Source organism: Nicotiana tomentosiformis, chromosome 1, assembly GCF_000390325.3.
Source record: "Nicotiana tomentosiformis chromosome 1, ASM39032v3, whole genome shotgun sequence".
Taxonomy (NCBI): domain Eukaryota; kingdom Viridiplantae; phylum Streptophyta; class Magnoliopsida; order Solanales; family Solanaceae; genus Nicotiana; species Nicotiana tomentosiformis.
In genome coordinates this window covers 146093293-146165381 of record NC_090812.1, presented here as the reverse complement: position 1 = coordinate 146165381, position 72089 = coordinate 146093293, and the positions used below count along the sequence as shown (strand labels likewise).

The 72089-nt window shown below is 38.6% G+C and overlaps 2 protein-coding genes across 3 annotated transcripts; one reads left to right on the top strand and one right to left on the bottom strand.

Annotated features, from left to right (window-relative positions):
- Positions 1-5053: 5053 nt before the first annotated feature.
- Positions 5054-6171, bottom strand: LOC138891468 (uncharacterized). The gene is made up of 3 exons (XM_070174759.1): positions 6054-6171; positions 5650-5807; positions 5054-5476 (listed from the first exon to the last, which is right to left on the bottom strand). The coding sequence occupies exons 1-3, from the start codon at positions 6169-6171 to the stop codon at positions 5054-5056; spliced, it is 699 nt and encodes a 232-aa protein (XP_070030860.1).
- Positions 6172-47778: 41607 nt separating this feature from the next.
- Positions 47779-49966, top strand: LOC104092389 (uncharacterized). Of its 2 annotated transcripts, none has more exons than XM_009597985.3 (3): positions 47779-47916; positions 48083-48223; positions 48314-49966. In XM_009597985.3, exons 2-3 carry the CDS (start codon positions 48107-48109, stop codon positions 49739-49741), a joined length of 1545 nt encoding a protein of 514 aa, XP_009596280.1. In that variant the 5' UTR covers positions 47779-47916; positions 48083-48106; the 3' UTR covers positions 49742-49966. The 2 variants fall into 2 exon arrangements, with proteins under 2 accessions (XP_009596280.1, XP_009596279.1); XM_009597984.4 differs by having other exon boundaries at positions 48311-49966.
- Positions 49967-72089: the final 22123 nt, after the last annotated feature.

Sequence of the window (72089 nt, the reverse complement as noted above, 5' to 3'; positions counted from 1 at the left end):
GTCCAATGAGGGTATTCATGTGGATCCGAAGAAGATAGCGGCGGTTCAGAGTTGGCCCAGACCGTCTTCAGCTACGGAGATTCGGAGCTTTCTTGGCTTGGCCTGTTATTATCGTCGCTTTGTGGAGGGTTTATCGTCTATTGCATTTCCCTTGACCAACTGAGCTAGAAGGGTGCTTCTTTCAGGTGGTCGGATGAGTGTGAGGAGAGTTTTCAGAAGCTCAAGACTGCCTTGACCACAACTCCAGTTCTAGTTTTGCCATCAGCTTCGGGCTCTTATACAGTATATTGTGATGCTTCTCGGATCGACATTGGGTGTGTGTTGATGCAGGAGGGTAGAGTGATTGCTTATGCTTCGCGCCAGTTGAAGCCTCGTGAGAAGAACTACCATGTTTATGATTTGGAGTTGGCTGCCATTGTTCATGTGTTGAAAATTTGGAGGCACTATCTCTATGGTGTGTCTTATGAGGTGTCTACGGATCATCGGAGTCTCCAGCATTTGTTCAAACAAAAGGATCTAAATTTGAGGCAGCAGAGATGGTTGGAGATACTAAAAGACTACGATATGACCATTTTGTACCATCCCAGGAAGACCAATATGGTGGCCGATGCATTGAGTAGAAAGGCGGTGAGTAAGGGTAGTCTTGCATTCACTCCCGTTGGGGAGACACCTCTTGCAGTCGTTGTTCAGGCTTTGGCCAACCAGTCTGTGAGATTGGATATTTCGGAGCCCAGTCGGGTACTAGCTTGTGTGGTTTATTGGTCTTCCTTATATGATCGCATCAGAGAGCGCTAATATGATGATCCCCATTTGCTTGTCCTTAAGGACACGGTTCAGCACGGTGATGCCAGAGATGTGACTATTGGGGATGATGGAGTATTGAGGATGCAGGTTGAGATTTGTGTGCCCAATATGGATGGGCTATGTGAGTTGATTCTTGAGGAGGCCCACAGTTCGCGGTATTCCATTTATCTGGGTGCCATGAAGATGTATCAGGACTTGAGGCAGCACTATTGGTGAAGGAGGATGAAGAAGGATGCAGGGGGATTTGTAGCTCGGTGCCTTAACTATCAGCAGGTGAAGTATGAGCATCAGAGACCGGGTGGATTGCTTCAGAGGTTAGAGATTCCAGAGTAGAAGTGGGAGCGGATCACCATGGACTTTTTAGTTGGACTCCCACGGACTTCGAGAAATTTTGATGCTATTTGGGTGATTGTGGATCAGCTGACCAAGTCTGTGCACTTCATTCCAGTTGGCACTACCTATTCTTCGGAGCGGTTGGCTGAGATTTATGTCCGAGAGATTGTTTGCCTTCACGGTGTGCCAATTTCCATCATTTCATATAGAGGCACGCAATTGACATCATAGTTTTGGAGAGTCGTGCAGCGAGAGTTGGGCACCCAGGTTGAGTTGAGCACAGCATTTCACCCCTCGGATGGACGGACAGTCGGAGCACACTATTCAGATATTGGAGGACATGCTACACGCTTGCGTCATTAATTTTGGGGGTTCTTGGGATCATTTTCTGCCACTCGCGGAGTTTTCTTACAACGATTATTAGTCGAGCATCCAGATGGCTCCGTATGAGGCTTTGTATGGGAGGCGGTGTAGATCTCCGGTGGGTTGGTTTGAGATCGGTAAGGCTAGGCTTTTGGGTATAGACTTGGTTCAGGATGAATTGGACACGGTTAAATTAATTCAGGAGCGGCTTCACACGGTGTAGTCCAGACAGAAAAGCTATCCCGACAGGAAGGTCCGTGATGTGTCTTACATGGTTGGGGAGAAGGTTCTGCTGAAGGTTTCACCCATGAAGGGTGTTATGAGGTTTGGCAAGAAGGGCAAGTTGAGCCCTCGGTTCATTAGGCCTTTTGAGGTACTTCAGAGGATTGGGGAGGTGGCTTATAAGCTTCCCTTGCGACCTAGCTTGTCGAGTGTGCATCCAGAATTTCACGTTTCTATGCTCCGGAAGTATATCGAGGATCCGTCTCATGTTTTGGATTTCAGCACGGTTCAGTTGGATGGTGATTTGACTTATGATGTGGAGCCGGTGGCCATTTTGGATCTGCAGGTTCGGAAGTTGAGGTCAAAGGATATAGCTTCAGTGAAGGTGCAATGGAGAGGTCAGCCCGTGGAGGAGGCTACTTGGGAGACCGAGCGGGAGATGCGGAGCAGTTATCCACACCTATTTGAGACTCCAGGTATGTTTCTAGACCCGTTCGAGGACGAACATTTGTTTAAAAGGGGGAAGATGTAACGACCCAGCCGGTCGTTTCGAGAGTTGTAGCCCCGTTCCCCCATTTATTGCTTCATTTGTGCTTTATAACTGTTATATGACTTATCGGGTTAGTTGGTTCGGGTCCGGAGAGTATTCAGAGTGAATTGAGACACTTAGTCTCTTAAATAGAAAGCTTAAGTTGGAAAAGTTGACCGGATGTCGATCTATGTGTAAACGACCTTGGATTTGAATTATGATGATTCCAGTAGCTCCGTATGGTGATTTTGGACTTAGCAGCGTGTCCGGAAAAATATTTGGAGGTTCGTAGTGGGATTAGGCTTGAAATGGCGAAAGTCAAATATTTGGGAAGTTTGAGCGGGGGGTTGACTTTTTTATATCAGGGTTGGATTTCGATTCAGGAAGTTGCAGTAGGTTCGTGGGGTCATTTATGACTTGTGTGAAAAATTTGAGATCAATCGGACGTGATTTGATAGGTTTTGGCATCGTTTGTAGAATTTTAAAATTTCAAAGTTCATTAGGCTTGAATCCGTGTGTAATTCATGTTTTCGATATTGTTGGAGGTGATTTGAAGATTCGACCAAGTTCGTATGATGTTATAAGACTTGTTGGTATGTTTGGTTGAGGTCCTAGGGTCTCGGGTTGATTTCGGGTGGTTAACGGATCAAGATTCTAAGTTGTAAGGCTGCTGAAGTTTGGACTCAGCTAGTGTAATCGCACTTGCGGAAGTCTCATCGCAGGTGCGTGTCCAGGGATGCTTGGGTCAGGAGCCGCAGATGCAGCCATTCACTCGCAGAGGTGACTTGCGCAGAAGCACACACAGGCGCAGATGCGGGGGGTTTTCCGCACATGCGGTTGGCGTAGAAGAGGGCAAGGGGAGCACGCGCGAGACCGCAGAAGCAGCCAAGTTGCCGCATGTGCGGAAGGCCTGGGCAGAGTCCTAAAATGCGAGATTTTGCGATTTATTACTCATTTCAACATTTTTGAGCTCGGATTTTGGAGGTTTTGAGAGGATTGTTCAAGGGGATTCTTGAGGTAAATTCCTTGTGTTCATTTTTCTTCAATAATTATGTTTCCACACTAATTTTTCCACCTAGATAGTGTGTTTTTTAGGTGTAATTTAGGGATTTGAGGCTAGGGATTTGGAGAGTTGGTTTTGAGGATTTGAATGACCAATTGGGATCGGATATTGATGAATTTGGTATGGTTAGACTCGTGAGTGAATGAGCTTTCGGATTTTGTGACTCTTGTAGGATTTCGAGACGTGGGCTCGGGGGCCGAATTTTGGCTATAATTTCGTATTGTGGGTATAATTTTGTATTGTTATTGTGGAATTGATTCCTTTAGCCTATATGGATTGTATTGTACTGCTTGTGGCTAGATTTGGGACGTTTTGGAGACCAATTTGAGGGGCAAGGGCATTTTGGAGAAACGTTTAGCCCGGATTGAGGTAAGTAACACTTTCAAACTTGATTCTGAGGGTGCGAAATATTGAATTATATGTTATGTGATTGGTATTAAGGTGACGCACATATCAAGTGACGGGCGTGCGGGCGTGCACCGTGAGAATTGTGACCTGGTTGACTCCATGTCACCGTATAATGGTTCTATCTTGTTGATATCCGTGTTTTCAGTATGTGATAAAGTAATTGAGCTGTCACTCATGCTAGATATCATGTTTAGGCTTCATGCCAGTACTGTTGGGACCCATAGTGGTCATTTCTTGCAGATATCTTACTGATTTCATTGATATTTCATACTCAGTCATATTCATTCATTTCATATCTCATCTCAGTCTCTGTTGTTATTTATTGATGCATCATATCATTATTTCCGGGCTAGTATCATGATATTATGAGCCCGTGAGAGAGAGACTGGAGAGATTGATGACTGAGTGAGGCCGAGTGCCTGATTATGAGTGACATTTATGGGATCGGGTTGCACATCGTAGTGGTTATACTTATTTATCATAGCGCTTGGGCTGAAGGAGCCCCTCCGGAGTCTGCACACACACCCAGTGAGCGCGCTTGATATTATTGAGGGATGGATCTTCCCTGGACATGGATCTTGTCCGAAACATTTTATACCTTGAGATGGATCTTCTCCACGGGCTGGATTTGCCCTATTCGGTACTGGGTAACTGATGGTCAGTGATGTATATATTCCGGGATGGAGCTTCCCTGGGCCGTTTGGGCCATATACAGTACCGAGTGATTGAGCATTTGAGAGTGTGAGCACATGAGGCTGCCAACATGGTGCATCACATACAACATGTGCATTGGCATGGTAGAGGTAAATGAGTTATATTTTTCATATCTTTCAGATTGATCCATTTTACTGTTTTAAGATATCTATCGAACTTGAAAGCATGTCTACATTTTTGCAATGTTATTTTCTGTATTGAATTGTGCCGGTTGAGTTCGTCACTACTTTCAGCCCACAATTTGGGTTTGTTACTTACTGAGTTGGTTGTACTCACACTACACCCTGCACCTCGTGTGCAGATCCAGGTACTTCTGTTTACGGCGACTGCTGATTGAGGAGACAGGATCTCAGAGACTATCGAGGTAGCTGCATGGCGTTCGCATGCCTTGACTCTCCTTCATTATCTTTATATGTACTTCAGTTTTTACTCCTTAGATATTGTAGTAGACTATATTCTGACATAGATACTCATATACTCGATGACACCCCGATTTTGGGATAGATTGTATTGTGTTGCGAGTTTATTTCGGTTCCAAAAATAGTTTTTTAAAAATATTTATTGCTTCCACCTACACTTTTAAAGCTTTTACTGTGTTAATATAGTTGAGTAGTGGCTTACCTAGTTCCACGATAGGCGCTATCACGACTGCTGGTTTTTAGGTCGTGACATGTCTGTAGACCAGATGCAGCAGAAAACCTTTGAAAGGTTTCCTGAAGTATGATGAGTGAATTAATATCTGCCATGCAAAATATAAGTAAGTCATCAGAAAAACAGATATGTGTCACTCCTAGCTTCTTGCATCTTGGGTGGTACTTGAACTCTTTGATCATGGGCAGCTGGTTCATCTCCCTTTGCAGGTATTCCGTTGCAATTACAAAGAGATAGGGTGACATTGGGTCCCCTTGACTGATTTCTCTCTTAGCCTGGAATGGTTTGTAAGACCTCCATTGAATACCAATGAATAAGAAACTGTGGTTACACATTCCATGACCCAATTGATAAACTTTTGAGGAAATCCAAGGCCTGCTAACATGCACCTGAGAAAATGCCAATCTAATGAGTCATATGCCTTTCTAATATCCACTTTCAGCACACATCTGGGAGATATACCTTTCCTATTATAGTCTTTAAATAGTTCATGGCTAAATAGGATGTTGTCAATAATACTTCTTCCTTCTATGCATTTTGATTGTGATTTCCCAATAATCACCTTTATCACTTTCTTGAGTATGTTGGTCAGTATCTTAGCAATAATCTTGTACAATGTAGTGCAACATGCTATTGGTCTGTAATCTTTCACCTGAGTTGGTGCTGGAATCTTAGGGATCAATGTAATAGCAATGCAGTTCCATGATGTCATCATTTTCCCTGTATGAAATAAATGCTTCACTACACCATAGATGTCCTTCTTCACATTCTCCTATTGCTTAGTGAAAAATTCTATAGGGAACCCATCCACTCCAGGAGCTTTATCATTTGGCATGTCCTTGATGGCTGCATCAACCTCCTCCAGTGATATGTCCTGTATTAATTCCTACTGGTGATTTAAGGTGAGTCAATTTCCACTTTTGATGATGCTTGAGTTTGGGCAGGGCATCAATCCATTTGCGTCACCCATAAGCTTTGTAAAGAATGTAAGGAATTCTTTTTCCACAGCCTTTGGACCACTGATCTCTATTCCCACATCATTATATAAAGAAGTGATGGCATTCTTGCTGGCCCTGATCTTCATCTGTGCATAGAAGTATTTTGAGTTGGAGTCCCCATGTTCAATCCAGATCGCTCTAGATTTCTGCCTCAGTATTTTCTCTTCTATTGTGCTCCACTTTCCCAGCTCACTAATACTTTGCTTCTACTGTTCAATCAAAATATGATCAAAGGGAGTAATGGCAAGTGCTGCTTGTATACATTCTAGACTTTGTCTGGCTTGATTCAACTTCTGCGCATAGGCTGCCATGGAATTGTTCAGTCCCTTTGTTTCATCTTTTAGTGTTTTGAGCTTTTGCCATATGTTTTTCATTGGATCCCCTCTCCCCTGTATTTACCATACTCTATTCACCAGTGGTGAGAAATCTTGATATTCCATTGTCACCATGTAAATCTTGAATGGCTTGGGGTGAGTAACTATTCTTTTCCATAACTAGATCATAACTGGTGAGTGATCAGATACTCCAGGGGCTAGGTAGTCTGCTTCTATGTGCCCATACATCTGAGTCCAGCTAAAGTTCCCAAAGGCCAGTCAATTTTACTGTACACTCTACTACTTGCTTGTTGTTTATTGCACCAGGTGAAGAAGCATCCCTTTGTTCTGAGTGATGTTAACTGCAAGGAGTCAATACATTGCTTGAAATTCTGAACTTCATCTAATGTAACTGGTTGTCCTATTCTATCATCAGTGCTCGGTATATTATTGAATTCTCCACTAATAAGCCATGATATTTGTATATGATTTCCTAGTATTTGTAGATCATGCCATAGAACATCCCTTTCCTGGGGTTTGTTCCTAGCATAGACTGCTGTCAACAAAATCTGAAAGTTTGCTGCTGAATCCTCCACTAAGCAGTGTATAAATTGTTCATGAGTTTTGAGGACCTTGACTATTATATGGGATCTCCATAATAGCTATATCCTACCATTTACTGCTTGGACATAATTGCAGCAATAGCCCCAGTCTTTGGCTACCTTGTTCAAGAACTTTTTTGCCTTCCTTTCCTTTACTCTAGTTTCTAGCCATCCAATGATATCTATTTTATTCTTATTCAGAAAAAGCCTCAGCTCCTGTTTATAGGGATTGTTGAGCCCTCTAATGTTCCAAGTACACACGATCATGGGGGTTTGAATGCAGGATCATTTCCAGCCTCTTCCACTCTAGAAGTACTCGGCACACATTCTGCTAGGATCATAAATCTATTTGAACTGATGCCTCCTTTATGATGAGTCTGCTGTCCTATTTCAGTACTTTGCCTTTGTTGAATTCTGCATTCACCATTCCTCCTGAGTAGTTGCCTTGGAGAATCTGCAGCAACTATTTTTTGTTTGCCATTTCCAGCTTCTTCCTATGGAGCTCACACCTTTATTGCATCTTCTTCATTTCCATGCTCTATAGGTTCCTTTGGTTTCCATTCCTGCATTACTTTTTTCTTATTTGCCCCTTTCCTTCTTTTTGGTACCTGGAATTCTGCCTCATCAGTTTTCTGTTGGTTGTTCATCCAGCACTCAAACTTATCATAGCCAAAGTGATTGCAATCTATGCAGAACTTTGGTTTCCAATCATAGGCAATTTGTTGCTGAATAGTTCAGAAGGAGTGATAATTTCTACACTCTCCAGCAGTGATTTTGTGATATTAACCTTCACTAGGATTCGAGCTATGAAGTTTTGTTGAGATCAGCTGTATATCTATCAGTGTACATAGGGGATCCAATAGCACTAGCCACTTTGCTAAGTGCATCTGCAGTCTAGTACCCAATAGGCAAACCTGGGAAATTCACCCATAGAGGGATGGTAGTGATGCATTTAGGATCAAAATAGAAGTTTCTTTCCTAGTTTTTTTAAAATAAACGTCTTATTGTGGTACGTATATGGGCCTGCTTGCATCACTAGATCTCTATCCTCAATTGTTGAGAATCAAAATACATAGTAACCATCACTGTGATATAGAATTTGTGACTTTGAAACAAAATCCGAGACAAACATAATAAAGTTCTCCATAGATTTTTCATACGGAGTATCTCCTAGTACATACCCAATTAATACAGTAGCCCAATGGTCATTTAGCACTTGGATATCTTCCTCGACAATTTGAACTACAATCTTACCATCTCGATGACTAGGAGGCACATAATCCAGTCGCATTCCCATCTGAGAGCTGCGATTTAGCTTCCTTGGGTCTTTTGCATGTTGCTTCGTTGAGTTTTCTCCTTGAGCTACTGGTACTTGTTCTTCTAGGGTTGGGGAAGGCTGCACAGAAGATCCTGCCTCTGAGAATTGTAGCCTCCGAGGTATTGCTGGCACTTGGATTTTACTCTTCTGATTCTCCTCCACCGCAATTTGATATGCACTGTTCCATTCGTTTTCACTGTTACATTCCTTTTCAGAGCTTCTTTCACTTCCCTCTCTAATTGGTTGAAATTGAGCAGGGAGAAAGCTTCCAAGCATTAACGGAGTGAATGCATATTGTCAAGTAGTTGTCGAAGTTACGGTTGAGCTCGTCGTTGCAGTTTGTTTCCGCCGCCTTGCCATCGTTGGTGCAAGTTAGCCTTCCTTGGCTAAACGTGCGCCGAGAGAGAAGTCATGCGGAAATATTGATTTATATTATCTATAATGTATTGTTGTTGTTGTTGTTGTTCTTCTTCTTCTTCTTCTTCTTCTTCTTCTTTCAACCGAAAGTGAGCATACTTCTTCCCCTAAAAATTCATTTGAAACTAGTTAAGGTCTGAAAAAATGAAAATCCATACAATCTAGATCAGAAGCTTGTGATCATTTTTAAAAATTTAAAGATGGAAATGGAGCTGATAGAGCGAAGTGTAAATATTATAGTCGTGATTATAATGTTGATACACTATTTAATGGAACAACATCCTTGAATACTCATTTAAAGAAGTATCCAAAAATGCCATAGAATGTTGTTACACTGATTCATCAGATTTTAGGAATTATTCTTCTTCTTCTTCTTCTTCTTCTTTTTCTTCTTCTTCTTCTTCTTCTTCTTCTTCTTCTTATTCTTTCAACTGAAAGTGAGCCTACTTCTTCCCCTAAAAATTCAGTTGAAACTAATTAAGGCCCGAAAAAATAAAAATCTATACAATCTAGATCAGAAGCTTAGGATTATTTTTAAAAATTTAAAGATGCAAATGGAGCTGATAGAGCGAAGTGTAAATATTGTGGTCGTGATTATAATGTTGATAAACTATTTAATGTAACAATATCCTTGAATACTCATTTAAAGAAGTGTCCAAAAATACCATAGAATGTTGTTACACCGATTCATCAGATTTTAGGAATTTACTTCTTCTTCTTCTTCTTCTTCTTCTTCTTCTTCTTCTTCTTCTTCTTCTTCTTCTTCTTCTTTCAATCGAAAGTGAGCCTACTTCTTCCCCTAAAAATTCAGTTGAAATTAGTTATGGTCCGAAAAAATTAAAATCTATACAATCTAGATCAGAAGCTTGGGATCATTTTAAAAAATTTAAAGTTAGAAATGGAGATGATAGAGCGAAGTGTAAATATTGTGGTCATGATTATAATGTTAATACACTATTTAATGGAACAACATCCTTGAATACTCATTTAAATAAGTGTCCAAAAATGCCATAGAATGTTGTTGATAGTACTCAAACACAGTTGTCTTTCAAAATAGATGGGAAAACAGAGGGAGGAAGTGCTATGGAAATTTGATCTAGAACTAGTTAGGAGGGCTTTAGTTGAGATGATAATTACATAGGAACTACCTTTTAGTTTTGTTGAAAAGAAAGGCTTTAAAAAGTTTATGAGTACCGCCCAACCTTTGTTTCACGTTCTTTCTCGTAGAACAACTACGAGGGATTATTTTTAAGTTTATGGTGAAGAAAGACTAAAACTATTGAAGAATTTTAGGGATGTAAAACCAAAAATGTGCCTTACTACCGATACATGGACTTCATTACAACGAATAAATTATATGTGTTTTACTAGTTACTTTATTGATACAGATTGGTTGTTGCATAAAAGAATACAAAATTTTATACATTATCTCTAGTCATATGGCTGAGCAGATGGAGAAAGTTATAAGTAATTGTTTGCTTGAATGAAAAATTAGACAAGGTATTCACTATTACGGTTGATAACGCTTCTTCCAATGATGTTGTAACGACCCGGCCGATTATTTTATGTAATTACACCCTTTATCCCCTTTTGATACTTCACATATGTGTGTTTATGGTTTTATGACTTACGAGGTTGATTGGTTTCGTTTCAGGAAGATTTCGGGTTGAATTGGACACTTTGATTTTTGGCTTAGAAGCCTGAGTTGTTTATGTTGACCAATGATTGATTTTTTGTGAAAACGACCCCGGAACAGTATTTTGATGGCTCTTATAGCTTCGTATTTTGAATTTAGACTTGGAAATATGCCCAGAATCGAATTCGGGAGTCCGTAGGTTGATTAGTATTATTTTGCCAAAATTTGGCAATTTGAAGTTTAGAAGTTTGACCTAGGTTGACTTTTAGCTATCGGGTTCGGAACTTGATTTTGGGACTTGGAATAGGTTCGTTATGTTATTTAAAACTTGTATAAAACATTTGGTATCATTTGGAATTGAATTGCTAGGATTTAGACGCATAATTGCAATACTATAACTTCTTGAAATTTACTTTGAAAAATTCATGCGCTTTGGTGTACGATTTGTAATTCTAGATGTTATTTTTGTTGTACGTGTGAGTTTGTATGATATTTTTAGACTTGTGTGGATGTTTGGTTTGGAGCCCCGAAGGCTCGGATGGATTTCGATCATGTTTCGGAATGGTTTGAACTAAAAATGGAACTGCTGGTGTGCTGGTGCTCAGTTATCGCAATTCCGAGCACCATCCTCGCAATTGCGAAGGGGACAGGGGGGTGGTCAGATGTCGCAAATGTGACTTGCGACTTTACTTTCACATTTGTGAAGTCAGCATGCCTGAGGGTTGGTTCTCAATTGCGAGCATTTGGTCGCATTTGCGATCGTTGACAGCTTTGTAATTGCGAAGCCTTTGTCGCAATTGCAACTTTTGTTAAGGCTGTCAGGGTTCAAAAATGTGATCCCTGATTCGCAATTGCGAGGGTTCGCAAATGCAAACCTTGTGTCTCAACTGCGACATCTGCTGCTGGTGATAGGGGTTAGGAAGTCGAAATTTCATCTCATTTCTCACATATTTGAACCCTAGACTCGGTAAGAGACCATTTGAAGAGGGGGTTTTTATATAAAAACTTAGGGTAAGTGATTTTAATCAATTTTCAACTATATTTCATTAATATATATTAGATTTAACATCAAATTTATGTGAATCAAAGAGCAAAAATTGGAAAACTTTGTCAAGTTTTTGAAAAATAAATATTTGAGTTTTGAGAGTCGATTTGGACTCGAATTTTGAAACTAACCACATATATGAACTCGTGGGGTTATGGGTACACGGAATCTACCCCTGGACCCGAGTTTTGACCGGGCGAGCCTTGTGTTGACTTTTGTTGACTTTTTGAAAAAGTGCAAATATCATAACTTTATCTATGGTAAATGTCTTCCCTTGCATTTTTTGATGATACTAAGTCAAATTTAGTTTGATTTGAGCTGTGTGGAGGCAAATTTTAGGGGGAAAGCTATTTCCGAGGGTTGAATTGGCCTAGTTGAGGTAAGTATCTTGCCTAACTTTGTGCGGGGAACTACCCTTAGGAATTGGTTTGTTTGTGCTAATTGTGTTATGTGAAAGCCGTGTACGCAAGGTAACAAGTGGGTACACATGCTATATTTTGTATTTGACTGACTTAGGCTATTTAGACTCTTATTATACTTTTAATTGAATTTTCTTAACATGTTATATCTTTCATTATTAATTCACCATTTTATGTGCTAATCTATCCTTACATGCTTTAGTTGACATTGTTAACACTTGTTTCACCTCTTACTTACTAATTTGTTCTTGTATGCTTTAGTTGAAGTTATTGCCTTCCTTATCTTTTGTTACAACCTTAAATTGTTGAATTACTTGTAATTGAAGTTGTTATTTCATGAAATATCTTATTGTTGAGTTATCAGTGTTGAAGTTAAGAAAAGTCGTTACCATATTGAGGCGAAGTTGTTAATTGTTGAGATACCCTTCTTGTTGAGCTATTTAATTTTATTTTGTTATTGTTAAGATTATTGCACACATTGTGGTTGAGCCATGGCTATTTGTTGTGAAAATATTGATATTGTTGATTCTTTTGGCAAGTTGTGGCATATGGGCACTTGTTGTGCGAGTTGTGATTATGTTGTGATATTGATACGCATGTGTTACTGTAAGGCTTGGGGTTGATACACATGCGCTGAGATAAGGTGGGCTTGATACGTGTGTTGATAGTATGGGAACTACTTGAAGCCACGCAGTGTGATAAGGTAGGCTAAAACGCGGGTTGTTATTTATGAAAAAATAATTTTCAACACTAAATGTAAGGCTCCCACGGTGATATAAGGAAAGATTGTGATTGAAATTGAGAAATGTGAAATCGAGGAGGTACCTCGGTTGTGAATATTGTTGTAAAGAAGATGAATCCTGATGTTTTAACCATTTACACGTACTCATATGTACTTGCCTTATGTGTGAGAGTTATCCTGTTGGCACATGAGTGGTCCGTGCAGATATTAGATATTGTCACTCCCTGAGCACATGAGTCATCTGTGCTATTAAGAATTATAATGTGGGCACACGATGCCAAGTGATTAGGGTTCACGAATTGGGACCCGTGATTTATGATTTTTGTTTTTTGAGGTTTGGTACCTCGTGGAAATTCTTGGATAAACCTGGTGTGAAAATGGTTTTTCCTATTGAGTTGTCACTTGTTTTCCTTTATTTGGTTTCACCGGATTTGAACTGCGTTCATCTTAATCTACAGTGTATTATTATTCTCATCATGCCTGGCTTTATATTGAATATTGTTCCCTGTTAGTTCTGCATTTATACTTGTTCAGGTTGTTTAGTCCAGTGGGTGTCTTGACTGATCCTCGTCACTACTCCACCGAGGTTAGTCTCGATACTTATTGGGTGCCGATGTGGTGTACGCATACTACACTTCTACATATTTTTGTACAGATCCACGTGCATTGTTGATTATTAGCTAGCTGGTCGAGCATTGATGTGGAGACTCAAGGTAAACCTATCGTCGCGTTCGCAGGCCTCAGAGTCACCTTATGATATTATACTTGTACTGTTTAATTTCTATTCCGAACAGTTGTATTTAAGGATTTTTCTAGTAAACTCAGTAAAGCTTATAACTTGTACTACCGGTTTTGGGATGTTATTTCATGTTGTAAATCTTGAGTTCATTTAGAAATATCCGGTTTCTACTTAATAGTTCTGTTGGTTAATTTCTATCAATTTATTTAGTAAGTGTTAGGCTTACCTAGTTGGAGAGACTAGGTGTCGTCACGACATCCTACGAAGGGAAATTGGGGCCGTGACAAGTTGGTATCAGAGATCTGGGATCATAGGTGCTATGAGTTATAAGCGAGTTTACTAGAGTCTTGCAGATTGGTACGGAGACATCTGTACTTATCTTTGAGAGTTTACGAAACTATTAGGACAGTTTCACTTCTTTCATTCCTATCATGCGAGTTTATTAATCTCAGAGTTTGAACCTTTGTCATTTTATTCTCTCATAAATGGTGATGACATGAGTTGCAATTACTAACGATGCTACCCCCAGAGCCAGTATTGCTAAGGGTCGGGGCAGAGGCTGAGGCTGAGGTCGAGGAGGAGCACATACCGCAGCTAGAGCACCTATCAGAACAGCAGTTGAGGAGTCGCCAGTAGCTCTAGTTGAGGGACAGCCACCTGAGGCGCCTGTTTCTACCCTGGGACTTCAGGAGATTTTGGAACTGTTCCTGAGCATGTTTGGTACATTGGCTCAGGCGGGATTGATTCGGGTTGCACCAACTACTTCACAGATTTGGGGAGGAGCTTAGAACCCCGCCGCCCGTACTCCGGAGCAGCGAGTCCATGTTGGTCAGGTTCTAGGTGTCATGCCGACATAGCCTCTTATCCCAGTTCCGCCCGTGGTTAGGGCAGTAGTACCTAAGGAAAAACTGCTCAGACTTGCGAGGTTTAAGAATTATTACCCTCCTACTTTCAGTGGTTTGGCTTCGGAGGATGAACATGGGTTCCTAGGGGAGTGCTACCGTATTCTCTGGACTATGGGTATTGTCGAGACGATTGGGGTTGCTTTTACTACGTTCCAACTTAAGGGAAAGGCATATCAGTGGTGGCGAGCGTGTGAGTTGGGTAGTCTGACCGATGCAACTTCACTTTCATGGACTCAGTTTTCAGAGGTGTTCTTAAGCGAGCTTGTTCCCCAGACCCTTCGGGAAGCATGGCGCGTAGAGTTTGACCAGCTGCGCCAAGGAACTATGTCAGTGTCAGAGTATGCCGTGAGATTCAATGATTTGTCCAGACATGCACCTACTTTAGGTTCTACAGTTAGAGAGTGAGTCTGTAGATTCATTGAGGGGCTCAGTCATGGTATCCGATTCAGCATGGCTCGGGAGTTAGAGACAGATATTCCTTTCCAGCAAGTGGTAGAGATCGCTTGAAGATTAGAGGGCATGTGGGATCAGGAGAGAGAGAGAGAGAGAGAGAGAGAGAGAGAGAGAGAGAGAGAGAGAGAGAGAAGGGAGGCTAAGAGGCTTCGTAGGCCGGGAGGACCTATTGGTCCCTTATTTGGAGGTAGGGTACACCATGGTAGAGGTTTTGTGGATCAGCCAGTTCAGTTTGCACTTCATCTTCCCACGGTATTCCAGGTGCCCATGGGTCTCAGGGTACCCGTGCCGGACAACTTCCACAACCACGTCAGTAGAGAGGTTGCTTTGAGTGTGGAGATACCATCCACATGGTGAGGGATTGTCCCAGACTCCTGACAAATGCGTCACAGCAGGGTATTCAGGCTATGAGTTCTACTCCAGTTGCTGATATCCCTGTACCACCAGCTTAGGGTGTAGATAAGGTAAGTAGAGGGCGCCCGAGAGGGGGAGAACCAGCCCGTTGATGTGCATTCTGCGGTAGGGCTGAGGCCGCTGCACCAGATGATGTTGTACATGTATGGTTTTAATTTTTTATAGAGGAGCATCATTAATATTTTGTTTCGGTTTTGCTTATCGGGGTAGGTCCTTTGATTTTACTTCACATATCGGTGAGCTTCGTGATTTTGTACTCCGCTTATGTGTTCACCCTTGTTGGGACATTCTATAGTGGTAGCCCATGTCTATCATTTTATTTCTTTTCATTATTGAGAGCTATGAGACTAGAGATGGTCTTTTGTTACTCGTTTTGGTAGTTTTGATGTGATTTCCAGATGATTGGTTATGATTTGTGGTGTAGATGCTCTACCGGTGTCGGAGTTCAGTATGTGTTGTGATTTTGTTGGCGGAATTGAATGAGAGGAAGGTTTCGATTGGTATGATGTGTAAACTACTTATGATTCAGAGCTGAGGATGGAATCCTCACGTTTTCGTATGGTTGATATGTTGAACCGGGCTACGTGTCGCGGCGAAAGTTAAATTAGGATGAGATCCGCGTGATTAGTTCATGTGTTTTAATTCCCCCTTGTGAAATTTATTCGTAGTATGGTATTGATAGGTATTTGTGCTTGTCGGGCTTGTTTAATAGTTCTCTTATGTGTCTCTGCTTGCATATTTAGTTGTATTCGCGTTGTGCTTATCGTGTTTTAGCTTGCGCAGTGTGTGCCCAGGTGGCATTACATGTGACTTATTAATTCGAGTGAATATTTATGAGGTCTTCATGTTTCTTGCATCGTTGTTAGTGTTGTGAAAGTTTGGAACATGGTTCTAGCGGCCACGAGATTAACTATCAGTGCTGGGTTTGATTATGGACAACTATTGTGATTAGAAATGTTATTATGGACATATGTGTAGTGCATTACGTCGTGTGGTTGTACCTTGTGGGTGTGGACATAAGTTGTTGCAGTTGGTTGAGGTTGGTACCGTGTGTTGATGTAGAAATCGGGTCTTTTGGGAAATAATCAGATGGAGAGAAATTTGGTTCTAAGGCCTATTAGTGTGGGTGGAAGAGATAATCTTCAGTTAAGTTGGTGTTGTCGGACCTATGTGGATTGGGGTGACGTGGGATCACCTGCGACTATATGTATGGTGAGTACACCGGTGATTTGATGACATCGAAATGGTTCTTGGCACGTTCGAGGACGAACATTTGTTTAAGAGGGAGAGAATGTAATGACCCGACCGGTTGTTTTGAGAATTAGCGTCTCGTTCAGCGATGTAAGGTCTCGAGCAGCTTCGTATTATGTGTTATGACTTGCGTGTGTGGTCGAGTTCGGATTTCAAATGATTTGGGAATTAATTGGAAGAAGGATTTTTTATTTTAGAAGTTTAAGCGGTAAGAGTTGACCGGAGTTTTGACTTGTTTGTAGACGACTCCAAAACGGGATTTTGATGATTCCAATAGCTTCGTATGGTGATTTTGGACTTAAGCGTGCGTTCGGATTTGGATTTGGAGGTCCATAGGGTAATTTGATGCATTTTGGCAAAATTGGAAAGTTAAAGTTTTGGAAGGGTAAGAGGTTTGATCGGGGGTTGACTTTGTTGATATCGGGCTCGGATTGCTATTCCGAGAGTTGGATTAGCTCCGTTATGTCATTTGGTATTTGCATGCAAAATTTGACGTCATTCAGGGTTAATTTGATATGTTTTGGCACGAGTTTTGGAAGTTAGAAGATTTGAAAGTTCATAAGTTTGATTCGAGGTGCGATTCATAGGTTCAACATTGTTTGATGTGATTTGAGGCATCGAGTAAGTTCGCATTGTGTTATGGAACATGCTGGTATGTTCGGATGGGGTCCCTGGGGCCCAGGATGTATTTTAGACGGGTTTCAGATCATTTGGATCATGCTGAGAGAAGCTGGTATGGGCGGGGGTCTGGTGTGGTTGCACCTGCGGACCCCTGGGCGCAGGTGTGTTGATCGCAAGTGCGGAGAAGGAGGGGCGCAAATGCGGAGCAAGGCTAGAAGGGGGAAGACCACAGAAGCGGATGTTTGGGTGCACCTGCGCATTCACAGGTGCGAGATGTTGAGCGCAGAAGCACACGCGCAGAAGCACATATGCTGTCGTAGAAGCTATTTTGGTTCAGGCACGGCATTTCCGCATAAGCGGATAAATTTCCACAGAAGCGACCTACTGACCGCAAAAATGGGATCCCTGGGCAGAATCATATATGTCGAAGGGGTTGAGAATTTTATCATTTTTGGAGTTGTAGACCTCGGCTTTGGGAGGTTTTTTGTGGGGTTTTCAAGTAATTCATTGAGGTAAGTGTTCTTTATCCAGTTCTTATTATATTTCATGAATCCATCAATCTTCATCATTTAATTAATAAATTAAGTTGGAAATTTGGGAAAATTTGTAAAAATCTTTCAAAATGTAAAATGAGGATTTGAGGGGCAATTCGATATCGGAATTTGATAATTTTGGTATGGTGGAACTCGTATCAGAATGGGTGTTCGGCTTTTGTGAATTTTATTAGGTTCCGAGGTGCGGGACTAGGGGTTGACTTTTTAGTTTTTGTTAAAGATTGAAGCTTTATTATTCAGAATTGTTTCATACGAGTTTTATTTATGATTTGAAGTTATTTTGGCTAGATTTGAGCCGTCTGGAGGTCGTTTCACTCGAGAAGGTCATTTTAGAGTATCGGTCTAGCTTCTTTGAGGTAAGTATCTTGCCTAACTTTATGTGGGGGAACTACCCCTTAGGATTTGAGTCATTTATGCTAATTGTGTCATGTGAAGGCCGTGTACGCAAGGTGAAAAGTATGAGCTCGGGCTTATTTGTGGAAATTTGACCGTTTAGGACTCTTAGGTTCTTATGTTCATTAGATGTGAAGTTGTTTTTTCATGTTAAATCCCCCATTTACTAAATTCTCTTTTACATGTCTTATTTGAAATTAATTGCTTCATGTTCTACTCTTATTGCTAATTAACTCTTATATGCCTTAACTGAAGTTGTTGACTCTTTTAATACTATGTTGTCCTTTCTGTAATTAAAGTTATTACTATCTTTTTTGTAATTGTCTATCCTTAATTGAAGTTATTATTATTTTTTTCGTAATTGTTTATCCTTAATTGAATTTGTTGTATCTTTTCCGTAATTGCGCAACCTTAAATGAAGTTTTGTTATCCCTTTTCATTGTTGACTTATCCTCATTTGGAATCATTGATTCATGTTATCTCTCTTATCGTTGAATTGTACTTTTGTGTAATCATTGCTACACATTATCTCTTCCTTGTTGAGCTATTCTTGTTCAGATCATTAATCCCTGTTGTGTCTTTCTTTGTGAGCTCGTGCTACCATTTTTTTGTGTTCTGAAGTTCCTGAGTTGATTTACTTGTCGTATCCTAGTGTTATTGTTGTTGTTGCTGTTGTATTTAGTGTTGTTGAACCGAGGGCTATGTGGTTGTGATATTGAAATTGTTTTGAAGAAATATTGTGGCATATGGGCACATATTGTGAAAGTCATTTTATTAAGTTGTTATGTTTTGGCACACGTGTTCTTGTTGAGATGATTGTTCGGGTATTTGCACTAGGTTTCTGTCGTACTGCTGTTACTATTGATACGCATGCGGTGGTATAAGGTCTGGGTGTTGAAACGCATGCGGTGAGATAAGGTGGGCTTGATACGCGTGGCTAGTATGTGAACTTCTAGAAGCCATGCAGTGTGATAAGGTGGGTTAAACGCGGGATGCTATTTCGGGAAAAATGATTTTCAAAACTAAATGTAAAGGCTCCCGCGGTGATATAAGGAAAGATTGTGATTCATTTAGTGATTTGAGACTACGAGGCGGTACCTCGGTAGTGACTCTTGTTTACATTTTCCCATTGTTTTGTACTTGTCTTTGATTGTTGTTTTTCTTAGCATACTATTAATTGTTTTTCCTACGTGTTGCACTATTTTCTTAGTTCTGTGTAGCTAATCTTGTTTTACTATTCGTTGTTTCAACTTCATTATTGTCTTTATTACATAGTACATTTTGTGGTGATCGTTTCCTATGTGCCATTCATTGTCTCTACTCTTACTTGTGACTTGAGTTGTGGTAGAACACTTACACAAGCATACACGTAAATAAACCACCCATATCGGTCTAAGAAGATGAATCCTGATATTTTAACCATTTACATGCACTCATGTGTTCTTGCCTTATGTGTGAGAGTTATCCATTTGGCACGTGTGTGGTTCATGGGGATATTAGATATTGTTACTCCCTTGGCACGTGAGTCATCCGTACTGTTATAAATTATAATATGGGCACAAGATGCCAAGTGATTAGGGTTCACGAATTGGGACCCATGATTTGTGTTTGTTTTAAAGTTTGGTACCTCATTAAAATTCTTGGATAAACCTGGTGTGAAAACGGTTGTTCCTATTGAGTTGTCACTTGTTTTTCTTTATTTGGTTTTACCGGATTTGAACAGTGTTCAGCTTACTCTACAGTGTATTATTATTGTCATCATGCCTATCTTTATATTGATATTGTTCCCTGTTAGTTCTACATTTATACTTGTTCAAGTTGTTTAGTCCGGTGGGTGTCTTGACTGTTCTTCATCACTACTCCACCGAGGTTAGTCTCGATACTTACCGGGTACTGCTGTGGTGTACTCATACTACACTTTTGTATATTTTTTTGTGCAGATTCAGGTGCCTCACTTATTATTGATTATTAGCTAGCTAGTCGAGCATTGTTGTGGAGACTCAAGGTAAACCTGTCGTCGCGTTCGCAGGCCTTCTGATATTGTACTTATACTGTTTAATTTTTATTCCGAACAGTTGTATTTAAGGATTTTTCTAGTAAACTCAGTAGAGCTTATGACTTGTACTACAAATTTTGGGATGTTATTTCATGTTGTAAATGTTGAGTTCATTTAGAAATATCGGTTTCATATTAATAGTTCTGTTGGTTAATTTCTGTCAATTTATTCAGTAAGTGTTAGGCTTACCTAGTCATAGAGACTAGGTGCCGTCAAGACATCCTACGGAGGAAAACTGGGGTCGTGACGGATGATATCCCTAAACCTCATACCAAACCTGAATCATCTCAATCCCACATACATAGCCCATCAGCAAAAACAGAACTAGCTATTTCTACCACTAACACGCTTCTACATACACAAACGCCATCACCACCTACACATACGAACTCACTTCCATAATAAGAGCAATACTCAGAGACCAGTAAATCAAAGAATCACATACTCTATTCCTCCTCCACAACTAATAATGGAACCAAATACCAGAATATTTACTGCCCAAACACCCCATGCAACGATCAACCCAACCTCTTGGTTAGAGGTGGGACTCCAAAACCAAGACCTCACCTTCACCATGGAGGTAAACAATCAAGAAGTGACAATCCTCATCAACAACCCGATGGACCTTGCTCAAATAATAACAGAGGGGATACGACTAGGGGCGGACATCTATGGCAGGTACCATTGGTCTATGATGCAAACCCCATATCAAGCACCATACCAGCCTCTACCTACACCAACGTCGGGTTGGGAGACAACACACCTATACCCCAATCTCATTCAAATGCCTTTCTAACTGCCACCACAACCAATCCCCTCAACACCTTGGATATAACCATACACTCTACCAGCCCCAGCAGTTGCACAAATAGAGCTACTGACCCCGCCTCCCCAATCACCACCACTCACCCCACCACCCATTCACAACCTTGCCGAACAAAACAAAAACTTTCAATAAGAAGTGGCAACAATGATGGCCTACAACAGGGAAACCTACCCAGTGTTAGGTTGGCTAGACGGAATCAAAGTCTTTGTCCAGAAGAAGGAGTACGCAAGAAAAATACACCTAAATTGCCATCCAAATCTCCTACTATACTCCTTCCGCATACGACCTCCCACAAATCCAGACGTGGGAAAGTATGCAATACTAATGATTCCAACACTCTAACTACGCCCAGGGGAACACAACAACCCCCGGGAGGAGATGCAGGGCAACCCACTACCTACTCAACACAATAATTATATGAATTTCATCATATGGAACTGTAGAGGAGCTCAGTCTCCTAAATTTAGATGTAACTTCCGTTCCCTACTTGATTATCATCGTCTGTCTTTAGTTGCATTACTTGAAACACACCATGCTAAGCACCAAAACTTGAAAGAGGACTTCAACTTTACGGGCATAGCTAATGTGCCCGCTATAGGACAATCTGAAGGAATTGCAATTGTGTGGCATTGTGACGCCCTAACAGTGGAACCATTGGCAACAGCCCAACAAGAGATTCATTGTACGATCCAGGTACACCCACTCCCTTACAAATGGTTATTTACTTCCATATATGCTAGCACTGATTCTTTAAATAAACAACTTTTATGAAAAAATCTCATGTGCCTATATGATAACTATAAGGAGCCATGGCTAATAGGAGGAGACTTTAATGAAATAATCCATGCATCAGACAAGTTTGGGGGGCGAACAATTAATATTTTTCGCTATAATAAATTCCTTGACTGCATAAATTATTGCCACCTAAGTGATCTGGGTTACAAAGGCAGCCGTTACGCTTGGACTAATAGTCGTTGCATTAGTCATAACATTCTAGAACATATAGATCGATTTCTAGCAAATTATAATTGGATAAATCACTATCCCGATGCACTAGTCACACACCTCCTTCGTACACACTATGACCATTGCCCATTTTTACTTCAATTGAACTACCGATCTTTACCTCATCAAAAACTCTTTAGATTTAAAACAATTTGGGCCTCTCACCCAGCAATTCCTGCAATAGTCCAACATGCTTGGCAAGCCCATCCACATCTATTGCCCGCTCTTGCACAATTTACTGAAACAATTCAAGTATGGAACAAAACCACTTTTGAAAACATATTCAAACGTAAGAAGAAAATCTTAGCTCGTTTTGCGGGAAGCCAATCCTCCATAAATTACCCCTCTAGCATATTCCTCCAGGATTTAGAACGTCAACTCCTAATTGATACTTAAGCAAGAAGAAGACTTTTAAAAATTAAGATCGCGTATAAACTAGTTAAACAATGGAGATGCAAACACAAATTTTTTTCATCTCTCCACTATAAATCGTAGACGCCATAATCGTATTACGGATCTACAAGACTTAGGTGAAAATTGGATAACTGATCCTCACTCAATTAAAACTCATATTATACATTATTATCAAACTCTTTTTACCACAAACTCAATTACTTCCTATAGACAAAACCATATGCACCCTTCTAATGTTTTATCTACTACCATCAAATTTCTCTGGATAGTCTACTTCAAGACCGAGAGATTTTAGATGCACTCCACTCATTCATACCCTTAAAAGCTCCGGGACCAGATGGGCTACACCCATACTTCTACCAAAAATATTGGAACACTATTGGCACTTCAATAAAATATATTTGCTACAAAATCTGTAATGATTATCAAATCGACCCTTCTATCAACAATACTCTCATTTTTTCAATTCCCCAAAACAAACATGCTTCTTCTATTTCACAATTTTGTCCTATTAGCCTTTGTAATACTATTTATAAGATTATTATAAAAATTATTGTCAATAGACTAAAATCGGTTCTGCAAAATCTTATAAATCCCACACAATCCAGTTTTTAGAAAAATAGACGAGCTGCAGATAATGCAATCATTGTTCAAGAATTAATGTCTCGCTTCCGTAAAATGAAAGGGAAAACTTCTCATATGCTTCTTAAACTAGACCTTGAATTTATACAACATACTTTAGTTTCACTAAATTTTTCACCATTTTTTATCAAGCTCATTATGTCTTGTGTCACCACCACCTTCACATTGATTCTTATCAATGGCAATCCTGACTATTTTAAACCATCGCGAGACATCCGTCAAGGGGATCCACTATCACCTTATCTATTTATCCTCAATTTGGAAATGCTATCACGGAGTATAAATACGGAGGTGGACTATCGCTCTTCGCTACCCATAGAGGCCCCTTAATGTCCCACTTATTCTTTGCAGATAATATTATTCTCACCACAAAAATTACTCCTACTACTTGCAACTCAATAATAGACACTCTTAACCACTTCACAGCTCACTCAGGACAAAAATTTTATTTTGACAAGTCCAAAATTTTTTTCTCAAAAAATTGCTCAACAAACACAAAAAAATCCGTTTAACATCTTTTTCATATGCACGAAGGAAAACTTTTGGGAAATACTTAGGATTCCCTATATTTTTAAAAGCAACCTTCAAAATCAGATTTCCAATTCCTATTAGATAATTTCAAAAATAGGCTTGTAGGGTGGAAAACAAAATTCTTGACTAAGGCAGGACGTACTACTCTAATCCGCTCTACCCTAAACCACCTACCAAACTATGTAATGCAGTATATTACAATCCCAAAAAATATTCTATCACAACTTAACTGCTACCAACCAATTTTTTTCTGGGACACAACACCTCAAAAGAAAAGACTACACCTCTTAAAATGGAAAACGATTACACTACCGAGAGAACAAGGAGGTCTGGGTATCCAAAATCTTTCCATAAAAAATAAGGCTTTACATCCGAGCCTTGCTTGGTGACTTTTTCATAATCCCATTGCGTTATGGGCACAATGCCTCCTGACCTCATATATTAGATCAAATCATCTTTTCAGGCGTAATGTATTCTTTATTTGGCGTAATATCATCAAAGGTTGGTCCTACTGCTGCCTAGGTTACAAATGGAATATTGCTAATGGCCATAGCGTGAAATTTGGACAGACCCTTGGCTAAAAGAAAACAAGCCCATTCGCTCCCTCATATATGGTCCACTAATTCAACATGAGGAGAATCAAGTAATCTCCAAGTTTTACTCCAATAAAAAAATGGCAACTCACAAGCCTATCTTTTGACCTTCCAAATGAATTCAACACCTTGATCAACAGTATCTATTCGCCTTTTAATACAATAAAATTTGACCAAATTTTCTGAAGCCTCACTCATAACGGATGTTTTTTTTAGTCAAATCCAGCTATCAATCACTTACACCCCTTGACATGTCAACCCCCTCTTTCAACTGGATTTGGAAGCTCCCGATACCACCAAAAACATCCTTCTTCCTCTGGTTGCTTGCCCACAACAGGCTCCCAACCGCTGAATATCTTTCAAAATTAGGCATCACCCACTACAATATTTGTGCTATTTGTAATGCAGCACCTGAAATAGCAAAACACACTTTCCTTGAATGTATTCAAGCTACCAAGTTGCAGGCTTTTTTTAATTTAACACGCCCGCTCAACTGCCTTGCTTCCCATCACATAGACCATAGGACATGGGTATCCAAGCTTCTACACACGCCACTTCACTCTCCTCCACATGGCATTCCCACAAATATCATTCTTTCTTTTTCCCTATGGCACCTGTGGCATACACGCAATAAAAATACACTGGAACACAAAAAATTAAACATCAACATTCCTATGTTAGTCACCAAAGCAGCTGAACACTACTTCCTAACGAGCAACAACCACAAAAAAAATACCAAACACTCCATTATACATTAAATGACACCCTCCACATGCATCTTTCTATAAACTAAACATTGACGGATCTGCTTCAACCACGCTATATAACTATGGCACGGGAGGTATTTTTCGAGACTATCAGGGTCACTGGGTAATGTGATTCGCTGGTAAATTACCTACAACTAGCAGTGTTCATACATAACTCTTTGCACTACTCATGGGACTACAAATTGCTCGGCGCAAAAGACTCACACCTCTCAACATTGAGATAAAATGCCACGGAGGTAATTAGCATGCTCACACAAACTAATCCTCATTATACTAATATTGTTGATAACGGCAGGTTGTTGCTCCTACAGCTGGGTAGCCCACCTATCCATCATATTTACAAGGAGCAAAATAGAATGGCAGATAGTTTAGCTAAATATGGCGCTAAGCAAGCAGATGGTAGCAGCTGTCTTCTTTTTGTCCGGGAGCTATACCATCAAGATCAAGTAGGAACTAATCAATTGAGGCTCGTCAAATCCTGTTCTTTCGGAAGATCTACTACAACTACACTTGCAGTTCCATCACAGGATACAACAACCTCATCTTTAAATAGTTTTCCTTTTAATGTTTTGGCTTGTAACGCACCTTATGAAGATGTACAAATAGTAAATACTCTGATGATTACAGTGCATCCTGTTCCCTGTAATTCTATCAACTTTTAGTTTATTAATATAAGTACTTCCTTTATGACCAAAAAAAAGCTAATAGGAAGCTATAATTCGCGAAATCGTACTTGAATTTTGTAACGATTGTTGTCGTCTCTTGTGATATGTTTTTTTTTACTATCTTACATTAAATTCCTATAGGATCTGTTTTGCTCTAGCAATAGGAAGGAGATAAATTAAATAACTGAAAAAGAAAAAGATAGAGAAACAGAGATGGGAAGATCAAACAGCGACGGAAATTTTGCAATGCACATGGCTTATGCGAATTCGAAAATAGGCAATGGAGTGACGGATTAGATGGCTTACCCAAAATTTGAACTGACCGAATACAGAAATTTTTGGGTTTTTCGAATGCCAAACTTTTCCTATAGGATCTGTTTTACTCTAGCAATAGAAATTTGAACTGACCGATATGGCTATAGAAAGCCAAACTTTTTGTCAAAAATTTATCAATTTCTATTATGTATTGTTGTCTGGTGTCAATTTCTCAAAAATTAATGTGTCATATTTTCTTATAAATTATTTAATTATCAACTAAGATTTTTTTCCCCTTTTATTATGGTCATATAAAACATATCAAACAAAAAGAATTATTTTAAAGATATTTAACAAAGTTACTCATGGATCAATTTGGGTAAAAAATCAGCTCAACATTAGATGAGCTGAGATGGACTGAATTCAACAAATAGGAATCAAGCGCACAGATAGTCATTCTCAAGAATGATATTTAGAAATTAGCCGGTATTTATTTTATCCTGAAATTTTAAACTAAAAATATTAACTTCACGACAACTCGTGACATTTTTGTCCCAAAAATTTGAACTGAAAAACTGAAATTCAAGACGGACTAGCTAATTCCTAAATAGCAGACCATTTAAAGTGGCTACCTAGTGTCAAATTATCGCCCCAATTTGTAACCCCTAAATATTTTAACATAATTGAAGTAATAAAAGAAGTAGCTCAGAAATAAAACGTTCAGCTCGTTCACAGTTCCAGAAAAATAGGCCTACTTTTCAAGTATATCAGTGAAAACCCAAATATTTTACCGAAATCACCAAAATATGAGTATGATTTGTAAAAACTGTGATTTTTTCCAAAAACTTTTCAACAACAAATAAGATGTTTCATTTTCAAATGGCATGAGGAAAATATATCTCCATGCCTACATATCAATGAGTATGAGAAGTCATGAATGATGCAATATCGTACAACATGAGGAAAATGCATCTTTATGCGTCTATGTCAAGTGTGCATGTCAATATGATGCAACTCGGTGATAAAACCATATGCATACTCTCAGAGTATCAATTCACTCAGTCCTCCCAGTCACTCAGTCCTCACAATCACTCAACCCTCCCAATCGCTCGGCACTCGCACTCAATAGGTACATGCGCTCATTGTGATGTATACAGACTCCGGAGGGGCTCCTTCAATCCAAGCACTATAACAAGCCAATAGGGGCATAAATCAATAAAAATATGTTGTGGCGTGCAGCCCAATCCCAATAATATCCTCACCATCAGGCCCTCGGCCTCACTCAGTCATCAATCTCTTCAGTCTCTCGGGCTCACAATGTCATGAAAATCATCCCATCATGATGATGTGATGTATCAATGAATGGTAGCAGAGGCTGAGATATTACATGCAAATAAGTGCATATGACTGAGTATGTAATTGCAATGTAAGCAAATAACTCAACAACAGAAATGACCTCAGTGGGTCCTAACAGGATAAGCATATAGCCTAGACATGGTTTCTATCATGAATCATAGCTCAAAAGCTCTAGTACGTAGAGATTTCATGGTTACATATAAGATCAGGTAACTACACAGTACTACAGAAATAATGGAGTCACATTTCACACGGTGCACACCCACATGCCTGTCATCTAGCATGTGCGTCACCTCAACACCAAACACATAACAGGTATAATCAGGGTTCATACCCTCATCTCCAAGTTTAGAAGTATTACTTGCCTCGAACAAGCCAAATCCAATACTGGACGAGCCAAACGATGCTCCAAAAATGCCATTCCGTGCGTACCGACCTATGAACGGCTCGAAACTAGCCAAAAGCAACTAAAATACATCGAATAATGCTAAAGGAAACAAACTCAATCGATAAAGGTCGAATCTTTAATCAAAAATCCAAAATCAACCCAAAAGTCCAACCCGGGACTGCGCCTCAGAACTCAACGAAACTTACAAAATCCAAAAATTCATTCAATTAAGAGTCCAACCATACTAGTTTCACTCAAATCCGACTCCAAATCGACATTCAAAACTCAAAAACTCACTATATGAGGCTTTAGGCTAAAATCCCCAATTTTCTCTTTAAAACTCAAAAACCTAGCAGTGGTCTTCGCTTCTGCGCTCATGGACTCGCTTTTACGACCATCACACCTGCGCAATATCAGTTGCAGGTGCGGAACACCAGAACCAACAACCCAGCCAAAATTCAACATGCGACGAAATGGTCCGAACCTCGTCCGAAACTCACCCGAGCCCCTTGGGTTCCCCGTGCGAATATACCAACAAGTCCCATAACATAACGCGGACCAACTCGAGGCCTCAAATCACGCATAACAACATCAAAATGATGAATCGCACATCAATTCAAACTCAATGAACTTTAAACTTTCAACTTCCAAAACCCATGCCGAAACATATCCAATCAACTCGGAATGAACCCAAATTTTTCACACAAGTCCCAAATGATATAACGAAGCTATTCTAATTCCCGAAACCACAATCCGAATCTGATATCATCAAGGTCAACTTCCGGTCAAACCTGTGAACTTTCCAAACCTTCAAATCTCCAACTTTCGCCAATTTGTGCCGAAACCTTCTAGGAACATCCAAATGCAACTCCGAGCATACGCCCGAGTCCAAAATCACCATCCGGACCTAACAGAACCATCAAAACTCCGTTCCGGGGTTAAATTCACAGAAGTCGGACTTGGTCAACTCTTCTTACTTAAACCGACGATTCACACAAGTCATAGTACATCATACGATGCTGCTCAAGACTTCAAATAGCTGAACGAAATGCAAATGCTCAAAATGACTGACCGGGTCGTTACATCCTCCCCCACTTAAACATACGTTCGTCCTCGAACGTGCCAAGAGTTGTTCCAAAGCTATCAAACTGCCGTGTAACCTTACCATGCACATACCCGGAGGTGATCCCACGTCACCCTAATTCATATAAGCCTGATTACACAACCTAACTGAAGATCCTTAATTCAACTTTAGCCCATAAACCTTGAAACCCAATTTCTAACATCCGGAATTCCCTACGAGACCCGAATCTCGCATCTATACGTTGTATAAGTCTGAATAAGTTGTATCAAGTCATAACCATAACCCAGGACAAAATCACATGATATACCACATAACTCAAATACTCGTAGCAATAACTTCCGATCACAGTAGCTGCTCAAAATAACCCATTACCGGTAATAACCTCATATTAAACGAAACCTCATTTTAAAACCTTTGTACACTGCCGATGATGAAAGAAACACATAGAAACTCATAACCATTCATCTGATCAACAAGTCATGGAGCTCCCTCTCCTTCGACAATAACTAAAGCCAATTCCCAAGCCGATCAACGACATTATCCTTACAAATATACCGCAAATAAATCCGATAGCACCCATCCTAAGTCCAATGACCTTACTTTATCAAGCCCATCTATCCTATTGACGTGTCGTACCAAATCATAACTTGTGCAATCCATGCACCAATAAGCAACAACTCAAATGTGCCCAATCATGGAAAATGACTCAAACGAGAAAATCATCCCGCAAGTTCAACAAGTACCACCACAATCGCAATGCTACGAACCCATCATACATAGTAGAACCAAGACACACAAATCTAACACCAAGGATCATATCTCAACATAACTCTGTTGCAATGCCCCCATCCAAACACTGGTCCATATGAAATCCCTCAAGCACCATTCCCGAAATCAAAAACACACGCAATTCGACATCAAGTACCTAAGATGCATGACCATAACCATGGAGAAACAAATAACACAATACCATAGTCCGGAAAGAACATAACCAATGTGCAATCACTCATTCAACACCCTAATACCCATCTCGCTCTAATTCTGCTATAAGGCCCAAATAGAACCGCACCATGTGTGCATATAACCATCGAATCACAACCTCTTGTGGCATAGAAGGGTAACTCATAGAACATATCAGAACACGAGTAAGCTCAACTCTAATCGAATGGCACATCCCTCAATAATAGCAGTACGGAGTCAACCAATCCGACCCGGTATAGAATGAACATCCTCATTGGGCCTACCAATGAACCCCAAATCAACACTGGTCACCCACAAATAGATAAATAACCATTCGAAAGTCTACAATGACTTAATAATGACACATACTCTCATATGGATAGCTTTGGCCACACCTTCACAGTCCACAACCACGAAACACTCTGCTTATGAGAACTCCCAGTCTCCAAATTCATAGAACTCACAAATCACCATATCTGCTCCCAACTCCACTGCCCGAACTCCCAGTCTCCAAATTCATAGAACACGCGAATCACCATATCATTCCACGAGGAATGCTTTGATAATTCTTCCGTGCCACATAGCAAAAATTTGAATACCAATAGTCAATCACAGAGGCGAGTACAACAATACCAATGAAGCATCCGTAAGTCAACACATAATGCGCCTACTGAAGTGTAACTCTTCTCAAGCAATACCAAAAAGTAACATCATTCACCTAGTCATCTGAAATAATCCATGTTGCCTAAGAATTCATGACCTTCCTATCAAAACTGAAATGTGACCTTGCACATGCAAATCTTAATCTCACACAACACAAATCATCTATTATGCCATCATATGAAAAGTAAGAGGATCTCATAATAAACTTTGAGTCACCAGCAGAACACATACCCGATCAGTCAGAAACCCTTCCATTCGATCCCATCCAGGAGAAAATCACAATACGCAACATGTTCCTCACGTCAATAGGAAAAATCCATCTCAAACTATGGTAGAAACCATCGAGAGCTCTTCAAAACCTATTTTCACATAACCAAGCCATCAGAACTGAATCCCTTTAATTTAACCAAGCTACGCAGGTCACCAAAAACCCAAGAGCATTGCCACAAAACACCTGTAGAGACTCACCACATCATAAGTACCCAAAGAACCGATCATACTCATTACCGTGCTGATCCAACCTACTATTAAATTGTCTTATTTCTCTGAGTTTCTTCTGAATTGCCTTCCACTTGATACTTCTCCTTGCCAGAACCCCACGATCCTTAACCAAAACTCACCTCACGAGATCCTAGAATAAAACCACACCGCCCTAAGGCCCATAAGCCGTTGTATTCCCTCTCAAGCACCCCAAAAGTACCACAACCGAGACACCCACTCTGAAGAAACCTCCCATGAATCTAAAGTCATTTCCTTCACCTTCCTGATGCTGAAATGTAAAATCCATAGCGATATAGAAATGACACAAGTTTCGACACCATCCAACTTAAATCCTAGATGCTAAGTTTCAAACTAACATCTCTCTATAAACTTTCACAGCCACAACTACTATGCTATCACTTAACCTTCCTGAGTCTGAACTCACCAACAAGACATGAAAATCTGCGTCGTTCCATAATTAAACAATATAAAAAATCTATCAACACTCACAACTCGAGACCATACGTCACATCAAGACAGGTCGGGGATCCAACACCAATAGCCAACAACAGTTCATAATAACATAATGGAAGTAATAAAAGAAGTAGCTTAGAGACAAAATGCTCAGCTCGTTCACAGTTCCAGAAAAATAGGCTTGCTTTTCAGGTATATCAATGAAAACCCAAATCTTTTACCAAAATCACCAAAATATGAGTACGTTTTGTAAAACTTGTGGTTTTTCTCAAAAACTTTTCAACAAAAGATAAGATGTTTCATTTTCAAATGGCATGAGGAAAATACATCTCTATGCCTACATGTCAATCAGTATGTGAAGTCATGAATGGCACAATATCGTACAACATGATAAAAATGCATCTCTATGCCTGTATGTCAAGTGTGCATGTCAATGCGATGCAACTCAGTGATAAAACCATATGCATACTCTCAGAGTATCAATTCACCCAGTCCTCCCAGTCACTCAGTCCTCACAGTCAGTCAATCCTCCCAATCGCTCGGCACTCGCACTCAGTAGGTACATGCGCTCACTACGGGTATGTACAGACTCCTGAGGGGATCCTTCAGCCAAAGTACTATAACAGGCCAATCATGGCATAAATCAATAAAAACATGATGCGGCGTGCAGTACGATTCCAACAATATTCTCACCATCAGGCCCTCGGTCTCACTCAGTCATCAATGTCATAAAAATCAGCCCAGCATGATGATGTGATGTATCCATGAATGGTAGCAGAGTCTAAGATATGATAGGCAAATGAATACGTATGAATGAGTATGTAATTGCAATGTAAGAAAATAACTCAATAGCAGAAATGACCTCAGTGGGTCCCAACAAGATAGGCATATAGCCTAGACATGGTTTCTAGCATGAATCATAGCTCAAAAGCTCTAGTAAATAGAGATTTTATGGTTACAGATAAGATCAGGTAACTACACAGTACCACAGAAATAACGGAGTCATATTTCACACGGTGCACGCCCACATGCTTGTCACCTAGCATGTGCATCACCTCAATACCAAATACACAACACGTATAATCAAGGTTCGTACCCTCAGCTCCAAGTTTAGAAGTATTACTTGCCTCAAACAACCCAAATCCAATATCGGGCAAGCCAAACGATGCTCCAAAAATTTCATCCCGCGCGTATCGACCTTCGAACGGCTCGAAACTAGCCAAAAGTAACTCAAATACATCAAATATTTCCAAAGAAAACAAACCCAATCGATAAAGGTCGAATCTTTAATCAAAAATCCAAAATCAACCCAAAAGTTCAACCCGGGCCCACGCCTCGGAACTCAACAAAACTTATAAAATCCAAAAATATATTCAATTACGAGTCCAACCATACTAGTTTCACTCAAATACGACTCTGAATCGAATTCAAAACTCAAAAAGTCACTCTATGAGGGTTTAGGCTAAAATCCCCAATTTTCTCTTCAAAACTCATAATCCAATTACCAAAAATAAAGATAAAATCACGAAATATAATCAAAAGCGAGTGTATAACACTTACCTCAATCCTTGTGATGAAATTTACTTCAAAAATCGTCTCAATCCGAGTCCCACATCTCAAAATATGATAAAAGAACCAAAACCTCGAAATATATAGAATCTGCCCGGCGAATTTCGCATTTGCGAACCAATTTTTGCTTCTGCGGACTCGCACATGCGGCCCAGCCTCCGCTTCTGCAAACATGCCCAAACTTAGCTGCCATCGCTGCGATCGTCTACCCGCTTCTACGCAAATATTGTCGCATCTGCGATTCCTCGCCAACAATCCCATTCCGCTCTAGCGATGAAGTGTCTGCATCTGCGCCTTCGCAGATGCGGCGAAAGCTCCGCATTTGCGGACTCCTGCCCAGCAGTGATCTTCGCTTCTACGCTCATGGACTCGCTTCTGTGACCATCGCACCTGCGCAATACCAGTCGTAGGTGCGGAACACCAGAACAAGCAGCCCAACCAAAATTCAACATGCGACGAAATAGTCCGAACCTCGTCCGAAACTCACCCGAGCCCCTCGGGTCTCCGTTCGAATATACCAACAAGTCTCATAACATAACACGAACCTACTAGAGGCCTCAAATTAAGCATAACAACATCGAAACGATGAATCGCACCTCAATTCGAACTCGATGAACTTTGAACTTTCAACTTCCAAAATCTGTGCCGCAACATATCCAATCAACTCGGAATGAACCCAAATTTTGCACACAAGTCCCAAATGACATAACGAAGCTATTTTAATTCCCTGAACTACAATCTGAATCCGATATCATCAAGGTCAACTTCCGGTCAAACCTGTGAACTTTCCAAACCTTCAAATTTTCAACTTTCGCCAATTTGTGTCGAAACCTTCTAGGAATATCCAAATGCAACTCCGGGCATATGCCCGAGTCCAAACTCACCATCCGGACCTAACAGAACCATCAAAACTCCGTTCCGGGATCAAATTCACATAAGTCAAACTTGGTCAACTCTTCCAACTTAAAGCTTCAACAATGAAATTTATTTTTCCAAATCGATTCCGAATAACTTGAAAACCAACACCTATGATTCACACAAGTTATAGTACATCATACGATGCTGCTCAAGATTTCATATAGCTGAATGGAATGCAAATGCTCAAAACGATCGGTTGGGTCGTTACATATACATACTATTTTATGATCTTCGCCATAATTTTCAAAGCATCATATGGAGCAATCAGTAAATCATTTTGTTAGTAATTACAACATTTAAATGCTTTAATATTATTTTTCCTATAAGGAACGCTAATTTTATAAAGGTGTTTATCCTTTAAAGAACCAAAAATGATCTACTAACAAAAGTATCATTTTCTCTGGATAATTATTGTAACAAAGTATAAATATGATCTATCCAATAAAGAAGCTTCATATCATTCAACAAACTTGGAAGTTTCTTCCATAAGATTTCGGAATAAATGTGCTTTCGCTATTTTTGACTTTATAGAAGAAAACAATTTCCTGTTCCACTCTGAATTTTCTGCATCAACCATCCGTCAAATAATTCTTTTAAATTCCTTAAGATTGTTAGATACTCTATTTGAAGCAGAAAATTAGAAAAGTAAGTTAACAAGAAACCGAAACGAAAAGAAATATTCCGAACTCATAATTTGCTTGTGCATCCTTAAAGAATTTATTTTCCTCACTGTTGCCTATGGTTCTAAATTAATTCCTCTTAGGATAAAACGAAAAAAACTATTCTGTAAAGTGGCACTTCAAATTATATAATTCCGACAAACTCAAATAACGGATCAAATCACACTTGACACTTATATTTATTTTTAAAAAAAAATACACAAAAGAGGGGAGAGATTTTAGAATTTTGGATATCTTTAAAAATGAGGTAAGGCCTCTTTATTTATAGCCAACAAATAGATGAAAAGAAATGCCTTTTAGGGAACTAACTTATCACTTTCTATTCACACCTCTCAAAACGCGACACACTGTTGTTGAGCAATAGTTAAACCCCTGTAGAGGGCCCAAAGTTCAGCCTGTATGTGATTTGTGTTAGTTAGGCTTCCATAATACAAGAAATGACGTGGTATAGTCATTTTTTTAAGTGATATTTATTTTTTAACCAGTATTTTTAATATTGAGCAAAAATAACCACTACACTATTAAAATTGATACGAAAAGTCAGTTTTACCCTTTCTTCATGAGTGATATATAAATATTAAGGATATGGTGTCCTTAATTTCATGAGTGTTGTGTAAATATTAAGGACAAACCATGTCTTTAATATTTACACATCACTCATGAAGTTAAGGATACCATGTCCTTAATATTTACACAATACTCATAAAGTTAAGGACACTATTTCCTTAACATTTACAATGCACACATGAAGTTAAGGACACCAAGTCCTTAACATTTGTACTGCACATATTAAGTTAAGGACATGATATCCTAAAGTTCAACAAAAGAAGGTGCAAATACAAGTTAAAGATGTTATGTCATTAACATTTATATTGCACACATGAAGTTAAGGATATCATGTCCTTAACGTTTACACTGCACATATGAAGTTAAGGACATGATGTCCTAAAGTTTAACAATAGAAGTTGCAAATACAAGTTAAGGATATTATCCCTTAACATTTATATTGCACACATGAAGTTAAGGACATCATGTCCTTAATATTTACACTGCACATATGAAGTTAAGGACGTGATGTCCTAAAGTTTAACAACATAAGTTGCAAATACAGGACACTTTGTCCTTAATATTTACACAACACTCATGAAGTTAAGGACACCATGTCCTTAATATTTACATAACACTCATGTCTTGCACATGGGTATTTTTGTCCGGGCGAGGTAAAATATATTAAGCACTAGCTAGAAAGTAAATACATTTAAAATAATGGCTAAAAAATAAAAACATCTCTAATTAGTGGTTATCGTGCACTTTTCCCTCCATAATATTCGGCAAACCCAATCATCATTACTAACAGAAACATCATTTTGAAATTGTTATGATGTTTATTATTTCTGTTAAGACAAATATTCCAAAATTAAAGGCAGAAGAGAAAGAGATCATGCCAGTCATACAGTGATGAATTGGTGATCGTACGAGCATTTCTAAGCATGCCCAACCAGTGAGTTTGATAATCATTAGAGGACAAAATATAGGCTCCTATCCGGAGCGGTGTTAAAAGCTCTTATATAAGTTTGGTCGAACTCAGTAGTTTTTGCTTAAACAATATATTTATGTTAAGAAATTTGATTAAATATATATAAATATTAAATTAGAGCCCATTATTAATATTTGAAGTCATCGTTTTAAAATTCAGAACCCACAAAATTAAAATGATGGCTCCGTCTCTAATTCCTATGGATCAATTGCTTTATAGCGAAGGTCCTTTAGTTAAGAAAAAAGAAGTAAATGAAAAAGAAGTGGACAAGATTATCTCTCACGAGGGGATTCACGGGCAGGAGGAAAAGTTTCCAATTATTGTTTATTCATTTGATTTTTTGGCTTTTTACAAATTTATTTTTAGTTTTATGACACTATCTTTTATTTTATACCTGAAAATTTTATTTTTATACATAAGAGATTTAAAAAGATCATTTTCTTAAATTCAAAATTGTAAAAGGACAAATAACACATCAAACTTAAACATATTAAAGTATTTCAAATCTATTGATCTCCTAAAATGTACTCGAGTCAAAGTGACTTGGGTCGAAATGCAGCGAATAATGGATCAAAATCAATCTACCTACATAATCCAACCTTCCCTCCGTTTTTTGTTTTTCTACAAGAAAATTTAAAACTAATATATTTTTACTAAATTATGTTGCTTGCGTTCTTCCAAATTTAAATAAATCCTAATCGTTCAAATTTAATTTTGTATTTTTGGATTTGATATGTACTTTGGCACGTGAAACTGTAATATTTTGACCCAATACATTGATAGGTCTTCCAGGCTTAACTCGTTGGGTTAAATTAATAGTAAATGAATCATAACTCAAACCACATAAACTTGGATGAACTAGATAAATTAATAGAAAAAGGATCGATTTTATTATATTCTTGAGCTAAAGGTCTATCAAAAGCAGCTTGCGTACACATTATTCTTCTCTGATCTTACTTGTAAGATTATACTTGGTATGTTATTATTGTAGTTGTTGTTACTGATTTTACTACATCTACTTGTAAACCATTTTTGGGGGAATTGAAGTGATTCCTAACTCATTATAAAGTGGTCAAGCTTCATGTTTTTTCTTTTGGGTTGCTTTTCTAACCATAAAAGAAATAATAGGTGACCCACTCTCTATTAGGTATAATATTCCCAAAATGGTCTAAAAATGTTGTCCTTCCTTTCATCGTCAGCAGCCAATTTTAACTGATAATGGCATATTGGCATTAAATTTTAAGTGATCCTTGATCCTTTTAGCAATTCGAGACTCATCACTCGCCGTATTATTGCAAAGCAATATTACCGATAACTCGGTAAATTAAAGTCACAGGTAAATTCAAGATTTAGCTCTGCAATAATATTGGAATACTCATTCAATTTTACTTTAAACAAATGCGGATTCAAGATCTAGAGTCCGTTTGGCCAAGCTGTCAATTTTCTTTTAAAAAGTGCATTTTGAAAAAATACTTTTGCATAATAGCAGTTTGTATTTGTTCAATTCGTTTGAGTAGTGCTTTTTACAAGTTTATTGTGTTTGACCAATTTTTAAAAAAAACACTTTTAAGTATCAAATTACAAAAAAAGACATTAAATGTTCAATTTACAATTTTTATTATTTAAAAAAGAAAAATAAATTTAAACATTTATTATAAAAGAATTCAATTAAAATATATAAAACGTAAAGTAAAAATATACATTAAAAATTGCAATCAATATAAAATATAGTAATTCCAAAGTAATAACATTGAGTGTTTGGTATTATTTATTATTTACATGATAATTTAAATATGTCAAAATACATCATTCAATATAAATTTAAAATCTACTATTAGGAATAGAAGAAAGAGAATAAAAATATGATTAAAATAAAAAAGAGAAGAAATGTATAGTAGAATAAAAAGAAAAAGGAAAAAGAAAAGAAAAATATTAAATTAATGAGGGATAATTTGGAAAAAATAAATTTATTATAAGGTTAAATTTGTCTTGAATAAATTAATCTTCGCTTCTGCTCAAAAGTACTTTTTCATTTTGGCCAAACACATTAAATGTTTTAAAAAGTATTTTTTAAACAAAAAAGTACTTATAGCCTCCTAAAAGCTTGGCCAAACAGGCTCTTAGCTCATTGGATTGATTGTACTTTTAAAATCATATGATCATATCTCATATTTATTGCAATTTTAATGAACTTTTATGCAATAAATTTATATTTTTCGTCGAAAATATTGAGTTCAGATAAAATTGATATTGCAAGGCTGCACCCATATCTGTTTAAAGTGAAGTTGATTATCTAATACTAAATTACTAATAGTCACTCGATTTGAAAGATGGACCTTTTTAATGAAGTAGTAGCTAATAAGATTGGCAAGCAGTGCGAGGCAGGGCGGGTGCGGGGCAGGTTCTGCCTTAACCCACAAAATTTCAATCTGCCCCGCCTCCGCCCCGCATAGCACTTTACCCACGTTCACCCGCCCCGCATCCCACCCGCGTCTACCCGCTCCGCCCAAAATTTTTATTTTTTAAAAATTTATCTTATTTTTATGTTTATTCATTTTTGCTTTCAATTATATTTGTATATATGCCATTGTCAATCTAAATCTTTCTTTTTTAACGGTAAGCAATTAAGTAGATAAGCATAGAGAAGCTAAACAATAAGACTGAACATTAATAACAATATCTTTTGATATTTGGTTTTTTTTTTTTTGCTTTATAATTCACTTAAGTATTTGTAAATTTAAGCTGGATTCTGTCACTATTTGTAAGAAAGATAAGCACAGAAAAATTTGAAAGTATTCACCGAAATCGGAAGCTAAATCCAAGTAACAGAATAAACCAAATTTAATTCTTAATGTATTAATTGCTGTGAAGTTAAGTCTATAAGTTTAGGTGATAGAACGATTTCAATACTTAATATGATTTGATTTCTATATAAAGAATTTGAATCTTCCGCATTCTATCACTGATAGAGAGCTTCAGACTTCTATCTTTAGAGGTAGAGCCGAGAGGGGAACAAAAAAGGCTGAAGAGAATTAGCACAAAGTCATAAACCCGCACCGCACCGCACAAATATTCAAAAAGATATATTTTAACTCGCCTCGTACCCGTATTTGTCTAAACCCGCCCCGCCCTGCCCCGCACATGTCTAAACCCGCACCGCCCCGCACCTGCATTCACCATTGCCATCCCTAGTAGCTATAGTGATTCCTAATATAATATAGCATTGAACAAACTAAGATAACTTGTAAATAGGAGTTTATTTACTTTTGTATTTGACCAGTCATTCAAGAACGATACCTCTTACCTTGTCCTGTTATTGAATTTTATTTATTGTTAAAATAATTTAAAAATAAAAAAAGAAGTCAGATGTCCAGTTTTTTTTTAAAGCAACTATACTACTCGGCAACACTTGCCTAGTGGCTAATATATAAATAAAATCCCAAAATGGGTCCAAAGCTTACAAGATGTCCAAACCAAAATAGAAGTTGCATGAAGCTACCAGCTATTAAAAAGATAGAAAAGCTAAAATCTAATGAACTAGTTATTACAACATAATGTTGAACGCTTCCTTCTCCTATCAGTGTATGTGAATCCAATTGTCATTGGCAAATACCAAGCATCACCTGTCAAGCTCTCACCAGGCGCCAGGGTATACTGTCCATAGGCTAAAATGAATTCCAAACATCTCCACCACAGAGTTGAAGCCAGCATAGTCTTCCAAGTGTAGCTACTATATGATCTCCATATGCAGTGGATTGATTTTGTTCAAGTATTAATCATGTGCTCACTCATCAAAATTAATGTGTAGAAGAGGAGCCTGGCTTTAGGCAGGCTTTGCAAGGCAAACGCTAGGCTTGAGCTGGCTTTAGGCAGGCTTTGCAGGGCAAAAGCCAGGCTTGAGCTGGCTTTAGGCAAGCTTTGCAAGGCAAAAGCCAGGCATGAGATGGCTTTAGGGCGGCTTTGCAAGGCAAAAGTCAGGAATGAGATGGCTTTAAGCAGGCTTTGAAAGGCAAAGACCAGGCTTTGAAACTGTGCCTTTTTGTGATTTTGTAAGCTCAGATCCTTCCCTACTAGAACCTTTAATGTAGACATCATTCTAAACATTGCTAAACTATCCTCAGATTAAGCATGAAAGCATGCTAATACCACTGAGAAATAATTCAACAATCTCCAGAAATACCGTATGATGGGTTCAGCATTTTCTTTAGCATTTGGACATATCAGAAGTAGGATAAATTGTACCATCCCACACCTGCTTATCGCATTTTTTCTGTACACTATCAAAGCACCCCCAGAATGAGCATGGGACCATGCTAATACCATTGGAAAGTACCTTAATAGCATACTGAATGAGACAAAGAAACATGTAGGTTTGTGCAGAGTCCAATCCTGTGAAGCCATCAGTCTGAGGTTCTTCTCTTTGCTATCCTAACCCTAAGGTTAGGTGATTGAGATTTTTCTAGATTGATCAACCTCTTCCCTGCACTAGGCAGTTTAGAGAATAAATGAAACTCAGATGTACCTGCAAAAGAAAATACAATGTTAGCTATAAAATCCGCTACTAAGTTGCCTTCTCTGAACACATGTTGAAAGATCACATTGAAGTTATCCTTCATCTCTATAATTTTCTTCACATCCTGTGCAATTACCCAAGGAGGATCCCATTCCCCTTCTATCACCTTCTTTATCACCAATGAATCAGTCTCCAATATGAGAGGGTGAAGATCATGCTCCACACAGTATTCCAACCCTTAAAGAATAGCCTTAGCTTCAGCTACCACATTTGTTGTCACTCCCAGGTCTACTGCCCTAGGATACACCACATCACTTTCATCACCCCTCACACAAAAGCCTAGGGAGTTAGGTCCAGGGTTGCCCTTTGAGGCTCCATCAGTATTACATTTGTACCAACCATGAGAAGGAAGTTGTCATGTTACTCTTGTAGTGATCAATATAGGTTTATTTCCTTCAAAGTATTGAATCATGTCTGGCCATAACAATGGAATATTAGGCATCCAAGCATACCTCACCCTTTCCAGTTGATGCAATGTCCTATTTATCTCATGAATCACCTTATTTGTGGACACTAAACCCCCATATTTACCTGTATATCTTCTCTTCCAAAGCTCCTAAGTGATGATAACTGGTACTGCTTGAAATAGTGGCTTTAATTTTGGACAACACTGAGCATACCACCAATGCGTTATAATCTGCTTCAATTGAATCAGTTACACAGTAATTCCAGCACCCCCCATGAATAAGTTCCATACCTTAGAAGCAGTAGGACTTGTGACAAATATATGCTCAATGGATTCCTCTTGGGGCTGCTGACAACACCAACACCTATACATCACCATTTGCCCCTGCCTCCTCCACATGTCATCAATGGCTATTTTCTGCCTCCACAATCTCCACAAGAAGAAGGATATCTTGAATGGCAAACCTTTAATCCACATTAACTTGAATTCCTGATTAGGATCATCCATATGCCTTAATATTTGCCAAGCACTGCTAACACTAAACTTGCCTGAAGGAGTTGGCATCCAGTATGGCCTATCCCAATATCCCTCACTGCCTTCATAATGCACATTTAGCCTTATATGTTCTGCAATTTCCTCATTGAAAGTTTGATCTAGCAGCTGATCATCCCATGTTTCCCCTTGCCGCAATTCTACCACCTCCTGAAGATCTTCATTGATTGGAAAGTCTTCAGGTAATACGGGATAAAGTGCACCAAATCCAGTCCAATTTTCATGCCAAATATTATTGGTTCCACTCTTCAATTCCCATACGATCTCATGTTCTACTTCTTCCCTAGCATTCCGCATTTGTCTCCAAACATGAGACCCTCCCCTAAAATGCACCACTGTTGGTAGTTCCTTCTTGCAATACTTATTCCATATGAAATTAGACCACAAAGATTTTGTGGTCCTAAACCTCCACCATAGTTTAGCAAACAGTGCCCTTGAGACATCATGTAAGGACCTAAAACCTAGGCCCCCTTCCTCTTTAGGAAGGCAAAGATTTTGCCATGAAGCCAGTGTCTACTTCTCCCTTCTTCCTTTGTGCTCCAAAAGAACCTAGCAAAAGTCTTATGTAGATGCTCCAGGATGTTTTTGGTGGATCAAGGACTGATAACACGTGAACTGGCATACTTTTTAACACACTAGAGATGAGTGTTGCCTTCCCTCCAAATGACAGCAGATTTCCTTTCCATGAATGCAATTTAGCCTTTACCTTCTTGATAAGATCCTCATAATAGTCCTTCATCCTTCTAGCTGGCTTTTGCCTTAACCTTAGCCATATCAAGCTTGATTACCACATTAGCTGGCTTTCGCCTTAACCTTATGTCAGTGGCAATTTCTTGAGTCAATAAGATGTTCTCAAATATACTCCTACCCTTTACAAATTCGGATTGATTAGGAGATATTAGAGATGGCAGAAAACTCTCCAATCTGTCATGTAACACCCTAAACAAGACATTGTTAATGAAGTTTCTCAAACTAATATGTCTTAAGTCAGAGAAGGTCTCAACTCTAGGTTTCTTGGGCAGCAACACTAGATTGGTGTGAGTAATGGATTTAGGCAATGCAGCTTCTCCATAGAAGTGTAGTACCATGTTGTGTATATCAGCACCAATAACATCCCAGCATGTTTGATAAAACAGGCCAGTGAATCCATCAGGACCACTAACACTCTCCCCACTAAGCTCAAAAACTGTTGCCCTTATTTCTTGAATTGTTGGCAATCTGCTAAGTTCCAAATTCTGATCCATAGTGACTATTGAAGGAACATTATTGAGCAAGGAAAATTCAGAAGCATCACCTTCATTTGTGAACTGTTTTTGATAGAAGTCCACTGCAGCTGTAGCCAATTACTCCTGGTCTTCAATCCATACCCCACTGCCACTTTTGATCCTCTTCAGTTGCAATTTCTTTCTTTTGCCATTAACATGATTGTGAAAAAAACTTGTATTCATATCTCCTTCAGCAAACCAAGTCATCCCGACTTTTTGCTTCCAATACTGCTCCTCAATACTCAAGTATTTCTTCAATTCAGATTGAGCCTTTTGAAGCACAATCCTATTCTCAATTGTAGGTTCTTCTTCGAACAACATCTCCTTCACCCTAACAATGTCCTCCAAAATAGCCAATTGCTTGAAGATATCACCAAATGTTTCCTTACTCCATTTTGAAAGTGCTGCCTTCACCCTTTTGATATTCTGCTTGAACATCAAAAATGGATCCCCTATGAAATCAGCTTCCCAATTCTGCCTCACCACATTCATAAATGTAGCATGCTTTGTCCAAAAGTTCAAGAACCTAAAAGGCTTGACAAAATTGGTTGTCTGCACCCCACATGTTATTAGCAATGGTGCATGATCTGATCCAGTTCTGATTAGATTCTTAACTTCAATAGTTGGCAACATGTTCTGAAATGGCAAATTCACAAAAATCCTATCCAATCTCTTGAATATACACTCAGCATTGGATCTCCCATTCCACCATATAAATGGACTTCCTTTGTACCCTTGCTCAAACAAACCACAAGAGTTTACACAAAATACAAAATCCTCATATTCAGGAGGGTGTACTGGCAGTCCCCCTAATTTCTCATCTTCATGCAATACCACATTGAAATCCCCTCCTACCAACCATGGTAATTCCATATCACTTGCTAAGTAATACAAGTGATCCCACAATTCCAACCTCTCTATTGCTGAACATTTTGCATAAACAAATGTCATCATCATGTGCTGCCCTAGGTCATGGTGAAACACTCTCACAGTCACCTGTTGCTCAGTATTCTCCACTAATTCCCATTCCACCACTACATCGAAGAACAACCATATTTGCCCATTAATATTTGCATAAGCAATCTTCATATTCAACCTCCTTCTATATCTATCAATGAGTCCCTTCTTTTGAAAAGGCTCCATCAATGCAACTACACAAAAATTATGCTTCCTATTCATGTTGATCACCCTAGGAAAGGCCTGTTGTATATTCACAGACCTTATGTTCCATATTAATGTTTTGATCATCATCATTTAGATAGAGAAGTTGCCCTCCTGGACATTATTCTTGAAGGTTGTGGTGGATCTTTAATCTAATTCTTATTAGTATTCTTACCTCCTTTAGCACTAGCTGTGGGTGATAAATCCCCTTCCCTAACCACTTGTTTGGAGTTTAATGCAGTTGATTCATCTTCTCCTTCATCCTCCATTGGATTTTGTCTCAATAAGTCTTCATCAATTGGTGTCACATTATGTGTAACTAAATCATGTAAATGTTGTAGATGAGTCTTAATTTGAACATTAAGATATAGCTGCATAATTTGGTTAGTGCCAAATTCCAAAGGCACTTCCTCTATTTCCCCAAATGTTCTTGGAACAATTGCCCGCTCATCAGCCCGTTCATACTCCTTGAATTGTAGCTCATAGACACTGCCTAGCCCAGGAGTTACTGTAGCAGTCTACTCTGAATGCACTGTTCTAGTGAGATCACCACCCTTACCATTGCCTGAAATTTGGTCTGAACCCACTATATCATCCCTAATCTTCACATTAACATATCCATCCAACTTTGTTCTCCAATGCATACACTGGAACACCATCTACATAGGCCAATATCTCTCCAGTTGCACTATGGTTAGGGTTTACTATAGCTGGCTCATCAGGTGAACCTAGATTTAGGCCCGGCGTCGCCAGCCTAATGCTTGGGGAGCCTGGCTTTAGGCCTGGCGTCGCCAGCCTAACGCCTGGGGAGCCTGACTTTAGGCCTGGCGTCGCCAGCCTATCTCCAGGTGAGCTTGGCTTGTTGTCCTTCTTAACATTGACTTCTGTTGTCTTTGTTGTGCCCAATTGATCATCCTTAACCTCAACTACATCACTCCAAAAGACCTTTGTAGAGTTTACCTCATCAAGATCCTCAATCTGCCTAGAATCTTTAAATGTTTGAGATGGAATCTCATGACAAGATTGGTTTGTGGTCACATTGAGTTGTTTTAGCTCCTCATTGCTAGTCCCAAACCTTCTATGAACCCAGTCGATTGTGGATTTCTTATTAGCCCTTTCATCAGTACGTTGATCACTAGGAACACTAGAATTAGCCTTAGCTAATTCTTGAACATCTTTAAGAGCTGAAGACTGACTCCGAGAAGGAATAGGGTTACCATTATGCTCATTTTCCACCACCTTCTCGACTGCTTCATTCTTCACACGCTTATGTTCCTGTTGAGTATTGACTTCCTTTTCCTTCTCCTGGCCCTTCTTAGCTTGGTTTTCCCCATGTTCATTCTTCTTACCATTGCTATGCTCCTTACCTTTGCCTTCAGTAATTTGTAGAGTAGGCTGATGAACTTCCTCAACCTCTAGTGCATTAAACTTGTTCTTGGTTGCAACTTCCTCAACTTTGGCCTTCCCTTTACCCTTGTCAGCTTCCTTTCCTTGTTTGTTATCAACAATGTGACCCCTATTATCTCGTTGGTATGTGTTCTCCCTTGCTTGCATCCATTCCTGCTTGGCATGATTAGTAGTAGGCTTACCAACCACCTTTCCACTAGTTAGGACCTTTGTTGAATTTGCAACAGTCCCAATTGCATCAGAACTCGCCACAACTGCCTTCTCCTTGCTTAGTTCCTCAACACCTTCTTCAAATCTCTTGTGTAATTCAAGATGAATTACCCAGCATTCAATCTCACTATGCCCCTGTTTTTTGCAAGGTTTGCAATATTTTGGCATATAATCATACTTAATCCTGATCCACTTCAACTCTTATGGTCCAGATTCATCAGCTTCTTCCACAATCTTAATACGATGAGGGAACTTACTTAACAAGTTAACTTTCACCTTCACCTTAGCACAACTAGGTCTAGTCCCATTTTGAGTGGCTAGGTCTACATGTAATGGATTACCAACTGCACGAGCTAAGGAAAATACATATTCCTTCCCAAAGAAATTAGGAGGCAGTCCTGGAAAGCTAATCCAAGCAATGACAATGAGAGTCTCTTCATCAGGTGTCCACCATGGATTCCATTTTGTACAACGCATCTGCCACATGTCTGACTGAGCTTTTAAATAAAAAGTTAATTTTGAAAGAAGATGAACATAGTCCTCCAATAAAGACAGCTTAATCAACATATGATTATCTTCAATTAAACCAACTGAACAATGGCCTTTAATCTCATATTGAATTGGAATCACTTTACGTAATTCACTAATAACAGGCTTCCCATACGAAAATTTCCCAAGAACTGCAAGTAAAAGTCCTTGTTGTACGATAGATTGCTTCACTTCTTATTTCTTCCACTTCACCACTGGTTCTCCGTGAAGGAACTCAATTAGTTTCAATGGTAGCGTAGCGAAGGTTTGCATAGGGGAATTAATGTCAGTAGATTTTAAAAGTTTTGAATAATCTATGGATTGTGGATTGTTGTTTGTTGTCGTAGATGATTGGGCGATAGGCTGCACTGAAGCTTGGGCAACAGTCACTGCAGAAGGATTAGTTGAGTTGGGTGTCAAAATCTTTGAGTAATCTAGAGTTTGTGGATTGATAGTTGGTATTGTTTGTGGGTAGGCGATGTTGGAGGAGGGCAGACTAGCCGGAAAAGATGGCTGGTCGCCGGCCATTGCGGCCATTGAAGCTCAAAATCACAGCTTTCCGCGATGAACAATATCAAATCACTGTTTCATTGGATGAACAGTGAAGCGATGTTACTGTTCACTACACTGTAGCTGCGAAACAGCAGCGAAATCACTGTTCGCGCCACTGTTTGGCACTATTCACCGTACTGTTTTGCACTGTAGCGGCTGTTCGCGCACTATTCGCCGCGCTAGTTTAAGCTTGATGCAAGACGTATTTTTAAATAAATAAATAAATTGAACCTTTATTTTGTAAAGATTAACGTAACGACCTTTTTATTTGTTGTTAAGATAGATGGTACACCCATACAACTTGACAAAATGAATGCTTAATATATTAAGAGGATAAAATCGTCAAAATACTTCTTTTCACGAACATCATCTTAATTTAGCAGTAATAAAAAATACAAATTAGTAATTGTAAATTAAAGTTGAATTTTATGTATTTTTTTCTTCAACCATGACGAAGGCCTATGTGATATTTCATTCGTATGGTAATTTAGATAACAAAGCAAGGTGATTCCTTTCTCAAAACCTAATCCTTGTCAAATACGAATCATACTCGTACATTTCGTGTCAAATAAATTAAATTATTGTAATAATTATTTGCCTTTTGTCCCAAGTTAGAATCTAACATAAACATCTCAAATTTTCACGAGAAGGGATTTTATAAATTGCACGGGATTAGAACACCTCCCATAACACGAATCACGTTGAGATGCTACAAAATTCGAGTTTTATCTATATTAAGAAAAAAATGATTGTAAAACTTAAAAATATTACATCTTTTATTTTCCTTTTTCTAGTGCTTCCTTCGTTCTAATTTTGTGTCTTACTTCGAACAATCGCATTTATATATCTAATAAAATTTTTAATTTTAATACTCATATTTAATTTTTAAAAACACTCCCGTATAGATATGTAACGTTATATCTAAAAGATTCACAAGGTACTTTAGCATATTATATATATATTTATTTTAAGTTTATAAGATTCAAAGATCTTATTTATACTTTTAAATTTTATTCCAACTAAAACACATAAAACGAGATCGAAAAAGTAATTCATTAGATCCTTATGGTGACTTTTAAAACTTAAAGAAGTCAAATTTAAATTAAAGAACAACTCCGCTTATTTGTGTCAAATAATGAGGAGGCCTATGTAATTTTAAAATCAACAATGGCTGGTATGCGTAATTTAATCAACAAACCAAGGGCGGTTACTGTTACTTTCTCAAAACCTAATCCTGTCAAAAACCCGCACTCTTACACCACGTGTCACTTATCCATCTTCCATTTTCATTAGGATAAATCTCTACCGTTAAATCACTTCCTCTTCTCCTATATAAACACCACCACCCTTTCGCGTTTCCGTCCGTCACCACAGCACAAAATTCAAAGGCTCACGCAAAAACTACCGATCGAGATTTCTAGAGAGAGAAAATTGAAGAATTCAAAAAAATTAAACCTCAATTCAAGCAACGAATCGGATTCCAAAAATTAGGTTCGATTACCTAAAAAGCTCAATTCGCCAAAAAAAAAAAAAAAGAGAGTCCGAATATCTCTGTAATTGTTTTCAATTTTCGGAGGTTTTTTCTTAGTGATAATTTGAGGAGTAACTGTTCCGTTTTGATTTACGATCTGTTTTTTTTTTTAAAATTTTTGGTTAGGGTTTTGGTGGGTTGTGGAGTAAAATGAACGAGCAAGGAAAAATGATGAATCAACAACAGAGGATGAGTATGAGTCAAAACCAAATGCTAAGTATGAGTCAACAACCTCAGATCTTAAATCCACAGCTTCAACAGCAGCAGGTAAATAATGACAAATTCAACTTTAATTCCACGTATAATTATGTATATAAGAGTATGGCTATGAATAAGCCGCCGTTGATGATGCAGCAGCCACCACAGATGATGAATCGGAACTACAGGATGTGGCCGCAGCAGCCTCTGCCACCGCCGTCAGTCGACCAGCTGAAATTTCAAAACCCTAACCCCAATATGAAGCAATTTGTTACTGGAAAGCAGCATTCCAAGCCCTTGGGACCTCGGAATAATTGGAAGGGTAAAAAGGTAAATAAGAAGGAACAGAGAATGGATGCTGCAAGGCGGAACGAGATTTTAGGAAGTAGCGGTAGTAGTACCAATGCTCAAGGTGGTGGATATAAGCCGCCTACGTTAAATGACTTGCAACAGCAAAACCGATTGAAGGCCCGGAGATTTTTCCCTAAGAAGAAATTTTATCATAACAATAATAATAACATGAATGCACCTTATGCGCCTCGGAACACATCTTCATATATCATTAGGGCGAAAAAAAGTGGTGGTATTGCTTCTTTGGTGTCCCCTTGCCCTGTAACTCCGGCTGTGTTGCCGACCCCTATTTTCTCCCCGTCGAGGGAGGTGTTAGTAGATATGGCTAAAGAGGAGTGGGGAGTGGATGGGTACGGATCGATGAATGGGTTGATTAGGCTGAGATCGCCTGGTCATGAGGTAGAAGGACACGAGGATGAGGAAGAAGAGGAGGGAGGATCGAGTGAGAGTGATGTGGAAGAACATGTGGAAGTGGAGAGGCGGTTGGATCATGATTTGAGCAGGTTTGAGATGATTTACCCGAATTATAGCGGGATGGAGTACAACAATGTGTTGGGAAACCGTGTGGACGATCAAGATACACATATTGCTCAGTTAGAGGAAGAGAACTTGATTTTGAAGGACAGGTTGTTCTTGATGGAGAGGGAGTTGGGTGATTTGAGGAGGAGGTTGCAAAGTCTTGAGAGGAGGGGTCGTGGATGCGAGGAGATGACTGAGGAGGTAGTGGAGAATGAGTCTGAGAGTGAGAGTCATGAGGATGGCCATTCTTTGGAGGATAACAATGTTGAACTGGTTGAAGGGCACATGGAAGGAGTTGGGAATATGAAAGGGAAGGAAGAAGATAGGATTGAGGATGACGTTGAATTGGCAGAAAATGAGGTGAAAGTTGGAGAAGAAGGTGAAAAGGCTAATCGTAATGGGAACGAGGAAGCTTTTGAAAAGGAATCTGATAAAGTAGGAAAAGAAGAAGATGAAGTTGATGGCAATAGGATGGATGAAGCTTTTGAAAAGGAAATAATTGCTGATGATGGAAGCAAGGGTGAAGTGAACAACGATAAGGATCTGAAAACTGGGAATGAGGTTCAGTTCACTCCATTAAACAAGAACATTGAAAACAAGGTACAGGGATTAGATAATGCAAGTTTGGGAGATGATACTATGGAGGAGGCTTCTAGAGTGGATGTTGAAGCGGTTTCCCAGACCAAGAAGGAAGATGAATTGCCAGGAAATGAATGAATGATCAGGGAAGAGCATTTGCGATGGTTACTTGTCTCAAGTTTCCCTCGTCAATGTAAGTCTCTTCTCTGAGAAGTTCTCATGCTAACTCGTGTCTTTTTTGTCACCATTCTGGGTATACTACCTCTTTTGCAGTACATAGTTTTAGCCTCCTTTTTACAGTGGGAAAGATTCTGTCTGTTGTGAGTTCGACCTTATAAAGTGCTAATGTAGTATTCTTCTTTAGATGTTGTCAGCCTCCTCCTCCTCTCCCACCCCCACCTCCCCCCCCCCCCCCCCCTTTTTTTTTTTTTTCTACCTTTATATTTTGGCAGCTGTTTGTAGTAGGGAAGTCTAGGTGTTTAGATAGGTTTGAAATAGTGTTCCATCTGACAGAGATACAATTATGTAATAATCTCTTTTTTAATTGAATTGGGTATTTTCATGTAAATCATGGCATGTTTTCTTATTGGTTTAATCTGGGTATTTAGCATTGGGGACAACACGGATTGCATGTGGTGCACCCATGAGATTGGCGTTTGTTTTAGAAGACATGCTTGCCTGTTGCCATATAAGTTGTTGACTTGTAATAGCTGTTTACTCAGAACATTACCCTTCCGGTGGTTCGATACTTCTATTCCTCTTAGGTTACTGCTATCAACTTTACTTGTTTCCATGCAATTGTGATGTTTGATATTTTAAAGCATACTTTCTTTCTACAGGGAACTAATTTGAGTTTCTTTCTGTAGCAAATAAGTGGATGGTTTGTCTACAGCACATAATTTGGTGTATGCTTGTTCTCTAAAATCTGAACTGTGAACTTTCGACAAGATGTTATTAGTATCATATAATAAAGCATCTGTGCCTATTGATGTTTAAGTTGGAATAGTTGACTTTAGCGTTGGATGAAAGTTTTGTTCTTTTGTTCTCTTTTTCTTTTTCTTTTTGGGCTCTGCATGATCTGTTATTAGGGATTCAGTTTATCACACCTTCAAAGAAAATCGTTTTATTTCCATCTGCTTACTAGCAAATACATTCTTCACTGTTTGTTTCATCTATACCGTTGTTGACCACTGACTTTTGAAGCTGAAAGAGAGAAGATTTGAGTTTAACTTTCACGCTCTTGATGCATTCTTGCATCAATGCGCATAGTGATGACGTATTCTTATTAATCTCCAGTGACTACGTGGTTTTTCTCTTTGTGCAACACCAGCACTACCAATCATTCAGCAGGAGAAACACAAGGGTTTGATATAGCTCAGTTTAATTAGACCTCCTTGTTTCCTAGAAACGATCAATATTATTTGTTTCTAAATGTTGCAACCACTTTCACTTGTTGGAATGATAACGCCTTCCATGTTTTGGTGCTTCCATTTCTTTCAAGGTAGTATACCTACTGCTCCTGTCTGCATATGCTGGAATAGCTGCTGGATTTATCATGAGTGTGCTAGCTGATAGCTAGACTGGTGAGTGGGATACTAACTTATTCTAGCTCCTTTATATATTTAAGGGCAACCCGGTGCACTAAGCTCCCGCTATGCGCGGGATCCGGGGAAGGTTATTTATTTATATTTGGTTTACCACTGAATGCCTAATCTCTTGGTTGGGATCAACCCCTATTCTCGAGATGTTTCTTTATTCTTTAGTTGCCACATCATCACCCTCATTCTTTTGCTTACAACAACAATCCAGTATAATCCCACTAGTGGGGTCTGTGGAGGATAGTGTGTACGCAGACCTTACCCCTACCCTATCCTGGGGTAGAGAGGCTGTTTCCGATAGACCCTCGGCTCCCTCCCTCCAAGAACTCCCCACCTTGCTCTTGGGGTGACTCGAACTCACAACCTCTTGGTTGGAAGTGGAGGGTGCTCACCACTAGAGCAACCCACTCTTGTCAACCCTCATTCTTTTGCTTGACTAAAGATAAATGATGTGATTTATTATGTTCCGTTGTATGGTAATGGATGAGATCTGCTATTGCTGGTGGCAGAAAAGCAGGGGCGGTGGTGATGTTACTTGTCCCTTTCTACTTTTTGTTGAGTTTACAACAGAACAAGCATGGTGCTGCACCATCTGTATTATTTTCGAACTGAGAAGATTTGAACACTGTTTAGTGTTACAGTAAGTAGTGATGCAGCTAAGTTTTCAGCGGTGTCATCTGTTCGTTTGCGTTTTGTTGCATTAGGTCATTTGTTTCATTTCTTTTAGGTGCTTCGTTTGCATTAAACTTTGTTACGTGAGACTTTGACACCTGCTTTATTTCTAGAGTTTTTGTCTCTGATTAAGAAATACAACATGCTAAATAGATAACTTCCTCAGAGTTCTTTGGTCTGGAGATCTTTTTAAAAAGGTTCTTCAATCTGGAAATGGTGTGAAACTCACCTACTAATATTAGCTGCATTGGTTTTCATGGATTTTGCAGTGCTCCTCTCAGAGATAGAAGCTTTCGAAAGAATTGTTTCTTAGCTACTCATGTTTTGTCTTAGCATGCTGCTTCTCTTGCATATATCTTAATTTGGCTCTTTCCCTGTTCTTTACTGCTTATTGCAATGATTGAGCTACTGAAGTTTTGCTGCCTTAGGGTAATCTATTTCTGTTGGCTCTGAGGTTCGCATGATTAGAGCCAGGGGTGTTCATGGTTCGGTTTGGATCGATTTTTTCCTAAAAAGAAATCAAATCAAGTAAGTCGGTTTTTCAAATATTAGAACCAAACCAAACCAATTAAGTTGAGTTTTTTATAGATTCGGTTTATGCTGGGTTTTGTCGATTTTTCGGTTTTTTCGGTTTTTTTTTTCGGATTTTTTCTTAAATATGAGACATACACTACCAAATACATATTTCGGTGACTATATTTTTAACGTAATACTATCAAATCAATTGTCCTTTGAAAAACCTATCATTTATTAAGATATATTGATGATAATTGAATCAAATAGTAATAAATAATTTAAAGATTAAATTAAAAATAGATTATTTTTAACATAAAATGAATTCTTATACTTAGCGAAAGAAAACTAACAATCAAACTAGAATGTAAAGGCAAATAATTGTACTAAAAGTGCAAACGATTAACATGTATATGTGTAATAATAAATTTGAAATAGTTACTTCTATAGTCGGTTTGGTTGGGTTTTTTTCGGTTATTTTTTTTTATTAAAATTAAAACCAAACCAAATTTGATCGGTTTTTAAAATTCAAAACCAAAACCAAACCAAACAAAAAAGTATCGGTTTTTTGGTCGGTTTGGTTTGGTTTTCCCTTTGATTCGATTTTTCGGATTTTTATGAACACCCCTAGTTAGAGCCCTTCTGCATACTGTCTACAGAGTAACTTTCAATCATGATATCTGGATCAATAGTAGTCTAAGGCGGGTCAACTTTGGATTTCCTAGTCCTTTTCATCAATTGTAAAATATTTTTTAATATGTAGATAAAAATAAAGCATGGTTTATAGTAATGGAAAAAGAATAAAAAACAAATCGTCCGGATAAATTTGTGGGACATGTCTTGTAATGACCCGATCGGTCGTTGTAAGCCCTAGCGCGTCGTTCGACGGTTTGAGGTCTTGAGTAGCTTCATTTCAGGTATTATGACTTGTACGTGTGGTCGGAATTGAATTTCGAGAAATGCGAAATTGATTTAGAAAGAAAATTCTCATTTCGGAAACTTTAAGTTGGAAGAATTTACTAAGGTGTGATTTTTTAGTAAACAACCTCGGAATCGGGATTTGAAGGTTCCAACAAGTTTGTATGATGATTTTGGACTTGGGCGTATGTCCGGATCGGGTTTTGGATGACTCGGAAGCGTTTCAGCGCCTATTGTGGAAAGTTGACATTTTGGAAGGATTTCATAAATTTGGGTTGAAGTACATTTCAATGTTATCGATGTACGATTGGTATTCCGAGCCTGGGAATAGCTCCGTATGGTGATTCTGGACTTATGGGCGCTTCCGGAAGTAGATTTGGAAGTCCGTAGGTCGTTTCAGGGTCGTTTGGCGAAAAAATGGAAATTTGAGGGTTTTTAGAAAGTTTATTTGGGAGTAGACTTTTTGATATCGGGGTCGGATTTCTAATTCCGAAAGTTGGAGTAGGTCCGTAATGTCAATTATGACTTGTGTGCAAAATTTGAGGTCAATCGGACGTGATTTGAAAGGTTTCGACATTGAAGGTAGAAGTTCTAAAGTTCATTAAACTTGAATTGGGGTGCGATTCATGGTTTGAGCGTTGTTTGATGTGATTTGAAGGCTCGGCTAAGTTCATAATGTGTTTTGGGACGCGTTGGTATAGTTGGTTAAGGTCCCGGGGGACTCCGGTGGATTCCAGAAGGTTAACAGATCGATTTTTGGACTTAAGAATTTCTGAAGCTTAATGCTTCTGGTGTAATCGCACTTGCGTGACTTTGGCCGCAGGTGCGAGATTGCGGGTACGGCAAATTGTTCGCAGAAGCGAGAATGGATTGGAGCTGGGGGAGCTGTAGAAACGGACTGAAGAAGCGCACATGCGAGTGCGCAGGAGCGAGGCAACTGTCGCTGGTGCGTAAAATTGCGTAGATATGCGAGAACAGGACGCACCTGCGATGCCCACCAGAAGCGAAGAGACTTCCGCAGGTGCGAGTTCTTGGCTAGGCAGTGAGGACCGCAGGAGCGGAATTTGGACCGCACCTGCGCACCCGCATGAGCGGCTATTGGACCGCATGTGCGAAGGTCGGGTTGGGCAGTGTGTTTCTTTAAAACGAGGGTTTGGCTCAATTTCACTTCATTTCATCCATGGGAGCCGATTTCGGAGCACTTTTGGAGTGTCATTTTATCATCCTTCATGAGGTAAGTGATACCCGCGTATTGTGAGTTAAATACAAGATTTATACATGGATTCAAGCATGAAAATTTATAGAAATTGTGAGATTTTGAAAGAAACTTAGAAATTTATATTTTTGGATTTTGACCACGAAATTGGACATGGAATTTGGAGTGAATTATATATTTTAGTTCGTGAGATTATGGGTAATGTTTATCTTCGAACAATTTTGGAATCCGGGCACGTAGACCCGAGGGTGATTTTTATCGACTTTTCGAGCGGAGTTGGAAATTGTCGTAAATTGAATTATAATGAGTATTAGAGTATATATTTATGGATTTGCACCTTTATTTACTAGTTTTGGAGTGATGTGTATTGGTTTGAGTTGTTGGAAAGGATTTGGAGTCGGTTATGGAATTTCGGAGCGAGGTAAGTCTCATTTCTAACCTTGTAAGAGGCAATTAACCCTATAGGCGAATCAAATTATTATGTGCTTCTATTTTTGGGGGCTACGTACGCACGAGGTGACGAGAGTCCGTACGTAGCTACTATTATGCTTATGTCCGGGTAGTCTAGGACCCATATCATGTTGTACTCGCGATGTTTGCGCCCTACTTGTTAATTTAATTGTTTAAAACATTTAGAAACCTGATAAAGGAATTTTAAAAAGGTTAAACTTTATTTACTTGACCGTTAAAAGAGAATTTGTTTAATGTGTTTTCTCTTTTGTGGAGCGGATAGCAGATAGATGCATCTATGGTTCGTGCCGTTCGACCCTCGGGAGTGCACATTTTAAATATTTTGTTGGATTGGGCAGTACGACCTCGGCATAATTTGTGCATGATAAATCTTTGGAACCAATTATAATTGATATTGCTTCTTTGGCTTGAGATATAAATTGTTAAATGATGAGAATAAGTTTGAAAAATTTTTCTATTAATAAAAGAATTGTCCACTCACTTCTTGCTATTGAGTTTACAACTATTTCATATAATCCATGCTTAAGCATAATACTGGTATTTATTGTTAGCCCATAGTAAGTGTCGGAGTCGACTCCTCGCCACTACTTCTTCGAGGTTAGACGGGATACTTACTGGGTATACGTTGATTTACGTACTCATACTACACTTGCTGCACATTATCTAGTGGCCTTGTGAGCGCAGATGCGCGATTATTGCGGGGATTTAGGTGAGTTGAATTCTATACTACGATCCGCAGGCAACCGAGTCTCCTTTAGAGTATTTATATTTCTCCTATCCAAATTTGTATTTCGGACAGATGTTGTATTTTGTTTTACATTCCTAGTTGAGGCTCATGCACTTGTGACACCGGATTTTGGGATGATTATGGGTTGTCCTGTATTTAAAATTATTAAAAATATTATTATTTACTTTATAAATTCTATCTTTTACTATTTAATTGAAGGAAATATGATTTCAAAAATATTAAAACGAGAACCAAATTAAGTATTTATTTTTGGCTTGCCTAACAACGGTGTGCGGCGCCATCACGACCTTTAATGGATTTTGGGTCGTGACAACATGGTATCAGAGCACTAGGTTCACTTAGGTCTCACGAGTCATGTGCGAGTCTAGTAGAGTCTCGCGGATCGGTACGGAGGCGTCTGTACTTATCTTCGAGAGACTACCAGACTGTTAGGAGCACTTCCTTCTTGATTCCCCATCGTGCGATTTGATTCCTTTGAAGCTTATGCATTAATTTCCTTCCTATTCAATCTTGTGCGACGTGAAGCGCTTGTTATAAATTTGGAAATCGAGGAATTTTAATGGTACTGCAAATGTGGTGCGGGTTGTTTCTCCCTGCGTATTGGGCTATTGTCGTCACCTTGCGAAAGGCCGTTCTGCCATTTCAGCTCAGCATCAGCATTGCCTATGGTTTGAGATTTGGCACTGATTGTTATGATGATTCATGCGTTGCTATCGCATAGTGTTGGTGTAATGGTAGGGTGCTTATCTATGGATCGCGACAATAAATGACTTGATAGAAGTACTTCTAATTTCACAGCTTAGAGGTTCAACATTTAGTTCCGGCGGAGGAGAGGCAATCAGACTACGAACGTTCAGGTTTGGGTTGATGGAGTAACGAGACTGGGTATTTCGAGCGCGGTGGAATTTTCATCTATGATGTGGTGTCATCGTCCTGGATTGGGTGCGTTAAGTTCGCCGGTGTTATGGTCTTCTTCAATTCTCCTTCGGGGTAGGGTATTGTGAAATGGTGCCGGAGAAGCGATTGTTAGAAATAACGGGGTGTAGCGATTTCGGAATTGAATCGGTGTTTCTAGTGTTGATGGCTCAAGAAAGATGATCTTCGGAAAGGTTTAAAGTTGGTAGCGATCGATTGGTTTAAGTGCTACAGAGATAGATTTTGATTTAAGGAAACATTTGGTCAGCGAAGGATGAGGAAGGACATGTGGGAGGTGTCTTGCAGTGGCTAAAATTCTAGAAGGCCAAGTATGAGAAACAGAAGTTGAGTAGTTGCTTAAAGGAGAGGGTTTGACCAAAGTGGGAGAGTGGTAGAGCAACATACGGGTTTCTGTGGTGGGGTAGCCACACGCCTTGGGGAAAGTTAGAGTGATTTGGGATACATGGTGGACAGTGGCTAGGGCTACGTGCTTAATTTGGAATATTAGCTGCTATATTGAGTAAGATTGGGTGTGACAGGAGGGAGTTGCTTAATATGAAGAGGGATACAACATGACTTTGGATTGGAATGTATCGTCACACCTTTAGGTGATGTCAATGGGGAGTGAACGGACTTGTACAACTGGTGAATGAGCACGGGCTCAGGGTGGTTTATTGATTTCGTAGTAATTGTACTCGGTGCAACGCTGTTGGAAGATGTTGGCATGTAATTTCCACATTTGGGTTACTCATATGAGCAGGTTAGCGATCGTGTGGTATTGACGAAGCCTCTACGAAGGATTTTACTGGCTATCCAGTAAGAGGTCGAATATGTGAATGTGGCTAGTGATTCAGAATGTTCATGAAATGTTTAACATAAGGATTTCGAGGAATTTGGCGGGTTGATTGTGCAAATCATGTCAATGGGGGATGAGGAGTCTTGGTGGGTTCCAGAGTTATGCAATGGTAGCTCCAAGCTAAGTGGGAGAGCCCCACCGCCTACGATTGGATTGCATGGTTATCTACTTGTGAGGTTTCTGGTTATCGGCATATTAGTGGGATATTACGACTAGAGAAAGAGAACATCAGTGATAATTTGAGCAAAGTATTTGAGGAATGTGTGCTAGAATTGGCCTCATCTATTCATGTTCAGGCTTTGGGAGGACTCAGAGTTTATGCTTCGCGTAGATGTGTAGTACAAGGAAAGTGATCCAGCCGGGTGCTTCTTTGAGAGAGTGTTCATATGCTAGCAGGGTCTTGGAGTTTGATTATAATTGGGAACAAGTCAGAGCAGGTGACTCTCAACAATGGTCTTAGTGGATTCAAAAATGTAAAGTGCGGTGCCTAAGGATATCGAGTCCATAATATGGTTAAGTATCGAGCTTTTGCGGTGGATTATGAAAGGGGCCGAGAGTGTTTTACGTTATCTTCGATCTGCGATGTAGCATTGGAGGAATGGGGAAATGCAACTTCGGATTCATAGAGGAATTATCAGAATGGGTGTACTGTTTGAAGATGCGAATATACGCAGAAGGAGGGTATGAGATGGTTCGTGGGTTTGAGACAACGTGGTCTCGTGAAATAAGGTCACTCAGGGTGAGTGCGGATTTAGGTTCATGATGTTTTAAATGGAGCTATTATTATTCCTAAGGTAAGTCCAGAGTAAATAAGAAGAAGTCGGATCGGTTAGCAATGGTTGAATTGGCACGATGGTGGCAATGATCAGTTCCTTCAGCATGTTAAGTTATACATGTGATTTGTGGCGGTACGTGCGAGGCTTGACGGCCGCCGTAATTTATTTTATTTAGAGGCATTCGAGTATTATGGCCTGCTATGTGTAGATGGGTCCCGAGAGAGTTATGGTGGTTTAAACCACTGTTTGAGGATTGTATTTTCCGCGGTTATGGGGATTCAGTCGCGTGTTGCAATGGTTCTCCTGAAATGAGTTATGTAAAAGGTTGCTATGTGGTGGAGTGTTTATTCTATTAGTGGATCAGGAGTTATGATGGAATTCTTGTACTCTCACGTATTGGTATGTTAGGTGTAGTGAGCGGCATGGGAATTGGAAGTTAATGATCAAGGTTGCAGTTGATGTCGACAAGAATGTCAAGAGTTCGGATGAGCGGGGAAGAATTCAAATGTTTAGAGTAAGCTGGTATTGTCTTTAGCCTCACCTGAGATCGGTGTCATGTGGAAGAGGCTTTGTGTATTGACTTGCAAATTTTTGACTCACTCTACAGAATTAGAACGACTGGTGGTATGGATGTGCGTACCTTGCTACCTGAGCGGAATGGTCATGGGAGCATGCCATACGAGGAGATTTGTATAAGTGTGACATGTCAGTCACTTGATTGTTAAAGATTGAGACCGAATATGGAGGTCAGGGTAATATCGCAAGTGAAAGAGTTTATGCATGAGAGGCATTCTATTCCTTAGGTTGTGGACCCTGTGAGTTCGTTTCGGATTTGATGGTTGTTCTTATGTGTCCTTAATAGGTCATCGTGGGTCCTTGAAGGGTTATAAGCCAGTGCGGTACGATCAAAATTGGCTTGGGGTCCGTGGATGGATCTAAATGTAAATGTGAGCTCTATATCGGGCCGGATGTGTTCATTTCATCATAGCGTTATTTTCGGAGTGGTCTTCGGGCCTTGGATGATATTTCTATTGTCGGCCCTTCTGTGTAGTCTCTATTGTGCCATGTGGGTTATGAAGCGGTTTGATTTTTTGCACTCGTATTGAGATCCCGTATAGTTTGTGGAGTTATGTGAGCAGGATGACTCTCGAGATGCAGATCATATATCTCACCTTAGTTGTTCTTGAGTTTTATAGCACGTGACGCTACCCGTCTCCTCGGGATTTGTATTATGCACTTGGCGTGCTTATGGTTGATATTCGAGAATTTCGTGAGTATAAGCGTTACGGCCCGATGTGTTTTTTCTTTAGATTATTATGTGTGGATTGGGTGGAACTCCGCCACGGGTATATGGTTGGATCGGGTGGCACGTCGCCACTGATATGTTGCTTGGATCAGATGGCACACCGCCACAGATATGTTGCTTGGATCGGGTGGCACGCCGCCACGAGTATCATGGTTGGATCGGGTTGCACGCTGCAACAATGCTTTATTGAGTACAGTTTCCCATATCTATTATTGTGTGGTTTGCTTCTCATTTCCTGAGGAAGGTTCATAACATCTTTTCGGTTGTTTAAATTAGTTACGTGGTTGAGTAGATCTTTCCAGAGTTCGTTTCCTTATGTATCACATTCGAGTTTGTAGCTTGTTGGCACATTGTGGCATCATATGAGACTTTTGGTAGTGTCTGAGGTGGCTTATTGTCTGAGCATCTTGTACTGGGTGAGACGAGATTATTGAATCTAGGATCAATGCGATCAGATTTATATGAAGCATATTAAAGAGTAAATCTTGTTATTCAGTCCAGAATGAGGTAATGGTTCTTGTCGGGAGGAGAGACTCCATAAATTGTAATTCAATAGGTGGCTATGAGTTCTACACATCTTCTCTGTCGTGGCATTTCAAGAGTTGGAACAAGACTTATAGGTGTCATGAGGTGTGTCGTGAGCATCAGATTCGTGGGAGTTCGGCTATTGTTGTCAGAGGATGTTATTATGGGAATGTGAATAATGCGGTACATGGTGTGAATTCAGTGAGAGTATACAATCATGTATTGGTACATCGTGTAGTGTTTGAAACGGTGTTCGTATGTTGGAAGCAGGCCTAGTAGAGAATTTCGGATGTTGGAATTTGGCTCTAAGGCTTATTTGCCTAACTAAAGGGGATGATCTTCAGATTTGCTCGAGCTAATGTGCTCAACTGAGTTGTGGTAGCACGGGTAGGTGCACGAGGTGTTAAACAATGATTTCAGACAACTCCAGAGCAATCCTTAGCACGTTCGAGGACGAACGTATGTTTAAGTGGGAAAGAATGTAAAGACCCGCCCGGTCGTTGTGAGCCCTAGCGCGTCGTTCGGCGGTTTGAAGCCTTGAGTAGCTTCACTTCAGGTATTATGACTTGTACGTGTGGTCGGAATTGAATTTCGGAAAATTCGGAGTTGATTTAGAAAGAAAATTCTCATTTCAGAAGCTTTAAGTTGGAAAAATTTACTAAGGTGTGGTTTTTGAGTAAATGACCTCGGAATCGAGATTTGAAGGTTCCAACAGGTTCGTATGATGATTTTGGACTTGAGCGTATGTCCGGATCGGGTTTTGGATGACCCAGGAGCGTTTCGACGCTTATTGTGGAAAGTTGGTATTTTGGAAGGATTTCATAAATTTGGGTTGAAGTGCATTTCAATGTTACAGATGTCCGATTGGGATTTCCAGCCTGTGAATAGCTCCGTATGGTGATTCTGGACTTAGGGGCGCGCCCGAAAGTGGATTTGGAGGTCCGTAGGCCATTTCGTGGTCATTTGGCGAAAAAATAAAAATTTGAAAGTTTTTGGGAAGTTTGACCGGGAGTGGACTTTTTGATATCGGGCAGATTCCGATTCCGGAAGTTGGAGTAGTTCCGTAATGTCAATTATGACTTGTGTGCAAAATTTGAGGTCAATCAAATATGATTTGATAAGTTTTGACATCGAAGGTAGAAGTTTGAAGTTCTAAAGTTCATTAACCTTGAATTGGGGTGCGATTCATGGTTTTAGCATTATTTGATGTGATTCGAAGGCTCGACTAAGTTCGTAATGGATTTTGGGACTCGTCCTCGGGTGGATTCCGGAAGGTTAACAGATCGATTTTTGGACTTAAGAAGTTCTGAAGCTTAATGCTTCTGGTGTAATCGCACCTGTGTGACTTTGGCCGCGGGTGCGAGATCGCGGGTACGGAGAATTGCTCGCAGAAGCGAGAATGGACTGGAGCTGGGGGAGCTGCAGAAGCGGACTGGGTAAGCGCACCTGCGAGCGCGCATGAGCGAGGCAACTGCCGCTGGTGCGTAAAATTGCACGGATGCGCGAGAGCAGGTCGCACCTGCGATACCCGCAGAAGCGAAGAGACTTCCGCAGGTGCGAGTTCTTGGCTGGGCAGTGAGGACCGTATGAGCGAAATTCGGACCGTACCTGCGGAGCCGCAGGAATGGCTATTGGACCGCAGGTGCGAAGGTCGAGCTAGGGAGTGTGTTTCTTTTAAAGACCAAACCAAACCAATAAAAGTCGGGTTTTAAAATCTCGGTTTTTTCACGGATTTTTCATAGTACAAAATATAGAATTTGTGTTCTAAATATTTCTTTAATCCAAGTAAGACAAAACTATAAGGTATTTTTCGTGAAAATAACATAAAATATGAGATGAGTCATGACGTTGTACTAATTATATAATAATAAAGATAATAAAATCGCATAAAATATTAATTAATAAGCCATAATAAAAATGAACATAATCTAAAATTACTAAGTTGCTAAAATAAGTACGATTAATAAGTGCTATTATTTACATGACTAAACACTAAAAAAAAAATTATGCATTTTATCTAAACCATGAAAAACTAAAAAATAGATATCCAACAATATTTTTATTTCTAGTACAATTGGATTAAATGTCTTTTGTTAGCATTAATATTGATTTGATTTTGATTTGGACTTTATTTGAGTTACTAACATTTATGGAGTATAAAACTTATTGGAGCATTCAAAAATTATAAGTCCAAACTTGAAATAATATGTTAAAAGATAAAACTATGAAAACGTTTAAAAAATATTTATAACTTACACTACAATAACTACTTTTATATATTGAATATATTTAAAACTTTTATACATGTAATATCGGGTTGATTTGGTTTCGGTTTGACTTCTTTTAGTTAAAACCAAATCAAACCAATTATGGTCAGATTTTTTTTTTTCCAACATCAAAGCAAATCATAATCAGGATTTTTTTTTCGATTTGACTCGAATTATCGTTTTGATGTGATTTGTCGGTTTCTTTTGTACACCCCTAGATTCACGCCTATGTGCTATGTATTTGGTGGCCGATGGTAGGAGGAGGAATTATAAAACTAAGAGTATCACGCCCATCTGTGCTACTTGCTATACGAAATTTAGGAAAGAAAGGAATTGCGTTTGTAATTATAAACCATTTTTCAGAATCAAAGGGGTCTTTTTATACCCCAATGGGGAAATGTAGAGAGCTCCTACTGGAGAGCTTGGTAGACACCTACCTTAAATACCTTTGTGAATATATATACTTTGCTGGATTTATGCTATTTTAAATTTCGAATAGGATTAAAAATGTCCCTAACTTATTGAGAAAATAGTTCACCATTCCCTCCATCTGGTATATGAATGCCTTCAATGCTTTCTTATGTACTATAAATGTCCTCAACGATTATTTGCCCAAATGTAACCTTAAGCTAACAGATGAGGCTGTAAAAAAAAAAAAACTAATCCGTAAAACAGCTACATGACACGTTATAAGCTTGACAGATGTAATTCTCAAGATTAAACATTAAACTCACCCAATTTTCAGAAATGACTATTGTTAGTGGCTATTAACTTCCTATAGCTACCATATACCTAATTACTTTCCATAGCTACCTTTCGGTTGTTATGGTAATGTATTCGATGTATTCGAGCTACTATATTCATGAATACAGTAGCAAAACTCAGCTAAAAAACAGGGCAGTCCAGCTGTCAACCGCTGTATTCACATGTATTCATACCATGTATTCATGAATACAACGTAATAATAGGTCTCTTCAGTTATTAATAACGGGAAGCTGCTAATTTAACGGGATACACTCCTAATATAACTCACCTAAATCAATTATAACACATAACATTATCAATCTAATTAATGAGAAGATTTATCAGACGCTAAACACCAAATAACAAAGCATTCTTCAGAGTGTCAGTCCCTCTTTTTTTCTGATACAGTTCGAATTTTTTTCCCCCGACATTGTTCGATGTATTCAAGTTTGTTTTTGTATTCACAATATTTTATTTATTCCTAATACATGGTATTACTGCTTTATTGAGTATATTTCATTGGTTGTATTCATTGATTTTCTATTTGTATTGAGAGTATTTTACTGTATTTCATTATATTGTTGTTTTAAATACAGATGGATACAGTTAGGTTGAAAATACAGATGAATATAGTTAGAACTAACAATGTATTTAAAAATATTGTTGTATGAACTCAAATACATATAAATACATCCAGATACAACAGTCAAAATCACTGTACAAAATAAAAATCAATGTATGCCTTATCGAATACATATAAATACATCTAAATACAAGAATAGAAAACCACCAAACAATAGTTATTCCCGAAAATTCCTCTAAAAACTTCCGAGCTACGCAGAAATCAGAACCTCTTTAGCTTTCTAGTCTTCGTTCCCCCAAACGAATCAACTCTTCCGTTGGAATTGTCAACCGGCCACCGGAGTTGCAGAGTTCGTGATAAAGGAGAATCGTGGTTCAATGTAGCGACGTGAATTTTGCAGCTTGGAAACATTATCTAGCGTGTCTGCCAAGAACATTATCGGGCAATTCGTCCAGATCTTCCAGGAACGTATCAGCAAGAGTTGCCATCCGAGAATGAAGCAAATTAGTTTGATCAGTTTGAAAAGAACATACGCTAGGGTCTAATAAGGAGGTAGTTTTATATAAAGAATGAGAGAGAAAAATATAGGGCTCGTATTTAATGGCTTAATGGTAGGAAGTGATCATAAATACATATTTTACTATAAAAACTAAAAGATAATTATAGAAAATAATATTTTAAAAATTTTTTTATTTATAATAAATAGGGTATAAAACTTTGTGATAGGAATTAAAATATTCTTTCTTAGAAAACCCAACCTGCTGACCCATAACTTGTTTAATAAACTTAATCCATTTAATAATTTTTATGTAGAGATCAAACAAATCATTACTTCTTACATAAGATAATTGAAGTAACGGTCATCATAACAATCCAAAAAGATGTAATACTACTAAGTATTGAATTTCATGATTACATTTTTTAAAAGGTCCATAAATGTGTGGATTTGGACCTCGTCTTTGGCTTTGGCGAAATAAGGTGACCTCGTCTTTGGCTCTTTGGCTTCTTGAGGACTGACGCCATCTCTGAGGTATTTGCCTATAAAGAAGCCGAACAGAACAACAGTAATAACTTCGGAGCTTCCGTAGTCTCACTCTCCTGTTCTCCTCTTTCTCAGGGGTGGACGTTCGGACAATTCAGATTGGATATGAGAATTTCGATTTTCGAATTGAAAAAATAACAATCCAAATCCAATCCAAATAAGTTCGAATTGGATCGAATTTTTTAAGTTCGATTTTGGATTAATCGGTTCGGATATTATGAATTTTCGGTTTTGAGCATATAAGTTGAGATGTTTCTACTCTTTACAAAAATGAATATCCAAATGAAGTACTCATGTTAAATTGCTTAAAAAGTTCCTCATTCATGCCGCAATCATCCAAATAAAGTATTCAAGTAATGAAATTATTATTCAAAAATACAACCGAGACATTAATACAGCTGATAAGAAGTATCAATAATAAAATCATGTCCAAATAGATAGTATTCTGACAGTTACTTAGTAATTAATGTTGAATATATGAGATAATATCTAATGGGTAGGGTATTGAACTTTGTACTATTGACATATGGATAATGGACTAAATATAAAGTATAAAAATATATTCAAAAATCCGAAGTAGCAAATTTAATATCCAATCCAAAATCCAAACCAAAAATTTAAAAAATTCAAATTTCGGATTTGTCCAAACTATGCCCACCCCTACTCTTTCTTACTCTATTCAACCTTGATTTGGGTTATGGGTCAGCGATTGGGCTTTTGAGAAATGGTTGGATTTAATGCCAAAATAGCACGGGTGAAATTTAAAAATAGCCAGATTTATAAATGGTAATTGAAAAGTAGTCACAGTTTCAAAAGTAATCAAAATTTAGCTACTTTTCATGTAAAGATAAATCTGAACGAAAACACTGTTCAAAATTCGAAAAATATTCCAGCATAATATACTGGAGTTCGAATTTTTTACATGTGAACTTCCAACATAATATACTGGAGTTCCAGTATATTATGCTGGAACTCCAGTATATTATGATGGAGTTCCAGTATATTTATACTGGAACTCCATCATAATATACTGGAGTTCCAGCATGATATACTGGTCCAGCATAATATGCTGGAAGTTCATACACAGGTGCTCCAATCTTCAATATATTATACGGGAACTTTCTATGTGCTAGAGTTCCAGCATAATATGCTTGAAGTTCATACACAGGTGCACCAATCTCCAGTATATTATGCTGGAACTTTCCGTGTTGCAGCAAAATAGTGGCTATTTTTCAATGACTTTGCAAACGCTGGCTATTTTTTAATTATCAGTCTGAAAACTAGCTAGCCCGTACTATTTGGCATAGTCATTTTTACAGGTGGCTATCCCAAATTATACATTATCGCTGAGGTCATTGATTTCTATCCATTTTAACTTAAAATATATAGGTAATTGACATTTTTTGCCCTTTTTCTTCTTTTAAACATCCTTTTAGGTAGTTTTCGTTTTTACATTTTCGCTTTTTTCCCGATTTTCTCGTGAGAACGCTGTACGGATTTTGTGACTTCTATAGGTCAAGTTTGCTTCAAATTTCGTCTAGGTAAGTGTGATTTTTACAGTACTGTTGCTGAATTTCATTCCAGCATATTATGCTGGAATTCTGATCTCTGAAGGCTTATTGTCCAGTATATACTGGATTTGTTCATGTTTTCCATTCTACTCCAGTATTTTTTGCTGGATTATATACTGAATTTTTTACATACAACTTCAGAAAGTTTCAGTATTTTGCAATTAATACACGATATTGGCATGTCTTTAACTGTGTCCTTTTTAATCAAATAAAATTTTCGGTGTTTAATGATAACATAAAATACTAAAAATTAAATCACATTTATATATTACGTAGTCAATCACAGAATAAATTACTGCAAAATAATGAATTTTCATATGAAGTTCAGCATAATATCTAGCAATCTAGCAATTTTCAGCTACGATTTAAATTAGAAACGAGAAGAATTGAAGATTAACTCCAGAAAAATAGAAGAGCGATATGAATAATCCCGAGAGAATAATCGTGAGAGCTTACTTGAATCTGCAGAATGAGCCGCGAAATTCTGTAGAAGGAGGTATTGGGTTATGTCGTGTAACTATTATAAACACTAGAGGGATATTTTTGTCAACGGAATATTTATGTCTGAATCTAGTGGCTAAATATAGTTGAATTTTGAATCTGTGGCTAAATGCGATTGACCAGCCGTTAAAATAGCTACTAATAAATTTCACGCATTTAATATTTATCTTGAGAATTACACGTGTTCAGCTTATAACGTGCCACGTAACTATTTTAAAGTTTAATTTTCTTAACAACATGGTTTGTTAGTTTAGAGTTATATGTAACCCAAAAGAAAACACTAACGATATTTATAGATGTGATGACCCAAAATGTCATCTTATGTTTTAGAACTCGAATCTGCGCTCTTAAGCCTTAAAAATCTCATTTTTACCATCCTCGATTTGCGTGCACAGTCCGGACGTATTTTCGAAAAACTTTTATGTTGAAAATTGATGAAAATAAGAATTTTTGCCTTAAAAGTTGATTTTAGTTGACTTCGGTCAAGATTTTTGGTAAACGGGTCCGGATCCATATTTTGACGGTCCCGATGGGTCTGTATCGAATTATGGGACCTGGGCGTATGCCCGGAATCGAATTCGGAGGTCCCTAACTCGAGTTATAAATTTTTTGATGAGAATTAAAAGTCTGAAAATTAATTATTTTGAATAAATAAATAACCCTCCAAAAGTCCACAATAAACTAACCAAAACACATGCTATTGGCTGTCTAACTTTGGACGTACCTTCACAGTGCGTAACCAAGGAAATATCTGCCTCTGAGAACTCCCAATCTCCAAATCCCTAGAATACCAAAATCACCATATCCGATCCCATATTGACCACTCAAGTGACCGACGCATCCCTCGTACACAATCATTCCACGAAAAATACTTCCATAATTCATTCGTGTCACATAGAAAAATCGGAACATCAGCAGTCGATCAACTAGGAGAGTACCGTCGTACCAATCAAGCATCCGCAAGTCACAACACCAAGCGCCTTTCTAAAATGCACACTCATCTCAAGTGATACTAGATAATGCCAATATTCTTCTAAGAATCTAAAACCGTTTGTGTTGTCTACAATTCACGACTTTCCATTCAAAACCGAACCTCAACCTTGTACATGCAAACCTCAATCCCACACGTCGTAGCGCACCTATCATACCATCATATGAAAACACTAGAATTTCATTATCAACTCTGAATCACAAGTAGGACACTTACTTCATAAGCTAGAAACCTACCACTAGACCCCAATCCAAGAAAATCACAACACGAAAACATACCACACATACCTATAGAAAATATCCATCTCAAGTCGAGGTCGACACCGTCGAGAACTCTTCGAAACCTCTATGCACATAACCCACCATCAAAACTGATTACCTCTAACTCAACCAAGTCACGCAGGTCGTGAAACCCAAGATTATTACAACAAAACAGCGGTAAAACCACACCACACCAAGAGAACCAAAAGAACCAATCATTACCATTACCATGTCGATCTAAACCACTACCAAGCTGATCTATTTCTTCGAGTTTCTCTCTACTTGACTTCAAGTTAACACTTCTTATTGCCAGTACATTACGATCCTTAACCCAACGCTCACCACAAGAGATCCTAGCATGAAACCATATTGCCCTAAAGCCCATAAGCCATTGTATTCCCTATTAAGTACCAAAAAATATTGAATGTGAAACTGTTTCCTTTTCCTTTCTGATGCTGAAATGTAGAACCCATAATGATATAGAAATACCGCGAGTTTCGACATTATCCAATGCAAATCCCAAATCTTAGCAATACACAAATTTGGGAAAAATCCTCAAATACCACATATGAAGCTTGAATTCATTAGAACCTCCTCAAGAGTCATCCACCCTACTATAATCCTGAATGTGCCACCCAAACGAGCCGAACGACCTGTGCCCCACTAGTACCCAAACACCTAAAGAAGCACTCCCCATCTCAAAGAAACCGAGTGAATCCCTACTCTATGCACAGTGCTTCCACCACGAATAACAGCCTGAATCACTCTCGGATTTTCATATATCCATAAAGGGTAATACATCATGCATCCAAAAATTTCCTTTCTCGAGCCATCTTCGAAATCAACCTCTTCAAGTCATAACCGATCCACAAGTATGCCTCAGGCCAAAATTAATACAACACATAACTATGCAATCAATTTGTCGATAGCAGACTCCCCCACTTGGCTCAAAGCCATAGAATACAACATACGACAACCCACAATACCCTTACTACATTACTGCCATAATCACGTACTGTAATTCAACTAAATCCTTCATAAGCTCATGTAACACAAATCCTAAAATGCCTCAAATCATCTGTCAAGATCACATTCATCCTCGTGATAGTAAAGTCAACTTCCTCAAGCATTCCAAACTCAAATTGCAACACATCTAACCCATTGGTAGAAAGAAACTCTCCACACAAACATCATAAGGATCACACATGCGTAAACCGCACCGCAGGAGATAACCCACCTACTTAGCCTCAAACTTGCTTTTCACTACGCCCTACCATGGTTACAACCACTATGCAATCGCTAAATCTTCTCGAGTCTAACTCACCAATAAGACATAAGAATCTACTTAATTCCATATACGAACAACATGAAAGCTCCCTCAAAACACTAAAAACTCAAGACTGTACGTCATATCAAGACATAAATCAAGCACCCAATAGTCTTTTTCACATTCCAAGCAAACTCTTCTTGTCACATCCAATCCATTTGAATACATCCCGCAGCCATATCATACTCATCATATAGCCATCCAACCACTCACCGAGTCATAAATCCCACTCCTAGGGGACACTAGAGGATATTTAAGTCCAAGTTCTTATACTTACACAACTGAAATTATTGAGCCCAAGCTACGGTCTAGATCTGGCCTCAAGTCCTCCATACTACCCCATCACCAAAACAACAAAAACACATCTCACACCTCATCCAAGAAAAACACAAGTCATCGATGCGCAATTGTTACCGAGCACTTATATAATATATGAGTGAGTGGAAGGAATTCGAGAGATACACTTCAAGCTGAATCAATACCGCACGATAAGGAAAGAAAGATAATTCTTTTTCCTACATGCCCTGTAGCCTCTCGAAGATAGGTATGGATATCATCATACCCATCCACAAGATTCTACTAGACACTTGCTCATGACTCATAGAACTTATGAACCTAGAGCTCTGATACCAACTTGTCATGACCCAATATCCAAATAGTCGTGATGGCAATTAACCCAACCCACTAGGTAAGCCAAATAATATTCAACACAACTCAAATGAGAATAATAAGAATCAATGAGTAAAAATAACTGAATTTCTATACAAAATCTCAAGGATTGGTAGTATAAATAACGATCTTCTAATACTTTGAATTTACAAAACTGGTAAGAAATAAATACATAATCTGTTTGAAATATACATAAACATATTTGCAAATCTAAAGCTACCAAGGACAAGTGGCAGTTGTAACCGGAACACAGGTATATCTTCAATGCCAACTCCCACCATACACAGCAACAACGGCTCCAAGATCTGCACACAAGGTGCAGAAGTGTAGTACGAGTACAACCGACCCCATGTACTCAATAAGTAATAAACCAAACCTCAGGTTAAAACAGTGTTGAGCTCGAAAGAAGGTCAGAGTCCAACACCAATGACCAATAACAACTCGTAATAAAATAATGAGGACAATAAAGGTAAAACACTTAATAGATATATGCTCAACTCGTTCACAGTTACGGAAATGTGGGCATGCTTTTAAGTATAACAGTCAAATTCGAATCTTACCACTGGAAAAATTACATCAATCTATGAGTTAAAGTATGTTGAATGGTTAGACAACACTGTGGTAGTACCAAAAAAGAATGGTTAGTAGAGAGTATGTGTAGATTATACTGATTTAAATAAATCATGTCCCAGGGATTCTTTCCCCTTACTCTAGCTAAAACTAAATTAATAGCTTGTTTGGCCAAGCTGCAAAAATCAGGTTATTTTGAGAAGTGTTTTTTCTCAAAAGTGATTTTCTCAAAAGTACTTTTGGTAAGAAGCAGTTTGTGTTTGGCTAATTAATTTAAAAAGTACTTCTGAGCAGCAATTAGTATTTGGCCAAATTTTTAAAAACTGCTTCTAAGTGTATTTTTCTCAAAAGTGCTTTTGAAGAGAAACTACTTATTTCTGCTTCTCCAAAACTGCTTTTGCTTCTCATCAAAAGAACTTTTTTTCCTTCCAAAAGCTTAGCCAAACACTTCAACTTTGAAAAAAAAGCACTTGTTTTGAAAAAAAGTGCTTTATAGGATTTAGAGAACCTTGGCCAAACAGGCTATAAAATAGAACTGGAAGATCAAGAAAATACTTCTTTCATTACAAACAAAGAGACTTATTGCTACAAAGTTATGCCTTTGGGCTAAAAAAATACAGGGGCTACATACCAACGTCTCGCAACGAAGATGTTCAAAGAATATTTGGGAAAACACGATGGAGGTAAAATCAGCTCAAGTAGGAGATCATCTTGAACATTTTTCAGTGTTGCTTCAGGTAAGATTTTGGGTTTTCTTAAGTCGAAAAGACGATCGAAGAAATCTCAAACATTCTCACAAGTCGAAAAGAAATACAAAGGTTAACATGAAGAATAGCAGCTTTGGGGAGGTTCATATGGAGATCTTCTGAAAGAAGTTTCAAATTTTTTTTACTGCTGAAGAAACAAAAGAATTTTGATTGCGCACCAGAATGTCAACAGGTATTCAAAGACTTGAAAAATTACTTATCTAACCTGTCATTACTTTTAAAACCATGAGAAGACAAATAGTTACTTCTATATCTCGCAGTCTCGGAATTCTCTATGAGTGTAGTGTTAGTTCAGAAGGATAAAGGTACGCAATCACCCATATATTATGTTAGTGAAATATTTCTAGATACTTAAACTAGGTATTGTCACTTGGAAAAATTAGCTTTAGCATTAATAATGGTAGCTAGAAACCTTAGACCATATTTTCAGTGTCTTTGGATTTTTGTTTTTATAACTTTTCCATTACGGAATATTTTGAATAAACAATAACGTTTTGGCCGGCTTGCCAAATGGGCAGTAGAACTTAGTGAATATAATATTGTAAATCAATCTCGCACAACCATAAAATCACAAGTCTTAGTGTCACGACCCAAAATTCAACTAGCCATGATGACACCTAACCTCACCCGCTAGGTAAGCTAAATAACAACAATCCGATTCAATTAATATTTAACTGACT

Coding starts and splice junctions, on each gene's coding strand:
- LOC138891468 (XM_070174759.1), bottom strand. CDS start 6,171: ATGAAGATCAGGGCCAGCAAGAATGCCATCACTTCTTTATATAATGAT. Junction 5,808..6,053: donor ATTCTTTACAAAGCTTATGG/GTGACGCAAATG, acceptor TATTTCATACAG/GGAAAATGATGACATCATGG. Junction 5,477..5,649: donor TACTCAAGAAAGTGATAAAG/GTGATTATTGGG, acceptor GCATTTTCTCAG/GTGCATGTTAGCAGGCCTTG.
- LOC104092389 (XM_009597984.4), top strand. CDS start 48,107: ATGAACGAGCAAGGAAAAATGATGAATCAACAACAGAGGATGAGTATG. Junction 48,224..48,310: donor CACAGCTTCAACAGCAGCAG/GTAAATAATGAC, acceptor TTGATGATGCAG/CAGCCACCACAGATGATGAA.